The sequence below is a fragment of the Miniopterus schreibersii genome (assembly GCF_964146895.1).
Source record: "Miniopterus schreibersii genome assembly, chromosome: 1".
NCBI lineage: Eukaryota > Metazoa > Chordata > Mammalia > Chiroptera > Miniopteridae > Miniopterus > Miniopterus schreibersii.
Genome location: NC_138101.1, coordinates 42,436,237 through 42,508,325, shown reverse-complemented (window position 1 = coordinate 42,508,325; position 72,089 = coordinate 42,436,237). Strand labels below are relative to the sequence as shown.

At 42.4% G+C, this 72,089-nt stretch overlaps 1 protein-coding gene across 3 annotated transcripts; it reads right to left on the bottom strand.

Moving 5' to 3' along the window:
• Positions 1-15,981: 15,981 nt before the first annotated feature.
• BTC (betacellulin) lies at positions 15,982-55,708 on the bottom strand. 3 transcript variants are annotated; one of them, XM_081150310.1, is made up of 6 exons: positions 55,533-55,708; positions 35,338-35,436; positions 25,966-26,083; positions 20,694-20,840; positions 19,058-19,153; positions 15,982-17,899 (listed from the first exon to the last, which is right to left on the bottom strand). In XM_081150310.1, the coding sequence occupies exons 1-5, from the start codon at positions 55,585-55,587 to the stop codon at positions 19,060-19,062; spliced, it is 513 nt and encodes a 170-aa protein (XP_081006436.1). In that variant the 5' UTR covers positions 55,588-55,708; the 3' UTR covers positions 15,982-17,899; positions 19,058-19,059. The 3 variants fall into 3 exon arrangements, with proteins under 3 accessions (XP_081006436.1, XP_081006438.1, XP_081006437.1); XM_081150311.1 differs by having other exon boundaries at positions 17,815-17,899; positions 19,058-19,185; positions 55,533-55,646; XM_081150312.1 differs by lacking the exon at positions 19,058-19,153 and having other exon boundaries at positions 55,533-55,646.
• Positions 55,709-72,089: the final 16,381 nt, after the last annotated feature.

Sequence of the window (72,089 nt, the reverse complement as noted above, 5' to 3'; positions counted from 1 at the left end):
GGAGAGTTAAAAAAATTACTTGCGCATTCTAGGGGATTTTTCTGTTGAATTTATTAGTTTGACAATTTGCCTAAAGAAAGGGATACAGCAGCTAGGAGTTACTAAGATTTATAAATGTCATTTGTCATCACAGCTGGGAGTCTCAATAACAGCTTTCAGCCTAGACCACACATCACATCTCACCCTTCGTTTTCTTAGAGCATCTACTATAGTTAAAAAGAATCCTTCCTTTAGATTTCTTTGATCAGGAGAATATTAACTCTGCTTAAATGCAATCTTATGTTGCCACTCCTGTGTTAATTTTCCATTTTGTGCCCTCAGGCATACATTAAAAAATATTTTCCAGATAGCTTAAAGACGGCGATTTGGGCTGTGTAAAAATTCAACCTATGTAACTCACATTTAAATGATTTGATAATTGACATTAGCCTGCACTTGTTGATAGGCTACCAATGCAGAAATTGTTAAATTATATCACTTATGATAAGGCTAATAGGCCATGATTTGTAATAAAGACATTTTAGTATTTATTTTTTATTTTAAAGAGAGCAGGTGAGCATATAAATATGATGGACCATACACCAAGGAAACTAGTTTTAAATTAAATTTTAAATTAAGTTGCAATTTGAAGATAGTCTAGAATATGGGGAATTCTTATTCATTTTTATGTTAATTTGACTTATAAATTACTTTTGAAATGTCTAGTTTCGTGGCAGATTAAGCAGAAATGGCTTCTTAGTGACCATCTGGCCATGTTAAAACCTTGTTAAAGGAAGAAGTCTTGACACTGTTATATTCACATTTTATGGTTGGAAGAGGATTTTAAGGTCATCTAGTCTTGGAATCTCAGAATCCAGGTTAGGAGTAAGATGAAATTATTTGAATTTCTTTTACAATATACAGCATGTGCATTTCCAGTGCCAGGGAACTCATTATTTCCCAGGGGAATCGATTCTCTCATTAGAATTTTAGGCAGATCTTTTTTATATTAAATCCAAATTTATCTGCCTCTAACCCTTCAGTCCTTGTTGCAACCAGGGGGCTGAGCAGTATGAGTATAATTTATTTTCCATGTGACAACTCTTCAAATATTTGAAGAAATCTATCATGCAGGCCACCTTCCCTCCCTCCCTCCTTGCCTCTGTTCTCTCTGCTTAGGGCAAAAATAACCCAGAAAGAATTGTTATTTATGAAACAGTGGCAAGAACTCTCAGCAGCCTTGTTGAGATTAGCAACTTATCATTTATGAGATACACGTTCTTCCCTTTGGGGATCACTATAAATATATGTCCTATCTTCAGTCTTTTGGAACTGATTTCACGTAGATTACTAATAGCTCCTCCTCCCCTTGCCCAGTATCTTGAAATATAATTCATATGAATCAAGACACTGTGAATTCATCTAAGGATGTGATAACTCTCTGAAAATCTCTAAATTCATCTTGAGTTATTTCGAGTTTTATTTTATTGTGGTAAGATCACAATATGAGATCTGCCCTCAACAAAATTTCAAGTGTACAATATATTATTGCTGACTGTAGGTACGATGCTGTACAGCAGCTCTATAGATCTTACTCACTTTGTTTAAAACTTTACGCCTGTTGAATAGTAGCTCCTCATTTCTCCCTCCCCCCAGCCTCTGACAATCACCTTTCCACTCTCTGAGTCTATGCATTTGACTGCTTTAGATACCTCATACATAAATGGAATCATGCACTATTTGTCTTTCTGTGACTGGCTTATTTCAGTTAACATAATGTCCTCAAGGTCCACCTGTGTTGTTTCCCATTGCAGAAACCCACACCTGTCAGAATGGCTATTATTAAAAAAAAAAAAAAAAAAAGACAATTGTTAGCAAGGATGTAGAGAAGTTTGGGCCTTTGCACAATGCTGGTGAGAATATAAAATGATACAGCTACTATGGAAAACAGCATGGAGCTTTCTTGAAAAATTAAAAATAAAACTACCATATGATCCAGCAACCCCACTTCTGTGTATTTATCCCCCCAAAATGAATCAGCACCTGAAAGAGACATTGCGCTCCTATCTGTGTTCTTTGCATCACCATTCACAATAGCCAAGGTGTGGATACAGCCTAAATGCCCATGAACGAACATTTGAATGGATAAAGAAATGTGGTATGTACACAGCAGGAATACTGTTCAGCCTTTAAAAGAAGGAAATCCTGTACTTACATTGAGTTTTATACCTCACCAGGTGCCTATTCCCCCTTTTGTTCTCCTTGGCAGAAAATTAAATCACAGTAAAAGTAAAAATTTAGAAAAGGTGTGTGTGTGTGTGTGTGTGTGTTTGTGTGTGTGTGTGTGTGAGATGCATGTATGTTGCACCATTGGCACAAAGCAAGTGGCCATCACCCCCTTTTATTTTCATTATGAACATAATTAGGGCAACTTTTCTGTGAGTCCCAAGTCATTTTCATACACCTCAGCCTCTTCAGATGCAGTTTTTGCAGGTCTGTGACACTCACTCATATCTGCACTTGCCTTTGTGACTTCCCCTCCAGCTTTTATATAATTCTTAACTGAGATTGTTAATAATTACACAGTCGGAATCATGTTTCATAAGAGCTTTTAACTCTCTTGAAACAGTCACCCTTTTTAGCTTCTCAGGCCCTGTAAACATGCCTGTTTTTCTCTGATGTGCCTTTGAATGCCTGTCTCTTTTCAACTGAGTCTACATAGCTGACTCTCTAGTCTTCGCCTATGTGGCCATAACTAATTCAATTTTTCCTATGTATTATTTTGCTTTTAACTTTACAACTAATTTCACCTTGTGAGTTAAACTTACATCCAAAGCAGCAATCCCCCCATTTGTTCTCCATATTTTGAAGAGATACAATTTTTCAGGAAGTCAAGTGAAGAACTCATTAGATGTACTGTTGTTCCCAAATGAGACTTCCGGCAGGTGGGTAAAGGATCGACCTCACCCACTGCTACTATTTGAGCTGCTTAAAGTCATAGCCCATGATTCACTACTAGGTCATTGGACTTGAAGAGTGTGCTCAGGATTCGGGACTCAGAACCTGAGCATATAATAGCACAGCTCTGCCCCATATCAGCTACATGACTTGGGGCAACTTATTTAACTTTCATGTTTAAATTTCCCCATCTGGGAAATGCAGATAATAATAATGTATAATTCACAATATATTTGGCGAGCATTAAAAAAGAGTGTAAAGTGCTTATAATGCCTGGTTCACAATAAGCATCAATAAGTGTTCATTGTTACTATTATTCTAGCAGATGAAAGAGGCACTCATGCACCCTTAACTGAAAAAAATTCCTCCCCTACCTGTGAAGGAGACCTATGGAAAAACTTGGGTGGACAGAACCATTCACCAGAATAAATGCAGCCACACCCTTCCATCGGATGTTTTCATTTGGGTAATCCCAGCACTTCCTATTATAATGCCTCGTACAACATAAACATTCAGTATCTATTTGATGAATGGGGACATAGGGACAAGACTATCATCATAAGACTTAATATTGAGTACTTACTATGTATCAACCCTCGTGCTGCGTGCCTTATACAGAACCTTCCATTTAAACCTCACAAGAACCATAAGAGTAGATTCTGCTATAATATTCAGTTTAGAGATATAAAAATTGGGGTTTGGAAAAGTCAAGTTACTAGCCCAAAGTCACATATCTGATAAGGGACAGTAATAAGATTTGAACTCAGTTTGTATCTTTCCTTAAGATTCAAATTTTAAGACTGCAGTGTACTGTTCTCCTTACTTTAACTTTTTAACTTACTTTTCTTACTGAAAACATTAGCACATATATTTGTCTAAAAACTCTTCCAAATTGGCTTTTCTTATGGAATTTATTATCATTCTCATGTATCAAGGGATGGTCACTTACAATAATCTCTAAGGGCTGCTCTATACATCCCTCCGTATTTCGTCCCAAAAGAGGAATGTCAACATTAGTCAAGGACATAATGGTATCCTCAGAGATTCACAACTGACCCACTGTGCTAAGAGGCAAAGCATTTAGACGGAAGAGCACGGTGGAGTGTGCTGTTCTCCTCGTGGTACTGCGTACGCATTTGGCTCAGGCTTTGAGGCGCTGCAGGAGGACCGGGATATGGTACAGGTAAAGGGGGAAGCAGGCTAGGTCAGTTTTGTCCTGGGTCTAGGGAAAATGGCTCTCCTGATCGTGGGCTTGGCCTCCTTACCTCCTCTCGAAATCTGTTTGATAAAATTCAAAGGGCAGGGTCAGGATGCAGCCTAGAGGAAAGGCACCAAGGAGGTGGTTATATGATCTTTTAATGTCGCTATGCTGGGCTCATTGTAAGTTCTCCAGGGAAAATTACTAATAGAGTGATCAAATCATGAGCTAATTACTGTGGCCATTCCGTTGGCCAGGAGTTTGTTGCTACTTAATATTCTTTCTTTTGTTTCTACATTTGGCAATTTAAAGCACATGTCTTCTTTTTGAGAACAAATTAGAAGCTGGAAGACATAATAAAGTTTGGATATTTTTTTTTCCTCCCGAAATTTTGCTTCTTAACGGAGGAAGAATTAGACATTGTGATAATTCCTGAAAGGTCGTCTGGATTTTTAGTTACCTGGATTTAGAACACCTGAAACCCAGATTCATCCAGCCATACAGAGTCCTGCCTTTTTGCTACAGTTCATCAAGTTGCTCTAAGATTTCTAAGGAGGTTCAGCCCTTTTCTACTGCGGTTGCAGTGGGAGGATGTCATGTTGCCCTGTAGACCTCTCCCCCGCAGGCTCACAGGAAGAAAGAAGTATATCAAGGGCACCCTGCCTGTTTCCATCTTTTAAGAACAAAATGAGAGCTTTTGAACAGACAAAATCAGTTGTCAAAATACCCTTATGTAGTAAGGTAAGTCAAGCTGTAGATTACACAGGCCTGGTCTGGGACCTTGGGATAGCTGTCCACCAGACGTCATCTGCTCACTTCCTAGTAATTTTTGTATTTCAAACCCTCTGTTGCTGCACATGGATTAGTTAGATGTGCTCCTCTTCATCTTGGTGGTGGAGACTTTCTATGAACGTGTCTTTTCCAGTATACGTAATCTCCTAGTTAAAAATTGTGGTGTTTTAATTCCTTTGTCTCCTTTAATTAATTGGATATCAAAAGCAGAGAAAGCTAAGTGCACAGGTTCCCCTGGTAAGGCTACTAGGAACCCTGTAAGCAAGGTATCAGGCTAATTTTCCCATGGAGGCCTTTGCCAGTCCATCTTTGTCCCTTGAAGCTGCCTGGTCATATCTAAGACTATGCACATCTTTCTCAAGTATGACATTCCAGTCAAAGCCTTGGAAATATAAAGTTTCCAATTTCCTGTTACAAGGAGAGCAGATTCTTATTGAACTTATGTAAATAATTTATGAGAGTTTTTCAATTTTTACACAGGCAGGCTCATATTCAAGGGGTGGAGAAATAGATTCTGTCTCTTGATGAGAAAGACTACTAAATATTGTGACTCTTTAAATCTACCACAGTAGACTTAATGTTTTGGGGTGTGTTTTTTGTTTTTTTTTTCCCACATAATATGTGCTACATGAATGTTAGCTTGTATTAAGAATAAGAAAACCTCACAACAGTCCAGTTAGACATTTATAAATTATTCTATAGCTTTTAAGTAATTTGAGACTCTAAAAGTGTAAGTAGCTGTCCAAGTTCACTTAACTAACAAATTCCATGATCTAAAACTCAAACACACACTTTCTGATTCTACTCTCACTGCATGAGGCCTCTCTAAGCTCCAGCAAAAATTGCTTTCCTGGAAACTCAAGGAATGACTCTTGGCTAATTGACATAATGATATTGCCATTGCTAATAGTGTCCCTTGGTGCTTTCCAAATCAGTGAAGATCAATTTACTGAGAAGTTTCTGAGCTGTGGGAAATAGGTGGAAATTCTTGTAGCTCTGAATTACTCGTGTCAGAATATTTTAACCAGAGCACTGAGCAATGTGTGTTTATTAACAGGAAATAAGCCTCAGATTTGAATATGAACTATAAGAAGTGCAGAGAAAAATTCACTGGTCCTTGAAGTACCCTTCATCTTTTCATCTTTTAAGAACAAAATGAGAGCTTTTCAACATACAAAATAAATTGTCAAGATATTCTTATGTAATAAGAGTCTCCCATGTGAAAATGCTTATGGGAAAATAGCCCCGCAGAGCTGAGGTGCACACGCAGTTCTGTCTGAGTCCAATCCCTTGTCCTGTCCCACTCCCACCAACGAGTGCTGCCACCACAGGTCATTTGCAATTGCTCTTTTATGAGCTTCTGGAAGAGAGAGATACAGAGTTAGAGGAAGGGCTGGTGAAAACACACTAAATGCCCAGAATCATAGGGTTGGGGTGGCTTTAGGACTCACCTGCTATATCTCAGAAAGGGAAATGTGGTTCACCTTGGCCAGAGAATTTCAGATCTGAAAAAGTAGTCATTAAGGCCAAGCAAATTCTTAATATTTTCCCTTATTTTTCTATTCTCCTTTGGTTTGGTTTCCACGGTAACCTATGGGTGATTTTGTGTGTATTTTCTGAAGGCAGGTGATTGTTTTTGCTTAGCCTAGGTGGAGGGAGGAGTGGCCTGAGAGAGGTCAGTTAGAAGAAAAAAATCTTGCTTTATTTTGTGGGAACTCTTAGGCTGAGGTCTTTAAAAATAGCTGAGTTAATTTCTAAAACTTTGTGTAGGCATTAGCTGAACCAAATTAAATTAAAATTAATTCGAAGAAGAAGAGGAATCGGAGGGAAAGGACAGAGAGAAGGAGGGAGAGGAGGCGGGAGGGAGGGTGGCAGGGGGCGGACGGAATCAACTCGCTGCTGTGCGCATCTGCCAGGACATGAGCTAAATTCTGGCCCTTCGCGCCCTCGCCTCCATGCTCCCAGGGCGCTCACCTGCTCCCTCCCCTCCTCTCTCCTCTGCATCCTGACTGCTCCCCATCACTGCAGCCAAGCAGAGACCAGCTGGCAGGCCCAGGGAAGCCCTGTCCCCCCACCGCCTGGCGTCAGCTCCAGGACCTAGAAACTCTGCCTTCCCACCCCAGGTGCCCCCAGGTGTCTGCTCCTCTGCCTGAGGGCTTTCTCCACTTAGAGGGGGCTGGTTCTGCCTATAAGCAGGACATCCCAAGAGTACAGAGGCTTTAATGTCACTCCCTGAAGTGTCTGTGGATAAAAACTCCATCTTGACACAAGCCTGGTGGAACACTTGTGAAGGCACCCTACATGGTTTCTCAAATGGACTCCAGTGGGAATAAGCTCAGTTGTCCAAAGCCATTAACTTTCTCACTAACCTTCCTTTCTGGAGCCCCTCCCCTTCCCTGTCACTGTTTCTACTTTCTCACTTGTGTATCCCAACTAAATAGTTGCTCCCAAGTACTCATGTCAAATTCTGGTTTTAAGTGCATGGAACCTAGGATACTAAGGTATGTCCTTCTTGGCATCAATGTATTTAAGTAATAATATTAATAATTAAATTAATATTGATAATTATTAACACTCATAATTAAGCAAAAATAAGTGATATTTTTGAGAGTTGCCACTGCCCCAATGCCTCACTCTGGGATCCATCAGGGAAAAAGAACCTCCCTGGGTTTCCATGTAGAATAGTTTTACTGCGGGGAACTAGAAGCTGTACCACCGCTGGGAGAGCCGGGGAATCAAAGGTCAAGGGAGCTAGGGCAAAAAGCATGTGAGTCTCAGGAATCACCTGGAAACCCCTGCAAACCTTATCTGTTGTTTGTCCAGACATTAGCTTACAACTGCTGTCAGAGAATGGCAGCTGCTGTTTCCTTCCACCTTCCAAACGCTGTGCAGATTCTCATCCAGAACTGTAAGCAGAAAAGGAAAGCAGGGTGCCAGGTTCTGCCCTAAGATGCAGAGGGGATGGACAGAAGGACTCAGTCACGCTAAGATTACAGCGGATAGTTCAGCGCACAGGCTGGTGCTCTGCAGGGTGCCCTGGAGAGGCCGGAGCTGACGGCGGGCAGTGCTGGATAAACACCGAAAGGCTCCTGCTACCCAATTTCTTCTTTTTCAGTCTCCGTGAGGACCACCACATATCATATTGTTTGACATAATATAATTAAGCAGAGAGGTTGCAGTCATCTGGTTAAACCAAGAGATTTCTATAACAACAAGCCTGTGCTAAACTTACATACCAGTAGCCTTGGCTTCTCTGATGTCCCTACCTAGGGCTCTCAGCTAAGTATTTACAAAATATCTTAGCATTTACAAAACATCTCCTAAATCTTAAATCATTTTCAAAACCCTGCCCCACTGTGGCCACCGTCACCACGAATGCCTGCGCCCTGCTCCTTCTCCCAGTTCTCTATTTAAGCTAAACCAGGATAATAACTGAACACTGTGCATATCGTTTAAGGCAGCTATGAAGAGCTGACTGCAAGTTTACTCCAAGGGGTCCATCTGCAGTGGGTGGGAACCTGCAACTTTCTATATTATCTAGAGAATAGATCATTGCTTCTGACCTGTTGACACCCCTGACATTTTCTTAGTTTCATCCTGTGGCATATGCCACCATAAGTCACCCTCTCTGCTCATTCCCTTCCTCTTTTCCTGTAGTTTTTCTGATAGTTCACTTTCTTTGTTCCCCTCCCATCTCTGGCCTTTCTTTCTGTCCTTGGCTGGCCCCTCTTTCTTCTCATTAGGTTGCTCCTTTCAAGGCTGCACCTGAACCTTACCTTTAACTCTGTGGAGGTTCTTAACCCTTGAGGGCATAACAGATCACCCCGAGAGTCAGATAATCCTAAAGACCCTCAACTCAAGAACATGCACATGATAGCTATGGGGGGGATGTTAATTTTTAATTTAGTTTTCTCCTTTGGTTTCCCTGAGTATACAGCCCTGCCCTAGTCTTCTCTGGCCGTGGTAGTCAACTACCTTCAACCAGGCAGCTAGAATTATTTCTTGCCTTCATTCATTTCTTTGTGGTCTGGACACTAAGTTGAGAACTAGACACTCTGCCAGTGGCCTGGCACAGCAGAGTGAGATAACACCATGGGGGCTATGATGGACCAGAGGCCAGATAGAGGCGGAGAGGGTAAAAGCCAATAAGACAGGAGGAGTCACGTCAGCAAGGACAGGATGGTCACTGCTCCCTGGGATCATGCCTGGGCGAGAAGATAGGACCATGAGGTCACCTGCCTCAGAATTCAGCATCCAAGGCCAGCACAACACAGAGCAGGTGGGCCAGGAGTCACAACCCCGGACAACATGGATGCTGCCAGAACAGTCCAAGGGCCCACGTGAGGCCTACGCCCCTTCCTCCTGCCCTGCACACCACCTTAGGGAGAGAAACAGGAGGAGATGGAGACTCTCAAAAAAGCCTGAGCTTTGTATCCCAAGGGAGCCAGGACATTTTTGAAAGGGACTCTTAATATTTATTTAAACCACATTATACATTTAATTAGTTTGTTTTCACACTTCCTAGCATATAAATATTCAGGAGAGAAAAACTAATTAATAGTGGACCGCATTCATTTATTACATTTTTTTCTGCACAACCAATCTGGAGTGGGAGTTGCATTTTCTTACTGAAATATCACATATTTGCATTGCTTTTCAAGGAGTTCACAGCATCTCTGAGGGCAAAGATTTCTGCTCTATATCCATACCTTCAGAAATACAATTCACTTGTGGTTCCACTTCTTTGCAAAATCTATATTTTCAACCTGTGTGTATAATGTGTGTATTACAGCCACTAACAAGACATTGTAACTTAGATATTCTACAAGCAGCCTGAAACTCAGTGAATGTACAGTCCAACCTATCTTGTCTCCCTAAAGTCAGCTCCCGTCTCACTTTGGCCTTGCTGTCATGACCACGGCATTTCTGTGTCCCAGTCTTTCTTGCTCACAGAATCAAAGGGGCCTCTGTCTTCTCCCTTTCTCATTTATTCCCAACAGTACTGGCTATTTTTTTCTTTGAAGTGGATCTAGGTTTTACCCTTTATCTCTCCATTCCCCCTTTTACATTATTATTGCACGTCGACACTGCAAATCAAAATACAAGCTCCTCCTCTGACCTCAGCCTCTGGGCCCTTTAGTCCATCGCCAGTACTCCGGAATCTTTTTAAACATGTGATTTCACTGAGTCTTTCCCCTGCTCAAGGCTCTTCTTTTCTTGACCTGGATTTTCCTTGAACTCCAGGTCTACATTCCCAATGGATTGCTGAATCCTCTGCATGAGGAGATTGAGCTTCAATAAGGAATGAGATTTTCAGGGATCAGGGAGAGACAGGGCACCTAAAGGAAGAATGGTGTGAGGGAGGAAGTAGAGACGAAAATAGTTAAGGCCTGTGAGTACCACTGAAGGCCTGGGATGACACTGATTGGGCCCAGATTTCTCCCTGTTAACTTGAACAGTTTAGAAATAATCCCCCAAATCTTTCCAGAGATGAAATGTGTACTCTACAGAGATGTCTAGTAAAGATTCACTTTTAGAAAAGTAGGGGAGTCAGCATCTGAACCAGGAAGTGATGACAATCCCCTACATCCTGGTCACATGCCGATGGGCCACCTCTTCAAGGTGGGCTACTGAGATTACTAGGAACATCTCCAGGCAAACAGTGACCCAGCAGGGGAAGAGTTAGTTTGATATAAGCTTGGACCTTGCAATGTCTTCTCACAAATACTTGCCTGTCACGTCCCACTCATTCTTTCAGGCCTAGATAAATGCCACCTCTTCTAAGAAGTACTCCCTAATTCCTTCAATTCCTAGTCCATATTGGCAAGGTATAATTTGTACAGAAAAATGCTCATCTTCTCTACTAAAGAACAAAATTCTTGGGGGCATGGACTAAGTCTAGGTCACTCTTTTATCCGGAGTCATTCTTTTATACTATGCTATGTATATGTAACTGCTGAATATGCGTTGGATGAATGCAGGAACTTATGAAGCTTTTTAGTATAGCTGTTGTGTATCTGTCTTTTCTTACTTGAAACAATTCACTGCCTCCTGTTTTTCTCTCCCTCCTTGTACTTTGAGCACTTTTGTGTGTGTACTAATTATCAGCTTTTGGAAATAGTTAATCAGTTGAATTAGAATGTGAAGGTAGTTTAAGAGAATGATGAGTTTGATTTCAAGCATGTGCCTGATGTCACATGAAGTGATAATATTACCATGAAAAAAAAAGATGCTGCTTCTATAGTGCAATTTTCAATGGATTGGAAAGGTTTGACATTGATATTCTTCCTATGATTAAAGTAAATACTATTTCTTAGTTATTGTGAAGGTAAACATCTGCCTAGTCCATTCCTGAATGGTGACAAATTCTAGATTGGTAGGATTTCATTTAATGAAGTTCTGCTGAATTCAAGAGACTCAAGCAATGCATAGTTAATTTTGGTTATCAGAAAAAAAATTTTTTTTAAATGACATCAATTTGTATAAAACTTTATTCTTTGTAAGAACTTCAGGAACAGCCTGAAGGTTTATATCCTGAGGTTTAAAATTTTATTTTGATCTCACCAAGTAAAATACTCTCCAACAAGAGCATGATATTAAGTTAATGTGCACGCCATATTGCTCACTCAATTTGTGTTTTACTCAATGCCCCTTTCTCCTATTTTCAGATATTTTAACTTAATAAAAAATAGCTAAGTCTGTTAAATTTGTCTGAAAGGTTGAATTTTAAAAACAATCAAATAGCCCTGGCCAATGCGGCTCAGTTGGTTGAGGATTGTCTCATGCACCAGACGGTCACCGGTTCAATTCCTGGTCAGGGCACATGCCCAGGTTGTAGGTTGGTCCCCAGTTGGGGTGCATATGGGAGGCAACCAGTTTCTCTCTCACATTGATGTTTCTCTCCCTCCTCCCTCTCCCTTCTTCTCAACCTAAAAACAATCGATGAAAACATGTTTTTTAGAAATAATAAAAACTAAAAATAGTCAAACAAACAAAAAAACTCCACTAATTAGGTGGTTGCTACACAGTTTTCTTATTTTATTCCTGTTCAGTTTTTTACTTTTTAAAATGTTTCAAAGCTTTGTCAACCACATAGTTTTAGCGATCATTTATTTAGCCAATTGGCAGAGTCTAGAACAACTCATTTCTGTTTCTTTCCATTTGGAAAGTGTATGATTTTAGTGCACTTTTATTTCAAAGTCTTAGGTACCAAAGTTAAGAGGTAGATAACAATGATTTACTAATAATTTGATGTGTCAGGGTATTTAAGCTTCCTGAGCCTTAGGTTTATCATCAAGTAAATGGGTATAATAATTCTTACTGTGTAAGCGCATGGTGAATAACAAATATGAGAGGTTATTCTTAGTTTCTGGCCTAAGCTACTTTTAATACAAACAATAATTTTGAGTCTACAAGTACTAAAGTGCAACTACACCTCCCAAAATAGCTAACTTATCTCAGTATAATTTAAACATTACTAGGCCTTTATTTATTTTCAATAGCAATGTAATAATTCTTCCTTAATTTTCTCAGTGGGTACTTTCAAGGGGGGAGTTGGGAAGGGAGAGAGGAAGAATATAGGGAGAGAAATGAGGCAATTTTATAGGGCCTGTTGCTGAGTTGGAATTCTTCACCTAACCATGTCTTGTTTGGACAAGAGTAGGAAGACAAATCATTAAAAATACAGAGAACTTTCACTGCAGTGACTTAACTTAGAAATGGATTCCTTGTTTTTAATAAGACTTATTAGAAAATATCACTATTATCATCATCTTTATCACTATTATTGATCTTACTAATAATAACTAATATTAATTGAAACCTTATCTTGATAGTGCTTAAGGTATTCCAGGTGGTGGCTAAGCATTTCTTTTTTGGCGTCATCTCATCTCAGCCCACACTGTTTATTATTGATTTTCACCTTGTTGCTGAGACAGTAGAGGGGTTAAGTAACTTGCCCAGGGCCTCCTAGTAAGTGACAGACCTGAGACTGAAGCCCAGATCTGTCTGAATCAAGTTCCTGTGCTCTGTGGCCTTTGTATTATAATAGTTCAGCAGCAAGTTTTCCCATCCCTGTGCCGTTTATAGAATGATCAGGAGCACTGGCTTGGTTAAGGGTTCCGACAGCTTGACATGCAGCTGGGGTTAGGAGGCAGAGGGGTGGTGGTAAGGCTCAAGACTAGATTAACTTTAGCAATAAAACCAACCAACCAACACAACACGCTGGATGAGTGATTTTTTTTTTTTTTTAATTGCTGGTTCTGGTTCATTGAGTAAGCAAATGTTCCTAGGTGTTTTTTAAAAAAGAGCATTCTAGCAATAGGTTTATTAAAATTAGTTGACACACTGAAGTATTTCAAAACTGTTTTACAGAGCAAGTCGGATAATGGTTCTCTCTCACTTCTTACTAAAAATGAGCATATGACAAGTTGTTGCCAAGCTTGGGTCCCAGAGTTTCAAAATGTTTGATATTCTGCACACATCCTATAAGAATAACTACATGTGTCACAGAAAGCAGCCTTAAGGAGTTTTGTGTTGGTGAAGAGTTTTGGTTGACTTCTTTTAAATAAACTTTAGAAGAATGAAGAAAACACCTCTTGAAGTACCTTGGTCACACATTTATTTTTATTTTTTGTAACTTCAACTTGTGTAAGAATAATAATACATGGAGGTAAAAGTCTTTAAAAACACATTTGATTAAAAGTTCTTTTATAATACAAGTACTGACTTTAATTGTAAATTACACACACCTAGATAAATACATTCTGAATTTTTCAACGGCAGAAACATTCCTAACAATTATCTCTTGAGTATAACTGCTGAAGTTGTTTTTGGAGTTCTATAGTTTACTTAGTTTCCTAATATAGAGTTTGAGCCTGCTTCCAACACCAGCGGCCGACAGGTCCTGGGGAAGAATGGGCTTACAGAAGTGCCAGCTAGATATTATTATAAGATACACAGTCCCAGGAACGGCAACATCAGCAAACAGGCAAGAATGACTATTGCACGTTATGTTCCAGCATTAACACTCAGCTGCCAGCGCTGATCACACGGAACAGGTTCCTCTGCAGAAAAATGCTTTGAAGTATGAAGGATCCTTTGAAGAAGAACAGATGCCTAAATGCAGCCCCTACACTCATCAACCAGAGCAAAAATTAAGACAAAAACAAAAAGTATAAACCAAGATTTTTACCCCAAACAAACATAGTTAGGTTTTTTTTTGCTCTTGAGAGTCATTATTAAAATGTGTAAATTATTTTGGGTCAAGGAAAATCTGCTAGCCCCACCATATACTGACTTCTTCTGTGAGTGCCCATTTGAGTTCCATTCTCCAAGACAGCGGGGCAGGTTAAAAGTCCGATGAGAAAATCTGCTGGGTAACATAACTTCTTGCATAAGCTTTGTTTAAATTTTATGCTATAGAAGATTATATCCACTAAAGTATGAGCTCCATGAGGTGACAGAGTTTTTTATGCATTTTGGTCATTGATATAGCCCCAGCAGCTAAGTTACTTGGCACTTAGCAGGTACTAAATAAATATTTTTTAATAAATTCATAACAAAATATAAGTAGAACATTCTAAAACTAAGGTCTCATTAAGGCAATAGCTTGGGCTTGAAGCCATGGGCATGGAAACGTGTCCTGGACATCCTACCCAGAATTTTGCACAAACCAGGGCCTTATCCAAATAGCAAGTTATCTGACCCAGAATGTTTTACTCCACTCTCTATGTGACTTGCTTCCATCATGAGCAATGATATGAAGTGGAAATGTGAAAGGCCCAAATAACTTACTTCAGGGAAGAAACAAAAAGCTCTCCCTTATCTCAGCCCTAACTTAATAATATAACGTCACCAGAACCAGGAACCTCTCACCTCACAGTTTGCATGGCCACACACTTCATCCTGGCCATGCCCGGGGATTCTGGAGGAAGGTATGAAACTTTGATTCCTTCTCTTTTTTTTATTCCCTTGTAACAGCATCTGCTGGTCCCTCCACTGCTAGAATTTAAGAGAAATTCTGTAGGATTTGACAAGGACCCAAGAAAGATCTGCCCTTACCCAGGATCTGGGGCGGAGACCTCTATTTCCCAGAGCCAGTCCAGCTCAGATGTAATTTCCTTCAGGAACCTTCTCTGATTCCTTCCAAGCTGGTTTAACCACTCTCCTCCCTGACCCCACAATGCCTTCAGCCTCGTTTAGAGCACCACATTGCACTGAGAGGGTCGGCGAATAGCTGTTTCTCCCACTAAGCTGTAAGCTTCCTAAGGGACCGTGTCTTATTTCTCCTTAGTACTTGTCACTGTGGGGAGCACAGAGCCTAGAATATAGTGGGTGCCCAGTCAACACTTGCCCCCTCTCCATGCTCTGCAATCACCATCTTGAGTGGCTGTATATGAAAGTAGAATATTTTTGCTAAAAATGTTCCTCTAATACAATTGAAAGCACTATCTGAAAACCATCATTTGATATTCTAATAGGGGATGATTATTTCTGCTTTAAGAAACTATTGCTCACAACCTCATGATGCACTAAAATTAGGATCTTACAGAAACCCAAATAGCAAGTCGAATGAGGAATTTATTATAAACATAACATGTCTTATGAGACCACAGACAGGAACAGAATGAGGCTAAGCTTTGAGAACGCATGTACTAGGGACTCAGCCTGTCAGGAAACCTGGGTCTCATCTCTGTTCTCTCTAATCAGCTTCCCTTGCTTTTCTGATCCACATGGGGAAAAACATGACTGCCCAAAGCTTCAAAATGCACTTTTATACCCTAAGAACCCAAAGGGACTAACTTTAGTTCAAGTTCCCAATCCTCCTGGGAATGACTCCAATTGGCCCAACTTCATTAAGCACTCACCTTAGACCAGCCAAATGCAGCTGGAAGTGGGGACAAAAATATGTCCAGGCTATTGGGCATAAAATCCCGTAGGTATGGCCACACCACACTTCCAGATTTATTTCAAAGCACTAATATTCAAATTTATTTCTCTTAATACCAGTACCAATAGAAAATTCACAAGGATACATGTGTTTGCTTTGTTTTAAAAATAAATTTATTTTATTTTGATAATATTGACAGTTTATATATCCAAGTTCATTTAATATATGTAAAACAATTATAAATACATTTTGAAAAGATATAAAAATCCTCAGAGTCCTTTCTTGACATCAGACCTACCAATTTTTGAAAGACACCATTAACATATTAGGATCAAAACAAAATTCCTCAGTCTGAATTGTCTTGAGAGAGTCCATTGGTCAACCAACATCAGTTCAGGAAAGAAGAAACATTTACATCTTGTTTTATTTTTTTTTAAATACTCAAACAAGCATTTGTTTCTAGCATTCTTAGTATCAAAGAAGACTGAGAAAGAGAAAGGGCATGAAATAAGTCCAGAAGGAGACTTGAAAATAAAACATATACAACATGAATCAATTGTATATAATCCTGTTGTAAGAATGTCTATTAAGTCAGGAGTAAAATAGATTTAGAAAATTATCAGTTGTTAGACTTAGCTCTCCTTGACACTGGAGCTGGGTATGTGTTACGCAGAAGCGCAAGTGTCCGTCTCGCTTGAAACGCGGTGTGTAATGGAAGGTGGTGGACAGCTTCGCCTTTTGTTTGAAGTCTCCATTTCACTGCACGTTCCGAGTCTACATTGTAAAGTTTACAAAGATTCTGGAAAAGAAGCTGCTTAGCTGGTAGGTGCGGCAGCCAAAGTGCAGCAATTTGGGGACATCCTCCATCTGTTTTTGTAACCGATCTAGCCTGTCAATGTAGAAAGTTCCATATTCGATGGAATATCGGCTAAATGTAGATTTTGCTTTTGCAGTTTTTAGAGAGTCCTTATTAAACATACTAGGGAGTTAAAGGAGCATTTGGAAAGATGGTCTCAAGTAATAGATGCATATATGGGACTTCATTGCAACACTATTCACCTGAGAGCAATCACAGGCACTGCTTATCAGAAGGTCAGAAATGGGGCTCTGTCCCAACCAGCCTCTGCCTGGGCTCTGCTCTTCTGTCACGACCGTTACCCTGGGATCAACGGCATCTGCCAGTGCGGCTGCTGATACCTTGGTGAGCAGAGACACTTCCCTGGGGTTTAAGGACTGCCGGGCATTTCCTTCCCATAGCTCTATTCACTACCCTGCCTAGGGCGCGAATCCGTTTACTTTACTAAAGCAAGAATTTATTCATGTCTCTGAGCATTTATAAAGTTGCAAAGGAACATAATGAAAGTCAGTGCCACAGGAGACATGGAGGGAACAGTAACATACATTCAGGACTCTGCATTCTGAGTTTCTGGAGGAAAATGGCCCCGGTATCTCAGAGTCAGGGCAAAACACAGTTCAGTAGAAAGTTTTGGGTTATATTAGCGAGTTAGGTTGTACCAACTTTGATGAACAGAAATGATGGTTGAGAACACATACGTTGAATTAGGTAAATCTTGGTTCCAGTTTCAGTGCCACCAATTCCTAACTCTGAAAATCTGGGTTAGATTATTTAACTTCTTTGGGCCTGTTTCCATATATGGGAAATAAGGATAATAGATATCTCAGAGGTTCTTGCAAGGATTAAAGGAAATAATATATTTCAAATTCCCAGCATATGGTAAGTGTTGGATAAATGGTAGATGGATTATTATTGCAGTTTCTAGGATCTAAAGTCCATCCTACTTTTCTTTTTCGTTTAACCAGTAATCCTGGTGACAAAACCTAAGTGGAAGTTTATTAATATTTCCCTTCTTAACTGGTTGCTTTTTTCTGAATTACTAAGCAATAATAAAATTTATTATTATTATAAAAACAATAGTAAACAACACAAACAGTTATAAACAAAGGTAAATACATTATTTAAAATTCATTTTGTTAGCTGTTTTCCTGAGACACATTCTGTCCATTTTCAACTGAGCGAGGCATTTTGTAGCTTGCCGCCAGCCTGGAGGTACCTTCATAGCCTGTAGGAAGAAGGCAGAGAAAAAAAGAGCAAGCTGTTTAAAAGAAATGTGCTATGTATTCTAAAAAAAAAAAAAAAAATCTAGAGCTAGCATTTTTGTTTTCAATTCATTAGTGTTATACCGGTTAGAAGAACACTATAATTTCTTGAGAAGCGTTTACTATACCCCATTAATCTTCTGGGAGTTTCTGGGAAAGGAGATTCTTTGTAATGCGGGGAGAGCTATGGAAAGTCAGTGCCTCTCTTGCTGAAGGTGAAGGAGGAAGCATGTGGCCCGATTGCTGCTGGCCTAGGAGGAGCCAGCCAAGGGTGAAGCCACCTCTTCAGACGGTGAGCAGAGAGAGAGAAATCGCGTTTCCCCGCATGGAGCCACCGATCTAACCTCTGGATTACCAGTTCATGTGCTCTAAGCACCCCCGTTGTTTTAAGCCAGTTTGGTGTGTTTGATGCTGTTACAGCCAAACCGCCTGGCTGTGCTGGCTACGTTGTGTGCCCCTTGGAGCCCTTCTCTGCCCTGTTGTGCCCTCCAGGGGGCTGGCTCTACAGATTGCCTCACAAGGGCTCACTCGCCTTCCTGGTTCTTCTTGGCTTTGGTGTTCAAACATGAGGAAGAAAAAATATAAAATAACTACATAACCATGCAAAGTTAGAAAACCAATTGATCTGGGTACATTAGAAAAAGTATAGCCCTGGCCGGTGTGGCTCAGTTGGCTGAGCAAAGTCCAGGACATCAAGGGGACACAGTTCGATTCCCATCAGGGCACATACCCGGGTTGTAGATTCGATCCCCTGGGGTGCATACAGGAGGCAGCTAATCAACATCTCTCTCTCTCTCTCCCTCTCGATTCCCCTCTTTCTCTCAAATCGATAAAAACATATCCTTGGGTGAGGGTTTAAAATTTAAAACAATAATGAAAAAGAAAAAGTATGTAAAAGTCGTCTCTTGCACATGCATGTATCTCTGTGATAACATGCCAAAGAAAGGTATGAGGACATTTTTTACTTGACTTCGGAGCCTATGAAAAAAGTCTGTTTATTTTTAGATGTTTTAAAACATAATCAGACTCTAATGAATGATTTACTAGATGCAATTAAACTCCATTTCCCCAGTGAAATGTCACCTGCATAGTTTCCCATCTACCAAGTTTATCACACTTACCGTCAAACAATACTAGTCTCTTGAATATCTTCATTTACAGGAGTTATATCTTTACCAACATTTGCCGTATCTTCTTTCCTTTTCCTTCGAAGAGGACTTGGAAAATGGTGTTAGAAATTAGCATGGGCCTGTTAGTTCATGCGAAGACAAGATTAATCATCAAGAGAGCAGCCTATGATTTTATTTCTAGACTGCTAAGAGTGAATAGGTTCCTTTTTCTTAAATATCTGAGGTTTTCTCTTAAGCCATCTCTTTCCCTAGGCTCGAGTACAGCTGTATCTAAATAGAAAGAATATGGCACCTGAGTGGTGATGGAGCTTGGTTAACACAAGAACATTTTCCAGGACAAGTCATTTTACAAAATAGACTGATACAGCATTATTAGTGTGTAAACTAGATATAGTGAACACTGGAAACAGACATAAGAAAACCAGAGCGCTTCTGGGTATGTTAATTAAGCTGCCAGATACATTAGAAAGCTGGCCTGTATTCCCATTTTCTTAAAGTATAACAGAATTAATTAATAAAATAGGCCATTTCCCAGCTCTGTCCAACAGATGCTCTGTCCCCAACCTGACATTATAAAAACTCCTTTTTGCCATATAGTAGGTAAAATAAAAATAATAACTTTCAATTTTATAGCTAGAAGGAATTTTACAGAAGGAATTTTATAGAAAATAAATTTAGAGGATTAAGATCTTAAGAAATTTCTCCAAGGTCTCAAAGATACTCAGTGGCAGAACTGGGACAAAACCCAAAGCCTCCCAGGAGCTCTGCTTGTGTTTTTATCCCTGGAGGTTGTGAAGAAAGGACTCATGAGAAGCCCTCTTCTGGCCTAGACGGCAGAGCAGAGGCCATTGCGGCAGCTGGGGGGCTGCGGCAGCTTCTGGCACAGGGAGGGAGCCCCTGAGGACCTTCCAGGGCACTCCCGGAGGGCTCTAGGAGGTGCCCGGGCCAGGCCTGGGGGTGAGCCCGCAGCCAGGTGCGTGCCCTTGGCCTGAGTCGAACCCGGGCCCTTCAGTCTGCGGGCCGACGCTCTGAGCGCTGGGCCAAGCTGGCGAGGGCGCGTTCTCGTCTAACAGACAATTCGAGGGGCCCAAAGGAACACCTTAAGTTCTACACCAACCCACTCTCTCTCAGACGAAAAACAAAGTGTTTCTTCAGTCCCAAAATTGTGGTTTATAATAAAAAGTAAAAGAGAAGAACAAGAGAGTAATTATCTGGTGTAACTTAAATTCATTATTTTGATGTAGCCAAGAAAAAAATCTTTTTTTCATTTGTTTCTATTTTTCAAAGTTAGTTTGTCATGGCGCAGTTTGAGAAAAGAAAAGCCTTATTTAGCTTACTAACAAACACATAAAATATGACTAATTTTAGGACTAAATAATTGTTTTCTTTAAATTAAGGAGATTTATACAAATTTGATTTTAAATTATAATAGTTGTGCTCAGTAAAATGACAAATATATACCATGTGTTTTATTACAAATGCTTTAAATAAAGGATGGCAAACCTGGAAAAGTGATTTATTTAAATCAAGGCAAAAAAGAAAAAAGTTGAGGAGGGAAGGAAGGAAAGAAAGAGTCAGCAAGAGTCAGTTCCTCAGATTTACTTAGAATTAAATTAAAAATACTTACTGACAGCATGTGCAGACGCCAACCACCAAAATGATCAATGTCACCAAAACTGCTGTCAAGGAAATCACCAAAATCTGTCCTGTGTCTCCTCTCAGGTAAAAAAAGTCAACTCTCTCACATCTCGCCCCAGTGTAGCCATCATCACAGCTATAAAAATAAAACAACAACACAACAAGGTGAGGAATGAGAGGCTGTTAGGAATTTCTGTTTCTTTTATGAAAAAAATAACACTATTTTCGTTCCTTGGAATTAATGAAGGACACAATTCCCTTAAAAATTGTTAAATAGCTGTACACAACTGTGTTTGTGATTAATTTCTCTTCATTTGCTTTGCTGAAAAATCTGTCATCACTTGAACAATATTAACAATATGTATAATATAAATAGGGGTGTTGACAATTTACTCAGCTTTAGTTTGAAATTTTAGATTCTGAATTTGAACAGAGAAAACATTCCCTCCACAACATCCCCAAGCACCTAATACATGACAAGGAATTCAAAGCCCCAGGGTGTCCCCTTTCATCGCAGGGCCATGTGAACAGTTTCGGTGTGCCCAAGTTCTCCTCATGGAATTTATTTAAAATGGTGCTGTTTTATATGACCAGACATGGTGATGCGCATGACCGTGCACAGGCATTACCTGCACGTGAAAGCTTTATAAATACTATTCAACAGGATTCATTTCAATGTCCTTCCCTATCAGCGCAGTCTCAGGGTTCGCTGCAATTCGGCCGATGCCTAAGTCTGAGGTTACAGTTAAGGGCCCATTGTCCGAGCAACGCTCAAGGAGCTCAAGGCTCAGTGACCTGGGGACCATCCGTAGTATTCTCTGAAGTGTGTCATATGCTGAAAGGGCATGTAAGAAGGTTGAGGACATTTAAAACTGAAATTACATGTTGTAACATCAGTTACAAATATTTTCCTTTTTTCTCCTCATACTCATTCAAAATGCAAAAAATATTGGTCATAATTGTATAAATCTGAAATAGAGGAAATTATGCTTCTTGAAAAGACTGCTGTACAACCTCTTTTTGTTTCATTCTGCTTTGTGTGATTTAATTTTTGTTTTGTAAGAAAAGATCAATTGCCAGGCTGTTCTATAGTTTATGTTTGACAAGAACCAAGACAGTTAATTCCCACAAAGCTTCTATTTTACAAGTAAGGAGATTTCTTAATGCCAATATTGCAGCTGATACAATGCTACAAAAATTAAACCAAACCAAACAATAAACAAGCCCGGCCAGAGTGGCTCAGTTGGCTGTCGTCCTGTTCACCAAAAGGCTGCCACTTCCATCCTGGCCAGGGTTCATTCCTGGGGTGCGGGTTCGATCCCTGATTGGGGCGCTTACAAAAGGCAACCAATTGATATTTCTCACCCCCCCTCCCCCATTCCTCTCTCTGAGCATGTCCTTGGGAGAGGATTAAAAAACAAAAAACAAAACAAACTCAGTCGCAACCATGAGCTGAAAGGTGAGGCTTGATGTAGACACACGGGAAAGACACCTAATGCCACCTACTGCAGAAGGACCCCAGGACCTAGGAGAGAAAACTGCTTCTTGCAAGAGAGCTACGTATTACCATTGCAAGGTTAAAGTAATGGAAAGAAAGCTTAGAAATATCTTGAAACATCAAAAATCTCTTGCAGATGGGCCTGGAACAAGGAAAACAAATTACTTTTAATTGCATATATGGGATGAAGGTTTTTAAAAGAGTCTTTTTTTAAGATCATAATTAAAATCTTACAAAGATAGTCTCTTCCAATTAGCTTAAATGTTTCTCTAATAAATTTACTTAATGTGGCATTTAAAAAAATAACTTTGCCCATAAAATACACAGCAATTACTTGATGCTCTTTTAGAAGGCTTTTCTAATTATAAGCTCTGGGTTCCTTGGTGTAATCACACTTTAGTTGAGTTTCTCAGTGAGCAGGACTCCCTGCAAGTTGTAACCCAATGAGCCATGCTAGATGGTGAAACCTTTACCAGTTCTGGAGGCTCCCATGTTATATCGCTTCTCATCAAACCAATCATCACCCAAATGCTGATTTTAATAGGTAAATATGAAATAGGTGAGGCAAAGTGTGCAAGATCCTAGTAGATGTTTATTAAATGCTGGATAACTAAACAAATGAGATTTAATAAGCATCTTATCAAATAAAATTTAAAATAATTTTTAAAGATGCCCATGACCTTTGAGGACGCTGCAAAATCAGATTTGGGATCATTTCTAGAATAATCACCAGGCACAGTTCTAAGAGATTTAAAAGTATTAACTCAAATGAATCCTAGAACAACCTTTTTGTGCTTGCTATTATTAGCCCATTTTACAAATGGAGGAACTGAGCTATAGAGAAATTGAATGGGTAGGACTGAGACTCAAATGCAGAAAGTTGGCTTCCAGGTTGATGCACCAAGCATATGTAACACCACTTAAGTGAAGCGTGCTGCATAAATAAATCAAAACTATGTATCTGGAAACAAATCATCCCCATTCCAAGAAAATACAGAAGAGGCTAATAGAGGATTGGAGTTATTTGAAACACACACTGGTATTTATGTAAAAACAGGAATCCACAGACTCCTGTGATCCCAACAAAAGGAGCTATTTCAGATTCTCAGAGAAACGGGCAGGAGAGTTTTGCCTGAATCTGTGCTACACAAAGTCACCAAAAGGTCAGGCTTAGATTCATTATCTCCCACTCATCTCATGGTATAATTTATGGAACATTTACTCTGTGCTCAGTACCATGATAAATATTTTTAATTAATATTTATTTTGCTTAATTCTTAACACTTCAGAGGAAGATATTGTTATCCAGTTTTACAGATGATAAAACTGAGGCTCAGGAAAGGTAACTGACCCATTGTTAAATTTGTATATTATTGGTAGAAACAAAATCTTAACTTAGGTCTATCTGATTCAAAATCTGTGTCCTGCCCCTATGTTTCCCTACCTCCCAATGATTCTGTATTATTCCACCTCTAAGAAAGTGTTCCTGGTTCAGATGAAGGCCTTGGTTTTGACACTTAGCGTAGCATTTAATGGACCATGAGGGAGGGACTCAGCCGCTTATTCACCAGCCATTCCTTGAGCATCTAGTAAATTCTAGGCATGGTGCTTGGCATTGGAACACAAAAAGGAATAAGCCCTGAGCCCTGCCCTCTAGGTGCTCACAGTCACAGAAGGGACATTTAAAGAAACCAAATGCTCCAGGGGAAAAGAGTTTTCATAGATGTGAGCTTTCTAGATCCCAGAGAAAGGGCATGCAGCTCACACCTGAATGTGTCTGAGAGGAGGGAAGTCAGTGCAGGGGTCCAGGAAGGGCTGATGTTCGAGCTGCATGTAAAACACCAGTGGGAATGAGCTTTGCAGTGTATGAGAAGAGCTTGTGTGATACACCATACAAAGGAATGTAGAATTTCAGAGGAACATTTGACTCTATAATGGAGATGTGGTTAGAAGTTAAACCAGGATCAGAGGAGCTTTGGAGGCCAAGGAAATGAGTTTTCACCTCAGACATAAGGGGACAAACTGCATGCTGATTAGTCTTAGGGAGTAGATTACACACTGTAGTTTTCATTTTAGAAGGCAGCAATATTAAAGAGCAATAAATGTACAGACACAGAGATCAGTTAGAAAAATGTAGTGCATTAGTGGGCATTAATATTTTAAAAACTCAATATATTCTCCCAAACCAGTGAACAATTAAATGGAATTTTTAAAAAATCAGCTCTATCTTTCTCAATACAGAGACAAAGGCACATTTTTCTTATTTCCTTACATTAACAATTCTTATTTCCCTCTAAATATTATCTTTATATATTTATTTTTAAGATTAAATTTGAATATAATTAAACTTTGAAGAAGTCCACAACTCAAAATTCCACTAAATTAGGGATTGGAATTACTGTTTGAGATATTTATTTAAAAAAACACACAAAAATGTATGCTGGGGAAATGCACAGAATATAAGTATTCTATGAAATTTTTATACCTAAAAAATCACCTTGTTCTTCTATGAGGCAAGCTCTCAGAGCATTTTAGAGAGACATCTCTTTAGTAGAAAATGAATATTTAAATTATACAAAAATGTTACTTGTGCCTGAGTAAAATTAAACTTGGACTCTTAATGTACTAACAGTTGAAAACTTTTCTCCCAATTCCCTGCCCTGCTAAACAAACTTTGAAAATCTTTATTTATAAATAAGACTGCTTTCCTTGCACTTAATTGACACCTGCAAAAGTAACTTTTGATTTGGCAGAAATTCCTTTATATTTAAATTAATTACAAACTGTATAACAAATGCTAGAAAAATTTGTTTGCATTCAAAACACATCGGAGATGAATTGAGCTTCTAAAAGCCCCCTTGTGTGAGGCTAATGTCATAGCCACTGCACCACAGAAACAAGGAGGTTAAAGGTAAAGATTTACAAGAAGCACAAGGAAGGACATCACCAAAATGCAAGCAAATCCCACAGAGACAGCCCGACTCAAGGTCAATGGTGCTCATCATTACCCTGTGGGGCCACAGGAGTAACCCAATGCCTGTCAACAGACCAGTGGGGAAAAAAGCAATGGACTGTTACTTGGCCATAAACAAGAATGAAATCTTACCATTTGTGACAGCGTGTATGGACCTCAAGGGCATTATGTTAAGTGAAATAAGTCAGAGGAAGACAAATACCATATAATTTCACTTGTTTGCTGAATCTAAAGAGTAATACAAATGATGAAACAACACAGAAGAGACTGATAGTTGCCAGGGGGAAGATGAAGGCATTCAGAAGTACAGATTGGTGGTCACAAAATAATCATGGGGATGTAAAGTTCAGGATAGGAAATATAGTCAATAATATTGTCATAACTATGTATGGTGCCAGGTAGGTACTTGATATTGGAAGAACACTTATGCTGTATACCTGAAACTAATACAAAATAATATTGAATGTAAACTGTAATGGAAATAATAATAATAATAAAATTCTAAGCAGAAAGAGAAAGAAAGTATTCTTCACGCTGGACAGAACAGCCTTGCTTGGCTAAGGCCGCAGAGCACGGGCCCTGCCTGCGAGCAAGTCTGGCCCCTCCGATGTGCGTCAGTCTCTCCGTCAGCAGCTGTGGAAGGGGCCCCTGAACAAGCGGCTGGGCCAGGACCAGGGGCACTGTGTCCTCACAGAGGCCTGGTTAGCTCACACTTTCCAGTCCTGCTGAGCCCCGGCCAGCTCCATCCTGCACCCCTTTGCCTGCACCCCCTCAGGGAGCTCCACTTACAGGCAGGAGGGTGTCTGCAGGGCCCCCACAAAGCGACATTTCCCATTGATGCAGTAATGCTCGTATTTCTTGGGGCATGGAGAGAAGTAGTCATTCCACTCTGATTGGGTGGTGGTAGCTAAAAAATAAGAAGAAGTTCAATAAATCAACTCACCTTTTTTGTAAGTAGTATTCTATTCTTATCTTTGCTGCCAGGTCTTCTGTAGAATATATTCCCATCTCTCATTTCTTCTCTACACAAGGATAAAAGTCACAGTTTTGTGGCTCCAAAATAGCTCTAGAGATTGGGTAATTGGGACTGTGGTTGGAGAATTTCATATTTTAATTAGATTTACGTCCAATCTACCTCTCAGAAACATTGGTGTTGTTTAAGGATAGAGCACAGTTGAGCTGAGAGACAAGGTCATTCTTTCTATGAAGATTATTAGAGCCATGGGGCTGATGGCATTGAAGGGAAAAGTACATTTTTCTTTCCTTTTGTTTTCTTTTAAAAATTGTTTTAATTTAAACACTTACATAGTACTTACTGAGAACTAGATGCTAGTCTGTATACTTTGTTTATATTAACTCATTTAATTCTCATAATAGCCCTGTAAGGTAGGCACCATTCGAATCTCCTACTTATTAATGAGCAAATCTCTTTGTTAATGAGAGGTTAAGTCACCTTCTAGAATTACTCAGCTAGTATGTGGAAGGCAAGGAAGGCAAACACAGGCCATCTTGCCCCACAGTCCTTGCTCTTGGCCGCTCCACTCTGGCACTTTGTCAAGCCAGCTATTTGCAGGTAGCTGTCATCTACTCTCCACCTGAGGCACCCAGAAGTCATGCTTCCCTGAATGAAAGATTCTCCCTTTCATTCAACCCCTGGAGGGTTTCTCTTGTTCTGAAGTCAGAGGAAAATACTGGAAGATTTCAACCCTGCTCTGACCATCTTGTCTTATCTTTTAGAGCCTTGATTGTCTAATTTTTCAACTGGGGACAGCAATATGTAACAATTTCCTCACCATAGAAAGTTTCAATAAATAAAGATTGTCTAGAGTAACAGCACAGAAATACTAACCAGCTGTTCCTTGTGTTGGTTCACACCATACATGAGACAACAGCCCACACCCAGAGAAAACAGCTAACCAGCCATACCAGCCCAGTGTCGGATTCCATACTCATGGTATGACCAGCAGCCAGCAGGCCGCAGGCACCTGTGGAGCCAGGAAAGCCACAGTGTTCGCTTCAGGAGGGCATTTCACTCTAGGTTGGTGTGGCACCTGGCACCCAATCACATCAAACAATCCTTTTATTAAGAGCAAGGACTGCTAAGCTTCTTCCTTCATATTAGGTAATGAGTACGTATAATTGCTCAAGGCCACCGGAGAGAGGAGTCACAGAGCCCTGGATGATCCACACACAGCAAATGCCTGCCATGCCAGGTCACAGTTTAGGGGGTGGCAGAATGTTGCTGAGGAACTGGCTGACCTGGTTTTGGCTGATGACTTAATTACCACCGTGCCCACTGCTGGTCCCTGCCAGATATTTCTGCCACACATGCCAGTCAATGGGACTCTTATGGAACTTTCTGCCAGAAATAAGTGCAAATTGCCTCAAATGCAAAGATCTGTGTATTTTGGCAAATAAATTGATCAGTCAACTTTCATTTGTCAAGTACTTTCTATATTCAGAGTCCTGCAGTAGGCACTGGAAAACATCAAAGAAATAAAAGATATCCTATCTCTCTCTAAATTGGTACAATAGAACAAATTCAAGACACTAATGAGCAACCAACAAGCAAAAACAACCATAGTAACTGCATGAACAGCTGTGGCCCACTGCAGACAGTGGAAAGAACACTGGATTGGGAGGAAGGAAATCAGTGTTTCATTTTCAGCTCTGCCTTTCATTAGCTAACTGGGTCTGGTAAAGTGAATTAAGCTGCCTGAGCCTCAGTTTCCTCATCTGCAAACTAAAAACATGTACCTAAAAGAGCTTTTGAGAGGCTCAAAAAAAAAAAAAAAAAGATATGAAAATTCCCAGCAGAGTGACTGAGCAATAAAGTCCTCGCTAAATAAGTTGATGCTAGAATCTTGAAAATCTTGGCAATTCTAAGAAAAATCTTGTATGAGTACAAAGGCTCTTATTTAATTAGGGGAAAACTTCTGGGACATGTAGACATGCAGTATTTTGGGTTTTTTTTAATTTAAGAGGAGGTGAGTAAGCAACTGAGGTACAGAGAATGTCAAGATCAAAAGCTCAGAGTCAGGAATATACCAGCCTTATGAAGGGGGCAGATTTATTTTTTATTTTTATTTTTCAAAATATATTTTTATTGATTTCAGAGAATGGAATGGAGAGGGAGATAGAAACATCAATGATGAGAGAGTCATTGATCAGCTGCCTCCTGCACTGCCCCTGCTGGGCATCCAGCCCAAACCCTGGGCATGTGCCCTGGCTGGGAACCGAACCATGATCTCCTGGATCAGAGGTTGATGCTCAACCCCTGAGCTACGATGGCTGGGCTGCAGGGTGCAGATTTAATGACAACAATGGAAGGGACATGAAGGGAACAGCCAAGGATGCTGTGAATAGAAGTTAAACACCTCAAATGGTCAGTAGGCTCAAATGCTTACACTGAAATTTAAGGCAGGAGAGAGCTGAGAAAGGTTCTTATAAATTCAATTCAATGATACATGTAAAGACAAAATGGGAAGCATTTTATAATATATTAGACAGGAGAGTGCAGACTGGGCCAGAGCAGGAGGATGCCAGGGCTAGGAGAAAACCAAGGCACCCCTGAGCCACGCAGGCATATGGGATGTGAGCCCGAGGCAGGGGAGTAGAGGGCAAGGAGAAGAATTTAAGAAGCAATAACACTTAGTGACAGATCCACTGTGCTCCAGCAAGGTCTTTTCTGCTTTGCAAAGCACACCTGACTTTCAATACAAGCTGTATGGCTCTGTGTCCTGACCTTGACTAATTCCTTTCACTGTTGTGTCCCTTTAAACAGAGCCAGCATTCTCATAAAAACCACACAGCCCAGGATCCCCCAAACAGCCTTAACAGCAGCTGTTGGACACGGTGATTGGATCAGCCGTGGTTCACCCAGCAACATGCACCTGTGCCAGGGAAATGACTGCCAGGCCCTGTTTGGATACCTGGCAGAGCTCTCTTCTTTGCCAAATAAGCATACTCTTAAATATTCACAGCATAATTTAGATTTAAAAATTCTTCCATACCATCAGGCAGAAAAAATCCTGTGATTTCTCTATGGAACTTTAAAACCTGGAAGAAAAATAACTCACATAACAGAGATCCTCTCTTCCGTCTCCTGGAAATTAAAGGCTTATCAGCATCATGACCCTTTGAAAATGCATCTAGAATTCCAGAAGCTTTCATCTGAAGTTCAGGAAGGTCGGGCTATTTGAAAGGTGAACAATTGTGAAATGTAACGTTTTCCGCCTATCATGAGACCTGATGACGTAGGATGGGGGGGGGCAAAAATCTCCCGTTCCACTCCAGGCATGTGTCCCACAGAGAAGGAAAGTAAATCCTATGGCAAAAGTAAGATTAGCCCGTGTATTGGGTTTCTCTGTTGAGAATGGAATGGCATGGTTTTGAAAATGTCACAGGCCTAAAGGACTCCCTTGATTCTGGGAATTAATTGATCTTCTGTCTTCCCACCTCTTTCTAACCCACATGCCCCAAAACCAAAACATTCCTCTGGGAGTGAGTCTGTCCCACAGAACTGCCCTGGGAAACCACGCCCACTGCTGGGCCAGGTTGCCACTCCGGCTCACTGTGGGTGGCACTGCAGGCGATATATCTCGGTCTCTTCATGACACCACCATGTCCCTAAGATTCTAATGTGAATTAAGTAAGGAACCACAAGGGCTACTGCGGGTCAGTGTGTGTCAAAATCTGATCCTAGGAGTTAGCAAAAGGGATGGGAAGTAAGAACATCCTTCTTCGATCACATGGGCAGAGGGACAAGAAGTGGATCTTCCTTGGGTGATATGGGTGTTCGAGGAGAGGCGATGGTTTCTCCTGAGCCAAACTCAAGTGTAGGGATGCAGCAGACTCCCAAATCACTGTGTGTAAATGCGGGTTTTGCCTCAATTTGACAGATGCTTTGATTAAGCAGCATTGTTCCCTGGGCTTTCTGTTCATGACTCTCATCTTATTCTAAAGCAAAACAGGCTTTGTGATGAAAACTCCTCAGATTTGAAACATTAGGTCTAATTTTCATAAAGACTTCACTTGCTTATTCCAATAGTGCTTAGTACAAATCTATGTAATGATTTGGCTATGATTTCAGCAGCTCCCCTGAAAACAACTCTAAGGGTGATGTACTATGATTATCCCAGTGCTGTGTTGTAATTGTCATTACAATGTTCATGGCGTCGCTGTATATCTGAGCCCTAGTCAGAGACATAGTTAAGTCTGTGTGTAAGAGGTTTAAAAGGAGGTGCTCAATGTGGAGAGAGATGTCCCACAAGTGTTTACAGGAGAGAGAGGAAGGGAAACAAATACCTGTAGGTTCACCTTCCCACACAGATACCTGACCTAAAAAAGGCAACACCTAGTGCACAGAAGAGTTTAAGAGGCCCCAGCAGAGTTTGGAGAACAGTTTCTTAGTCTGTGATGTAAAGCCCAAGGCTTTGCTTGTCCTTGGCTTCCAGGCATCTTCCCAGTAGGGGTTTCTTTATATTACAGCTTTCTTAAGCCAAAAGGTGAGGAAGAAAGTTTTGTATTTTTAAAGTTATTTTTCCTTTTATCTTGCAAACAGTCTCCCTGAGACAGGGAATGTAAATTCACGATGCCCTTGAAGTGCAAAGTTTGACATTTGTTGTAATTGAGGAATCCCACCTCTTACATCCAATGTCATTTCCTAAAGAAATGTGAAAAGGTTGGTTACTCCAGGACAAGAAGAATAGAAAATAGATCTCACAGATGTACTTGTCACCCCTCCTGTGCTACCAGAATATGCTTGTACAGGGTCTAATCATAGATCAGTATGTCTTTGCCAACCATTCTGACCTGACAGGAGTGGGTGTCACTTAGAAATGCCCTTTTTTATTCCTTGCCCTTTCAAGGAAGAAAAAAAAAATCTAGTGTTGAAGTGTGAGTGTATTTGCATATATATAAAATTATTCACAGCTGGGAGGCAAATGAAAAGAACAATGGGCAGCAGGAAAACTTGTACTTCTTTTGGTTTTTCAAGAGTGTAGACTATAGAATTCTTATGCCTATGATGCCTCCTTTGCTCATTTCTCCTTTGCTGGTTCTTTCTCATCTCCCCAAACTCTAAATTTTGCAATGCATTAGGGCTCAATGCTTTCTTATCTCTTCTCCTCTATTTCCTCCATCGATATTTCTTGGCTTAAAACACCTTTATGGTAACAATTCCCAAATTTATGTTTCCACTCCAGATCTCTTTCCTCAGTGCCAATGGTCAAACTAATATCTCCACTTGGATGTCTAACTGGCATTTCAACTTAACACTTCCAAAATGGAACACCCGATTTCCCCTCAAATCAAGTCTTTGCTTATCTCAGCAGGTATCTACATTCTTTCTTTTAATTCAGGCCAAAAATCTTGGGGTCATCTTGACTTCTTTATCTTTTGATCTACACCTATTTCATTAGAAAATTCAATTGGTTGTATTCAAAATATGCAGAATTGTCCCTTCGTCTCCACTACCCTGGACCAACATTCTCTCTAGGCTGGAAGTAGTCTCCATGGCAACAACATCTAAATCATCTCCTTGCTGTTGCCCCTTTAACTGTCTAGTCTGCATACATAGAAACCAGATGGATGATATTAAAGTTCACTCAGAGTGAAAGTTGAAGGTTTTAACCTCCTTGCCAAGGCTCTACACTACACTACCCATTACCTCTCTGTCTCCATAACCTCCTCGATGTCATCTTTGACCATTTTGTTCATTGCTGCAGTCTTGGTACCTGGAACAGAGCCTGCTGCATAATAGACGCTCATAAGTATTGGTAGAATGCATAAATTCCTCATTCAAAATAGAAAGTGACTAACTAAAAATGGAATGCTTAAACTTGGGTCTATTTGAAGATAAAATCATGATATCATTTAGAAATAGGAACAACTCCTAAAGATCATCTGATTCACTTCTTCATTTTACAGGTTGAAAAGTGAATCTTTGATAGCTTAAGTGATTTCTCCTCAGTCACATGGTCAGTCAATGGAGACAATCTTCTCCTGTTCCACATTAATTCCTTTCTCAAGAAACTTTGGTCCTGATTTGGACTTTACTTTCAAGCAATTATTTTTCAAAATTTCCCTCATTCATATATCAGCATCCTGATCTTCACACATGATTTTAGCATTAGCATGATGATTAACAACACATTCTAGAGCCAGCCTTTCTGAATTCATGTTACTTATACACAAGTGGACCAAACTTTTGCCACTCCCAAAATATGCCTCTTGGAATATTAATTTTAAGCTAGTAATTAAGGGGAAAAAGTCCCAGAAAGAACTTTTTACTCACCCCTTTATTGCCTAAAAGGGATTTAGATAGAGGACAAGCTCCAGGAAGGGAGATATAGGTCATCACAGATAACTATAGTTTAATATGAATTAGTGTGTGATAGACAGGGAGGAACCTACCAAGGCCTGCTTGATCAAAGTCCTCTCTGTGTTCCATTGTGAAAGTTGGCCTAGCAAGCATTTGTTTACCAAACATTTGCTTTTCCGTATCCATGTGACTTGCCTTCTTACCCTTTAAAGTCCCAAATCTCAACATTTTTCTTTCCCTTAGCCCCAGGATGACATATAGGCCTCAACTGCCATCCAGTCTCATATTCCTATGGCACTTGCACATGTACGTAAATATTAAATTTGGTTATTTTCTCCTGTTAATATGTCTCTTGTAAATTTGGTTATTAGCTCAGACAGAAGAACCTAGAAAGGTGAGAGGGAAATTAACTTTTTGACCCCTACACAGGCTACTCTGCTTACTGTGTGGCCTTAAGCAAACTAAAAAAATCTTCTCCATAGTAAAGAAAGAATTAACAGACTGAAAAGGCAATCGATAACTGCTATGGAAAATAGTATGTAGTTTCCTCAAAAAAATATAAATGCATCAAACATATAACAGTATATCAAAGTGATATTTGTGTTCCCATATTTATTGCAGCATTATTCACCAAGGCCAAGATGTGAAAACAACCTAAATATCCATCAACAGATGAATAAAGAAAATATGTTACATACATAAAATGGGATATTATTCAGTATTTCAATAAAAGGAAATCCCTCTGTATGCAATCATATGGGTAAACCTGGAGAACAGCATGCTAAGTGAAATAAGTCAGTCACAGGACAATTATTACAGGATTCCACTTATATATGGTATCTAAATAACCAGATCCATAGAAGCAGAGAGTAGAATGGTGTTGCCAGGGGCTGGGAGGAGGGGGAAATGAGGAATTTTTGATCAATGGGTATAAAATTTCGGTTATACAAAATGAGTAATTTCTAGAGATCTGCCCTATAACATTATGCCTATAGCTAATAATATTGGATTGTACATTTGAAAAATGTGTTAAATGGTAGACCCCATGTTAAATGTTCTTACTACAATAAAAAAAAAAAAGAAAACAGATTTAGGATATTGAGAGGCAGATTGCTTAACACTGTGAAGCATCAAATTACGGAATAATCTCCCAAAGGAAATATGAAATGTCATCGTTTAAACCATTTGAAACCTGACTGAAGAAAAGCACACAAACACATAAAGTTGGTCTTGTTCTTCTCCCTACATGGGTGACAAGACCCACACAAGCATGATGTAAGACACAGGTGGATCCCACAGCCTATGGGCACACTCCAGACCACCCACTAGTGTGAGGGAAGAAAGGAGAAAGATAGGGCTGGAAATGATGACTCACACCAGGACGACTTGCTCAGCATGTTCCTGGCTCAGTTACAATTTCCCCTGGGCCTTAGGAAGGAAGGATTTACCACTAAGTCACCACACTCCCAGCACAGAAAAGTTTCCAGGGAATACAGGAGGCTCTTCTCCACTCCACCCTACATTTGGAATTAGCCTGTGTGGTTTTTTTAATTTTTAATTTTTAATTTAATTTTTAAAATATATCTTTATTGATTTCAGAGAGAGGAAGGGAGAGGGAGAGAGAGATAGAAACATCAATGAAGAGAGAGAATCATTGACCGGCTGCCTCCTGCACACCCCCTACTGGGGATCGAGCCAGCCATCCTCACTGGTAATTGAACCGTGACCTCCTGGTTCATGGGTCTATGCTCAACCACTGAAGACACTGGCAGGATTAGTCTGTGTTTTGTTTTAAATCAGAAACAGCCTGTGCAGAAGACCAAACCACATAATCTATAAAGGACAGACAGAACCTTAGACCAGCGGTCAGCAAACTATGGCCAAAGGGCCAAATTTTTCCTACAGCCTGTTTCTCTAAATAAAGTGTTATTGGAACACATCCAAGGCTACTTGCTTGCATAGTGTCTATGGCTGCTTTTACAGTAAAACTGCAGAGTTGAGTAGTTGCAACAGAAACTCATGGCCTGCAAAGCTCAAGATATTTATTATCTGGTCTTTCACAGACTTGACCCCAGCCTTAGACTAATAATTTGGAGAATAGTAATTCAAGCATCTCCAAAGTAAAATATGTAAAAATTATTGCTCCCTTCCCATCTTTTAATTTGTAGAATTGAAAAAATTTGAGTAGAATATGCTACCTTTCTATAAATCTAGTCTAAGGTAGCATATGCTAGAGTCCAGAGCACACATCTATGGCACCAAATTAGTGTCATGATTAAGACTGAAAGCACTAGCCCTGGCCAGGTGGCTTAGCTGGTTGAAGCATCCTCCTGTGCACCAAAAGGTTCCGGGTCCGATTTCTGGTCAGGGCACATGCTAGGTTGCTAGGTCGACCCAGTCAGGGCATGTGCAGGAGGCAACCAATTGATGTTTCTCTCTCTCCCTCTCTCTTTCTCTCTATCTCTCTCTCTTCTCCTCCTTCCTCTTATTCTAAAAAATCAATAACATATCCTCGGATAAAGATTAAAAAAAAAAAATGAAAGCACTAGAATCAGAAAGACCTGAGTGAACACCTGAGTATGTATCCTGGATTTGCTCTTTACCAGCTGTGTAACCTTTGGCTAGCTAATATTATCCAGCTCATAGGCTCTTGAGAGGAGTGAGTGGATTACTGTATGTAAAGCACTTAGTATAGTACCTGGTATATTAGTATGTGCTCAAAAAACTACCTTGTTTTATGATTACTACATTATCAAAATATTAAACTTAGGGAAACAGCTTTCAAAGACTGAAGATGAAGCTAATGAAATACAAGTGCATGGCTTGTTATGCATTACCTGCACAGTCTTCTCTGGCATCTCCACAGAGAAGGCCATCATTTTCAGGGCTCCTGGTTGAATTCCCATCTGCCACAGCACAGCGGAGAATCACTAGACCTTCAAGTTCAAAACAGAAGCAAAACAAACATGAAAAGTTTAATATTTCCTCAATGTGAAATATTCTGTCAAAATTATGACCCATTTAAAAAATAGCAAGGCTGTGGCTTCCATTTCCAATTCATTATCCCATGAAGAGGGATGTGTACATGGGCCAGTGTGTCGCATTCTTTTAAGCTCAGTGGAGAAGACAGAATCTTCAAGCCAGCATAACTATGCACCTTAAGTGAGGAAACCTGACCATGACTTATGATGGGGCCTTATCATACAAACAGAAAATAGAGTTCTTAGCCACTAGATGAATACATTAATGAATTTCTAGGGAGAATGGATGATCAGCCCTTATGGCAATGCACTTTTTCCATTCCACACAGACCCAGTGTTTCTCAGGTATTAACTATTGAGCATCCTTCCTCCTGGAAAGATGGGACCTAGATACTCAATTCGTAGGAATTACTTTAAAACTTCAGGTTCCTCTGCTACTTACCTCTGTCTCTGAGAAAGAAAGACCTCATGAAAAGGTACGTGGGAAAGAGAAACACTGTGTGTGGTCAAAATAGTTTAGAAAACAATGTGTAGGTTTTGTGCAGATCTGATTCAAACAAACTAACTGTAAAAAAATCACTTATGAGTTAATCAGGGAAATTTGGCACCAACTGGACATTAGATATATTAAGGAATTGTTATAGTTTAAAGTATAACAGTGATATTGTGGCTTATGTTAAAAAACAGAGTCCATATCTCTTAGAGATTTATATTTAAATATTTATTAATAGAATTAATATATCTGGGGCTTGCTTTAAATTAACCCAATAAGGAAAGGGGTGTAAGGTAGTGAGGCAACATTATAGATCAAACACCATTGGCCACAAACTGATAACTGTTGAAGCTAGGTGGTGGGTATATCAAAATTCAATATGCTGTTCTCTCTACTCTTACATTTATCTGAAAACATCTATAATAAGTTGGAGGGCTTCTGGTCAAGAAGTTGGCATAGGCAAATGAGGTACTACATCCTCTTACAACCGCATCAAAAATACAACTAAACTACAGAACCACCATCATTCAGAACCACCTGAAATCTAGCTGAATGAAAGTCCTACAACTAAGGGTATAAACGAGAAGCCACATCAAGAATGGTAGGAGGGGTGGAACTAGATAAAAATCTGGAGGGATATCTCAGCTGTGGAGGTCCCTCTTGAGGAGGGAGGTGAGGAGCTAGGGGTCCTAGCCCCACACCAGGCCCTCCAGCCCAGGGTTCCAGTGTTGGGAAGAGAAGTCAGTAAAACTCCTGGATGTAAAAAATAGTGGGGATTATGGCTGAGTGAGACTGAGAGCTTCTGGAGTCCCAGGCAGTTCCTCTAAAAGGGCCCACACATAGATTTACTCAGACTCACTCCTTCTGAGTTTCCGTGCTGGGTCAGCAGCTCAAAAGGCACCAGGGACATACAGGGAAGAAATGAAGTGTCTGGCATCAGGATGAGAGCTGGAGGGACAGCTTTCTCCCAAACAGAAGTGCTGGCAGAGGCCATTGTTCCTTTGCTGAGCCCTTCCCCAACAGAGCCAGCAGGCGGGAGCCATATCTGAGACTCCATCAACCTGACTATCACTGTTCACCCACCCTGGTGATTCTGAGACCCCTGCCCCACAAAGTTTTGGGCCTACCCAAGCTGTTTCCAGTGGCTTTTCCATATGAATGGCCTGTCTTGGCTCATGGTTCAGACTTTCTTAAAATCTCACAAACAAGCATCATCCAGCCTCAGCACGCCCTGTACCTCTTGCTGAGTGGCTCCAGGCCCAGCTAGTGATAGCCTGCCTTGATTTGAAGCTTGGTTTCTCCTGGGCACCTCCAAACCTAGCTCAAATAGCAGCCATCTGCAGATCACTTTGTAGCTCATGCCAGGTGGCCCCAGGCAGAACACAGGTGGTGGCTGATCTTGGCCTCCACCTGGAAGGCCCTGGAGCCAGTACACCCAGAGGACAGCTTCAGACCACATCAAAGAACCACCCAACCACCTACACAAGCGACACACTCAAGGGGCGGATTCATCGGGTAGCAGACCGCCACTAAAATAAGTACTGCTCTGTGGGGTGGGCCCCTGCACAGTTGATCTTCCACGCTGGTCACAGCCAGTCCTTGCAGTCAGTCGCCTTGGGGTTATGTCTCTCCCATTGATGTGCCAACAGCAGTCAATGCTCAAGTACAACAGGAGAGTATACACAGCCCACACCCAAGGATACACTTGGAGTGTCCAGCTTGGGTGAATAGGGAGCCTGTCCCACTGCACCCTGCAGGACACCTACTCTACCCCAGGCCACTCTACCAAGCCCGGGAAACATTGCAGCTCTACCTAATACCTAGAAACAAACACAGGGAGGCTGCTAAAAGGAGGAGACAAAGAAAAGTGTCCCAAATGAAAGAACAGAACAAAACTCCAGAGGATTTATGGTGAGTTTTTTAATGAGGAATATATATATATATATATATATATTTCAAGTATTGATTAATAACTTCTAGAAAATAAAAATTGTGTAAGCAAGATAACATAATCATAGTATATTATCTGTTTCAATAGTGGACAACATGGTAATGATAATGTAAATACTGATAATTTAACAAAAAATTGTCCTAAAATCAGGGCCAGTAATTTGCGCACATACACCATGCGGGAAAACTACTTGTGATTAATCAGTATCTGTACTGTGCCAGTTCTTAAATGTTTTGACTATTACCCCTAGAGTAACTTCACTGGAATTATGAGAGGAGAGAAGCCTAATAGGTAAGGTCCAAGCTTGACAAGTAAAAAAATAATAGCATTACAAGTAAATTCTTTAGCAAGGCAGAGGTGAATACAGAAGAAACACCTGGAAGAGTCGAAAATGGCTGCTTCTAGGGAGGTAGAGAGGCAGGAGGGTGCGGTGTAACAACCTGCTATTTGCTACTGTAAATGTTTTAGTACTATATTACTTTTCAAAATATATGTATATTTAGTACACTGTTAAAAATAAAGTTAATTGGCCCTGGCCTGTTTGGCTCCGTGGCTAGAGCGTCGGCCTGCAGACTGAGGGTCCCAGGTTTGATTCCGGCCAAGGGCACGCGCCTGGTTGCAGGCTCCATCCCTGGCCCGGTTGGGGGCTGTGTGGGAGGCACCCAAGGTGTCTCTCGCATCGATGTTTCTCTCTCCCCCTCGCTCCCTTCAAATCTCTCTGGAGAACAACGGAAAAATATCCTGAGGTGAGGATTAAAAATAATAAAGTTAATTTTTAAGAAAGGGATTAAAGTTGAATCAACCAGGACTTTCTAAACAAAAAATATGGCAAAAATAATACAGCACGTCCAGCTTGTCTGGAGGGTGGCGGGGGATTGTGATGGAAGAAGAAGCTGGAGAGCAAGGAGGAAACACATGACTTAAGGGCCACGTTAATTAGTGTGAATTCTGTTATGCAGCTAAAGTGGTCACTGAAAAGTTTTAAGTGAGAAACAACATAATCATCTTTTTTTTTTTTAGTTGGAAAAGCTAACTTTAATACCAATACAGGTGATTCAGACACACCTACCCAAGGTGGTGGCACTGGGTATGAAAAAAAGAAATGAATATGAGAGATATTCACAAAGTAAAATATAAAACACTTGGTAACTGGTAGAACAGGGTGAAAAGCAAGGAAAAAGGAAGGTAGGATAACTCCAGAGTTTGTGGCGTGAGTGACTGGCTGGATTGTCAGAGACATAAGTTACGCAAGAAGACAATCAGGCTGAAGATTGCTGTAGACTGATATTTTTGTTAAAAACTAAATCCCAATGTGATGGTGTGAGGAGTGGGGGCTTCGGGGGTGGTTAGGTGACGAGGCGGAGCCTTCATGAATGGGACCGGTGCCCCTATAACAGAGCCCCCGAGAAACCCTTTGTCCCTTCTGCGCCGTGAGCGCAGAGAGATGTCCGTCTACAAACCAACGAGCAGGTCCTCTCCAGACACTGGAGTCTGCCAGCGCCTTCATTCTGAAATCCGCAGCCTCCAGAGCCGTGAGAAAGAACTGTTTGCTGTTCCCCCAGTCTGTGGTGCTTTGCTATAGGCCCCAAGTGGCTAAGACAGGAGCAGAGAGAATCTCAAGTGTGGACACCGAGACCGGACCGACTGTGGCTTTTCCAGGAGACAGTAAATGGAGAGAAGATCGGGAGCTCGAAGGGAGTGGAAGCTACACCTTCTCCATCGGGAGCCGTGGGAAAGAAGCTGCATTTAAGGCCGTGGAAGTGGGTCTCTCGGAAAGAGCCAGGCGGGAAGAGGAGGATGGCTGAGGACAGGCCCTGGAAGCAGCCGCGTGGCGGGCAGAAGGGGGGGCTCTCAGGCGGCTGAGCAAGGGCAGCCCGGGGCTCCGGGCAGCTTCTCCACGGGCTGACCAACGCCACGGAGGACGGACGGAGAGCTAAGGACCAGACCGAACACGCTCACCGACGGGCGCCCGAAATGCGCCAGCGACACGTGGCTGGAGAGACACTAGCGTGTAATCACAGGTCATGCTCCAAAGGCCTGGGGCCGAAAAGGGGGCGGTGGGTTGGCCAGTGTGCACAGGAAAAAGGACGTTTTGTGTTTTTGTTTCCAATGTGAGAGAAAACCGACAAAAAGAAGTCAAAGGTATAGAAGAGAGGCACAGGATGAATTATCAATAGATGCGCAAAACCTTGGAGATTGGCAGAAAGCCGGGGCCTCCCCTCTAAGTACTGCAGGCCCCCCTCTTCCGTGGGAACGTCCGAGACCCCCTGGGATGCCTGACACTGCAGACAGTGCCGAACCCTCTATTTCTACATTCTCTCCATGTAGAGATAAAGTTTAATGTATAAATTGGGCATGGTAAGACACGAATGACAACTCATAATAAGAGAACAATGATAGCAGTACACTGTAATAAAAGTTACGTGGCATTACTAAGTAAAATGAGGGTCACTGGGACACAAACACTTCGATATCTCACAGTCCCTTCAGCAGCTGAGACGACTACTAAGTGACTAACGGGTGGGGAGCGCACAGTGCGGGCAGGCTGGGCCAGGGCTGAGTCACTGCGCCGGGCAGGGCAAAGCAGCAGGGCTCACGTGAGATGCCACCATGCCGCTTAGAAAGGCTAGCACTTTACAATTTATGAATTATTTATTTATAGAATTTTTGATTTAATATTTTCAGACTGTGGTTGACTGCAGGTAACTAAAACCACAGAAAGCAAAACCTTGGATGGGGGGGGGGCACTGTTTAATCCTTTGCAGTCAAAGTTAGCAATTCTGGCAAATATAACTGTATTTTGAATGGATGAAAAGTCTTTAAAGAATAAGAGCTTAAATGTGTTTTATATTCTGTACACCTCACCTCACTGTCCAAGGAAATCCAAGTTCTTGTTTAAAGTGAATGGGAAAGGTCCAGTGGGGTTCTCAGTTTTCACACTATTGATACCTTGGGCTGGCTGATTCTTTGTTGCGGGAGGCTGTGCATTGCAGGATGATTGGTAATAACCCTGGCTTTGACTCTCTAAATGCCAGTAGCATCCCCCCCCCCCCGCTTTTACTCTTAAGTTGTCACAACCAAAAATGTCTTCAGACTTTGCCAAATGCCCCTGGGAGGAAATTTTTGTGGTTGAGAGCCATTGTAATTCTCTCCAAACTGTTTCAGTATTTTTTAAACCCACTATATAGTCTTCATTTTGAACCTACTGCTTTAAGTCCATTGCATATCCTCAAAGTCTCAAATTTTGATTTCTTAAAAATTTTCTTAGGGAAAGTACCATTATACTGTAGAAAGATCACCAGACTCATTCTTTAATTCATGTTGTGATTTTGAGTTAATTAACAAACTATCCTGACATTTCCCCGCAAGAAAAATTAAAATCATAGGTTCCCTGCTCATCCCATAATCTAGTTAACTAAAATAAAAATAAAAATACATAGTAAAAGAATTTGTTAAGGAACAAACATTTTATAATAAGCATCATCTTTATCAGAGAAAGTATGGGTTGTATTTTAGAGAAAATACGGTACTTAGATATGGAAAACATAATAAAATTTTCATTCAAGAGAGTCACTAATTGTATATTTCAGACTCAGTAAGAACATTAGAGGCATTAAGATCTTTTACCGACCAATTCTCAACTCCCCTAAAATCATCTCTTGGGAGAATTAATCAATCTCATCTTTAAAATTTCAGTACAGAGACTTCACTCTCTTCTACTGCATCTGATTCCAGTGAGACCATTCCTCCATTCTTTCACTCACAGTCATTCATTCATTCAAAACTTTATTAAGCACCAATTTCTAAAGCTCCACAAATGCATCTTGATGTTGAGCTGGTTTTTGCCTTTCTGTAATTTTACTCTGCTCACTAGAATCACTTAGAATAAGTTTAGTATCTTTTTTGCATGACAGATTCTCACACATTTGAAGCCAGCTATAAAGTGTTCCTGAAAGAATGTCTTTTCTTCAGGCTAAATGCCCCAGTTCCTTCAGCTGTATTTGACACCATCAAGACCTTCATAAGCTTTGGCACTGTCCCCTAAATGCGAGTTCAGAATTAAGTGCCATTTCACATGGCCTGGCAAAGACAGAGCAGAGTGGGGCACTTGGCCCTCCCAGTGTGGGCACCGTATCTCTGATAATGCAGCCCCACTGAGTGGGCTTTTGTTGGTTGTCCCATTGGGTACTGGGGATTTATTCAGCTTGTATTAAAATGAAGTTAACAATTTTTTTTACTGCTGGGAAGCAGTGTACTGGTGGGTTTATTTGTTCTGTCATTGTTCTGTTTTGTTTTTATATTTTACCTAGAAAAAAAAAAACTTTTATACTTGGCCCTTTTAAATGTAATTGTGTTAGATTTCACCTATCATTTAAATATTTTACAATCTTTTTGTTTTCTTATTTTCTCATTCAATCATACATCCCTGCTTCACAAGACCATAAGCATTTCTCAGATGCATTAGAACAAAGCAACAAAATAAAACAAAATAATGCTAGATTAGCTTAGTTGCTAGATGACTGAAAAGTGAGTCCCTATTTTCCAGGGCTAGATTTCAAATATCAACTCCACTCATAAAATTAAAAACAAAAAGGGAAAAGAAACCCATTTCTCCTTTAGTGAGTCGAAGCTCCATTTACATTTATTTTTATGCACTTTGAGATTCTCAAATTTAAAACTACAGAATGTATTAACAGTATTCTCCCTGTCGGCCAGCACGGGGATGAAGTCACTGGGGACAATACCAGCACTGAGAGGGACACTGCGTGACCAGGAGCACGGCCCGCTGTCCCAACGTCACCGCCGATGCTGAGGTAAGTCGAGCACCAGCTGGGTCAACTATTTAAAAAGATCAAATGTGACCAACCTAAACAGTAGTGTACGTTGTGTGTGCCTCAGCTCTGAGAGGAATTTTCCATTTTTAGAGCCAAGTGCATTTTACACAGGGTTGGGCCAAAGTAGGTTTACAGTTGTTTGTGTGGAAAATAACACAATGGTTCATAAACAGTGATACAGAAGAAATGCTGTGTTCTGCCTACTCACACCGTAAGCCTACGCGGGCCCTATCTTGTATTTTAAAAATAAATATGACGGTATCACAAAATGTCTATTAATTTTGTGATAGTTATATTTCCAGTACTGTTTCTTTCCAGCGCTTTTTAAAATTATTATTTTTTGTTTAAAATATCATAGATGTCCCTTTTTCTCCCCAATGACCCGTTCCACCCCGTCCCTCCCCCTCCCCAGTCCCTCTCCCCACCATTGTCCGTGTCCTTGGGTTGTGCATATCTGCATATAAATTCTCTGGTTACTCTCTCCCCCTCCATCCCCCGCCCCCCTCCATCCCTCTGACATTTGTCAGTCTCATCCATGCTTCCATGTCATTGAATCTATTCTGTTCCTCAGTTTATTAAGTTCTTTAGATCCCACGTATAAGCGAGATCATGTGATGTTTGTCTTTCTCTGCCTGGCTTATTTCGCTTTTTTAACAAAGAGATTTGAGTGAATGCAGCTCAGCGGGTGAAGACCTATGGTGTCTTCCACGTGTGGCTCTCCATATTGTCCCCACAGCTCTGCCGGTGACTCAGCGTGCTGCTCATGTCAGACGAGATTACCGATTCAGTTAGTTGGTTAAGTGATTCAGTGATACAAATATAGCAGATAAAGTCAGATCTTAGATGATACTATTTAAAAACCAAGTGGATTAAAAATCATCTCTCTGATTTTGGAAAAATAAAGTTTATAAAGTTTAAATCAACATTCTGGGGAATTTTCCCATTGTATCTTTAGTGTCAAGAATAAAAACAGATCCTTGAGTATACATACTATATACAGAGCACTTTCCAAATCCAAAAGGAGGTCATGTGTAATACGGAGTTGACAAAATATCAGGGGGTAGAAATGATCAATATTGGGCTTGTGCTTTGCTGAGACAAACCCTGTGAAACAGAGGAAGTTTGACACTGGTGTTCTTCTCCGTCTTTTTCTGTAATTATCTTTTTTGTTGTTGTTTTTGCCCCCCTATAAACCAGTATCCTTTTACTACTTCAACATTTCCCCAAATAGAACATAATTCTTTAATATATCTCCCTCTCTAAATGTATCTGATTTGAAAGCAGGCCTGCAAAGGAGAAAAATGACTGAACTCAGAAGAAATACACTAGAACCCAGTGTCCCAAGCTGAGTCCTTTGGAGAGCAGAGACCGAGATGCAGATTGAGGGGCTATCACTTTGTTAGGGAGGCACAGGCTCTGGGCTGTGAGGGTGAGAGAAGAGGAAAGGAGGTAGAAAGTAGGGGGCAAAGCAAAGCACCGTAAGCCCATCGTGCGGCTGTGGCTCCAACGTGAACCACGGAGATCAAAATGTGCTCAGGCGACACGGTCACCCACACAGGGACTACGCGAGGCTTCCAAGAAGGAGCTGGGTCTTGAGTGAGCCCGCAGGAAAAGAGGCAAGGAGGGATTTGCCTGCCTCAGTCACTTCCATCATTCATGTTCTATCGGACAAAATATCCCCGCTGGGAGCTAACGCCCTCAACCTCTGGCCCCTTGGTGAGTGAGAAGCCAGGACTCCTCTCCTGGGACCCAACGTTGCATTTAAATCCCCAAAAGGGGCGACCTGGTATGGTGGGAGCTGAACAAGAGAGAAAGGAGGCAGTTGCAAGGGTCTTAAGAGGTGCCCAAGGTTCGAGTCCCAGTACAGTGAGGATTGGGGCATGGGGACACCTCCTGGAGCACCTGCCCAGGGCAAGGAGGGGTTTCCAAGGCCTCTCAGATCCCAGCAGCTGCAGAACTGCCTATTCCGTCCAACGGGAAGGACGCAGGGGCAGGGCACAGGAACGAGAAGAGGGTCTTCACAAATAGCTTATGTCCTCCAAAATTAGGAAAGTAAAATGTGAAATCCTTCCCCTCCAACGTAAAATTCTATTCCAATAGCAGAAACCACATCTTGCTGTTTAAAACGAAGAATGATGGATAACACTTTTTCTTATCTCATTTAAGTACTCCACAATCATATTTGTAAAGCCCTGAGAGGAAAGTAATTTAACAACCTGTCATACAGAAACTGACTCATCTATCTGAAAACTGTCAACACACAATAATTCCTTTGCCAGTACATCAACCTCCTTTTCCCCACCATGATTGTTATTAAATCTGTGGCAACAATGACTAAATTGAATGGGACCCCATAATAACCTAGAGCGAGCTTCTTAGAAATCATTATTGTCAAAACTTGACTTTTTAAACTCATATCCCTTTATGACAGGGCCAGGTCAGACAGTCAGACACTGTAATACTTTAAATGAAAATCTCAAGGGCTCCCTACATTTCCACAATAGTTCAAAGAGGGGAGGCAAAAAGAACCAAGGAAAAAGAACAATTTGTTCTCAGGGAAGATTACCTGAGCGCAAAGTGGGGAGGAACAGTGGAGTTGGCCTTTGGATCTAGAGATAACACAGCCTTTGCCCCGTGAGGAAGCAGTCATCGGACTTTACAATGGTCAAGAAAAGAACATACAGTTTGAAGTGGCTGTTTAACCAACCTGGGAAAATAAACACCCACCCATAATTTAGGTCCATAAACTGAGTTAGGCTAAGCCAACCCAATTTAATGTTAATCCATTATTATCACTCTTTTTAATTTTATTTATTTTTTATTTTCCCATTACCATGTGTCCCCTCTCTGCCGTCTTCCACCCCCCCGATCCCGGGACCACCACGCTGCTGTTTATGTCCATGAGTTCTCTTCTCTTTTTTCTTTTTTGCTCAATCCCATTATTAGCTTTATGAATAAAATCATTTGCAGAGACCAGATATAAATACATATACATACATACATACATACATGCATGCATACATATCAGGTAGAATATTTTAAGTGCCAAGTATACAAAAAATAAGTTCTACTGGAATTCTAAAAAAAGGCAATGTGTTAGGTGAAGAAGTCATAGGGAAAAGTTTCACAGAAGTTGGGAACTAAGCAGGACCAAAGGCAATGACATAGAAATGAGTTTGGGATGGTTGGGAGACCATGAGGAAAGCTGTTCCTCTGGAAGAAAAAAAATTATACAGAGAAGAATTAAGAAACAAGGGCCTTCTTTTTGTGTATGGTGAGGATGTGAAATAATAATTGATTTCCTTGTGGGACCCATGAAATTAAGACTCATTAAGAAATGGTCACACCACATATTTCCAGTTGAAGCTTTGCAGTGTCTGTTCACCACATCCTGAAAGACAGATTCCCACTTAAGAATCTGAGTAGTCTAGAAAACCACGCATAAGTATTTAACAGTGGTGAATGCTGTTGAATAGAAATTAATAAGAAAGAATGGGGCATGTTTCCTTTGTTCTGCTTTGCAAAGGCAAATGAGAAATAACGCTTATTATTCTTGTGTGTAGTTTTCCCTGGAGTCTAAATCACACTTCCAGTCACTCTTTTTACCCTCTGTTACAAGCTAATTGGGATTTATCTAAAAATGATTAGATGACTTTCTCACAGATGTATTTTTATCATAGAATGGAAATGTTAGAAATGTGTCTTCTGAAATATTTGAAATTTTGTCAATATAATTTCCAATTATAGTTATGCTGGAGATTTTTTACCTTTACAATTGGATCCCAACTAATAATTATTATCCTAATAAATGTAAAATATAAATAATGTAGCATTTTTAAGGCAAAAACTGAGCCTGGGGCATAGGATTGGTACTATACCCCAAGGTGAGGATCATGAGAAATCATGGTCACTGAACCCAGTTTTGAGGGGAAAATCTCAAGTAATTTTCTTTTTTATTTAAAAAAAAATTCTTCACCATTGGTTTCCCAGGTCTCCAAGTGCCCTACCTTTTTATTCCTTCCCATGAAAGCTACTGACAATACCTTAGTTTGAAATTCTCCCTTCCAACCTCTAAAGCATTCCAAGGTGCAGTGACCTCATCCTGGGTCCTTAGAGTCGCTTGCTCCACCTGCTCCTGCCTCACCTAAGAATCGCCTCTGAACTCCTTCCTGGAGGTGCCGTCCAGACCACAAACGCGTCCAGGCGTGGGAAGCTCGCCACATCCCCAGTCAGCGGATCCCAGTTTTCCAAAGCTCTACTTAGAGGAAAATTCCTCCCGAATTAAGGCGAGAGCTCTGCTCCCTGGAGTTCATTCATTCAAGTTGTGCTCTCTGAATTAAACAGAGGAAATCTTCGCTGAGACAACTTTTCAACTATTTTGAAGTTGGCTCTCATAAACCAAAACTGTGTCTTTTATACCCACCACTCCAAAGTCTATGCTCTCAGCCGTGTGTGTGTGTGTGTGTGTGTGTGTGTGTGCGTGTGCGCGTGTGCCTTCTTCACTTGCCACGGATCTCTTGTGTCTGGTCCCTTGAGAGCACCAGCGATCGCCTCATAGCTTCCTCATCAGCGGCCCTTCCTGAGCCTCGGCCCCTCGGCGCCCAGAGAATTCGATTTGGCTGGCCTTCCCAAATCTGCCGTCTACAACCCGCCTCCACTCTTGGCTTCCCGGACTGTCCATCTCTTTTCACACAACTCTACCAGCTCTCTTTATGACTCCCACACCGTAAATATGGGTGCCATCAACACTCTATACTCAGTCCTCTTTTTTAAATTGTGGTAAAATACACATAACATAAAATTTACTATCTTAACCATTTTGAAATGCACGGTTCAGTGGTATCAGTCATACTATTGTACATCCATCACCACCATCCACTGCCAGAACTCTTTTCATCTCTCAAAACTGAATCTCTAGACCCACTAAGCAATAGCTCCCCAATCTCTCCTCTCCTGGCTCCTGGCTCCTGGCAACCACCTTTCCCTTTCTACTTTCTATCTGGATGATTTTGCTTTTGTCTTCTTTTTGTATAATGCTATTCAATCTTACAAAATACCCATGGACTCAGATTTGAACACATTTTTACTAAGGGTTTATGGTGTGCTAGGCCCTGTGCTAGATCCTTAAATTTTAGTCAGCTAAATTATATTTTCAGCCCTATTTTCAAACTAGGTGTCCAAACTGGCTGGTCATTAGAATCTCCTGTAGAGCTTTTTTTTTCCTTCTAATTTTTTTTTTTTTAAATAATAAACTTTATTTTGAAAGACAGGTTTCCCCCACTATCTAAAAGTAGAATACTCCTATGCAACCTTTTGTAAGCCGAAATGGCATAAAGTGAAGAAGCAATTAGTCTAGAACAAACACATCTTGCTAATGGATGCACAAAATATATGGAGATAAAGCACAGATGCTCACAGACACAGTAAAAGCTCCGGTGGCTTGATGCTGATGCTGAGTGTAGTTCCTGGGTAAGAAGCTTGGTGGCGCTCTTACTGCCCAGGGTGCCCACTGCCTTTACAAGGGCTGGCTGCAAAACACACACTCAAAGCTATTTTTGCTTTTCACAAAAGTGAAAATCTTCTTTGGATTTCTTTCACTTAGCAAAAACTTGTACTAATGTAGACCTTTTTAAAAATGAAGTAGTGTAAAGTGAACTTTTGAAAAGCAAGGGATACCTGTAATTTTAGATTTCCAGAAAGCTGCTAAGTACAGAGCATTCCTGTACACTCTCGGTCACTTCTGTTTCCTCTGATGTTATCGTTTTGCATGATCTGGTACACTTATCAAAGCTAAGAATCAACACCGATGCATTACTATTGACTAAACTCAAGAATTTATTCTGATTTCACTAATTTTCTGTGTCAAGATTCTTAGTGTCCTCTGGTCTGTGACAGGTTCTTACTCTTTACTTGGTTTTTATGACTTCATTGGCAATTTTAATGACTACTGGTCAGGTGTACTGTAGAACAGCCTTCAATTTGGAGTTTGTCTGATGCTTTTATAATGATTGGACCAGGGTTTTGGGTTTTTAGAGCGAATGCTATGGAGAAATGTCCCTCATTGCATCACATGAGGGGTATATGATATCAACCTGGTATCCTTGGCGATGTTAACCCTGACCACTTGGTTAAGGTAGTATTTGCCAGATTTTTGCACTTTAAGGTTACTCTCCCCCCCCCACCCCTTTTATGCTCTATTCTTTGGAAGCAAGAAACTAAGTGCAGCCCTGCAAAAGGAGCAAGGAATTAAGCTCCGCTTCCTGAAGGGTCAGTATCTACATATATTCTTTGCAATTATTCTGTAAGAAAAAATTTTTTTTCTTTTGGTGGAAAGTCTTTAAACAGTTATATTCATAGGAACATATGAACCAGACTTTAGTAGGTCTGGGAGAGGCCTGATAACCTGCACTTTTTACATTCCTTGGGAGAACACGCGGATTTGGGTTCCACTGCTCTAACTTGAAGTCAGCCTCTGTATTTCCAAGTTTCACAGACATTCCAATGTCTCCAAAACAGTTCACATCCCACAGAAAAAGAGCAGCTCTCGTTCACATTCGGTACCATAGCCTCCTGTCTCTCTCAGGTCAGCAGTCTCAGAGGCAGCTGGACTTCTACCCCCCTCCTTACCCACTCATGACTTGTCATTACGTCCTATCAATTCTTGCTTAGAAATATTTATTGAATTTATGCTTTCTCTTCATTGCCTGGTCCAGATTTGCTGGGCTAGTTAACAGCAGCTTTCTCTTTACTCACCTCTTATTGTATTGGTCTCTCTTTTTCTGATCTACTCTGCACATCAAAACCAATATTTAACCCACTGCATGCTCTGTACTATTCCGCTATTGAAAAATACTACAGTAACTGTCCATTACCCAGTAGTACTGCACTTCCAAGAAAGAGATACTCTGACATGGGTTAGAAGCCCTCTGGCATGACATTATTAAGTGAAGTAAGACTAAATGCATTAGTAAACCCATGATTTTCCAAAGACAAAAATGTTATATTAGTAACTCAACCAACTCAGGCACGTTGAAATAGGCTGAACACAAACATTGTTAAACTTTTTGTCACTGTTTTGGAATCAGTGCTTCTAGTCTATAGGTCAGATACAGAATGTACTATATACCCTCCAAAAAATGTGAAGAATAAATACAAGTATTTCACAGCTATTTGACTTAGCCTTGCTGATAATCAAAGTAAGTTATTACCTAATTGATGTGAACTAAGATTAAATGCCCCATCTCTCTTCTTATATCTTTGAATTCTAGCAATTAAAAATTCATTTGAACTACCAAGATTCCTTTTTCAAGATACAAATATGCCTGGGAAAGCTAGCAATCATTAGCAGTATAAAGCATACCTATTTCAATCAGATTGCTTTCCTCTTAAACTGTAGTTTGGAGCATCCCTGAGCAACTGGACTACGAATTCTTTGAGGATCCAGGGGTCTGTCAGAACAGTTTCACAAGTGTATAGTGGTCGTGGCTTAAGCCTAAACTGCATGCAGCCAGATTCCAGCTTGCATGGGCCATCCTGGGAAGATGCTGGTCCTCATGGAGATGCTTACAAGCATGGTACATGCTTCAGAGGGGTGCCAGGGGGTACAGCTTGGTGCCTGTCCTTCTGACTGTCCCTGGCCCAGCCTCCTAGTGATATTCATGTCTATGTCTGGAATGAGCTGACTACAATTAAAGGGTGACAAAAAAACACACAACCAAGGTGATTTTCCCACTACGCTCTCTGTGGACTTCAGGAGCACAGGAGTGCAGGGTGAGCAGTCTCCACAGAGCCGCCGCCCGCCAGAGGCTCGGGCCCCTGGGACAGACGTGAGTGCTCCCCGCCCTCTGCACCTTCAATTTTCACACAGACATTGGCAGGCCAACCATCAGCAGGGGTGCCACAAAGTGTGCCTGCAGTATCGGGGCCTCCAGAATTATTTGGGAATGTCCACACAACAAGAGAGAACAGAGCAACGGCAAAACCTGATTTGTAACAGTTGTTTGTGTGCCAGTGTGGCCTGTGACACCTGAGGTTTTTAAAGAGGAAAACAAAACTAAATAAACCTCCCCAGGCTCTTTTAAGTCAAAAGTCTGGCAGAAGAGGCAAGTCCTAAAATCTTTCAGTGTTTGGGCCTTCCGTTACATCATCTGTGCAATGGAAACTTTACCTGCTGCCGCCACCTGCTTTATAACTTGACGCATGATATCAGTTACATCACGAACACAGTCATGCTTCCAAGCAGAATTTAGGCCAGCTTGCAGATATTAATGTTTTAGATTTTAATAAGGACGTATTTTTGACCTCACCCATTTTTTCCAAAGACATGTTTTTCTCCCTTTTCACTGGTTATAATTTTAGCATTGATGTTATATAGCAAGTGGATGAGAGGGAGAAATTAAAAAACAGAATGATTCAATTTCTTTAAGATTAAAAAAACCTGCTTTAAGAAAGTTATTGCCCCTTTACCATATTTCTTAATCAAGCATCCACGATTCTCTCCGTGATGATAATGTTTGCACGAAACAAAGATCCCATTACAAAGTAAATGTAAGTTAAATACGATTGTAAAAAAATTTTTCTCTTAAATTGCCCAATGGAAGTGTTGGTTAAAGATCAGTACAGTGTCAAGCTGGTAAGAACCTTAGTCTCATCTAAAGCAACCCCTTCATTTTACAAATGAGAACAAGACCCAGAAATTTATAACTTGCAGACATCTCAGAGTCACGGAATGGCAGAGTGGAACCAGGTCCACTGTCCGCACAGTGCCAGTTTTCTGTCACCCACCCCTCCTCCCCACACACACACACGCTGGTGCATCACACAGTGCATTGCTCACATTCCTTTCAAAAAGTAAGTAAAATAGCATGTGACTTAAATTAGGAATGAGACTTAAAAGTACAGTGTGCATGAGAGAAAGAGGACCCCTTTCTGGAAACACTGGTGCCAACAAATGACATCCTTTGGCATTTTGTAGAGTGGAGCTTTAGGGGACCTAAAGACTGAATTCAATTTCCTGAACCAAACATTCAACAGGGCGGTTGTACATTTAGGTTACCTTGAGTGTTCAATAGCCCTAGGTTAGAGTTTTCTGCTTTTTCATTTCTGCTTTTTGACAGGTTTTGCGGGGGAAAAAATGAAGCACTGTGTGATAGCAAAGGGGTTGGAATGTCCATTATCCTGGAGTAACCATTTCTACCGTAACATTTCTGCTGGCACTTCACCTTAATTTAGGCCTGAATTAGCTCATGCCTAGATCACAGCTCTGAGACAATCAGGTCTCTGGCCCCCAGCCCCCTCCCCCCACTCTCACATGCATCCCACCGACAGATTTTCCTCCTTACATCCTTGTTTGCGTTATTTCACTCCCGTATGCAAGACCTATGACGGTGTATGTTTAACTGTTCATTGATCCATGTCCAAATATTTTAATGTAGCTTTTTTTGGCTCTTCATAATCTGTCTGCCTCTCATAAATTCTACTTTCTGGCAGGCTGACTGACTGTCTCTCCAGTAAAGCAGTCTTATTTCCATCACCAACCTTTGTATATCGTTGGCGTCTTTTCCCTGCTATTTCAAATCCTTCCCTGAGCGTCAAGGCACCCACTCGTATCCTCCATGCAGCTGTTCCCCATTACCCCACCCCTCGCTGTTGAAGCTTTGGTAGGAGGTGGCTCTCCCTTCCCTGGTTTCATGAATTTTTCTCTTCTTGTATCATATCTGTTAGTCTTGTACTCCCAGTTTCAACATGCCATCTTTCAGTACACAAAGCGTGTCTTAGAAATGATGTCTTAGGAACTTCTCAAGGCCTCATCCCACCCCCATTGCCATATACTTTAGTGTCTTGCTGACTGTAGCAGATTCTCAGTAAATACTTTGAGTGTTTGATGACCCAGATGAGGTATAAAGAGAAAATGCCACCTTCATCCAGCCCTAGCAAAGCGTCAGTACTGGTGCTGGGCCTAAGCCTCAGACCCATTGCTCTTCTCAAGGCTCCACTTGACTCCACCGCTAACTTGCTCCTGAACTCTTCCTCCTCTGCAGGATGTGCTAGCTCAGTCCTTTCTCTCTAACCATGGTCCTAAATCTGATCCACTTCCAGCCAAGGTCACCACACCTTTTTAGCCACCTCTCTTACTCCAATGACACAGACAAACGAAAGTTTCCATTTAGGTTCCATTTCTGTTCCCTCCATAAGAGAAACCCCAGCCCTTCCTAAGCTCGAAGCTGTAGACACTTCAGCTGTGAAGACGACTCCTCCCACATTAATGCCCCAAGCCCAGGTGTCCCTACCCCTCACCCCAGCTAAGCCTACAAGACACTGGAAGCTTCCTTTCCCTTCACTCCCCTCAAAATGACCATGCTGCAGATGGGATGCCTTGAGGTGGTGTGATTTTCCTGCTACCTTACCTCAGTGGAGGGTGAAGGGAGCCTGGCTTCCAGCTTTGTAAACATCTCCCAGCACATGAAGTTCCAGCTCTGTCTGCCAGCACTGACTTCCTAGGAGGTGAGGACAGCCTCTAGCAGGTTCCAGGCATCCTGCTACTCCTCCCACTGGCCACTCTTCCCTCACCCCAGGTGACCACACCCAGTGGTCCTTAACCTATCAACCCAGATTAAACCTTCGAAGTGAAGAAGAATTTTCCCTGTTGCAATTTCTCCTTAAAATAGTGAAGGAGAAAGACTATCACATGCCACCGAAGGAGGTTTGGCCAACAAGGACCCACGTATAGGACGGTGGTCCCATGGGACTATAATGGAGCTGAACATTTTCTATCACCAGGGACTCCGCAGCCACCATGACATCATAGAGCAACACGTTATTTGTCTGTGTGGTGATGCTGGTGTAATCAAAACTGTTGTGCTGCCAGCCTTATAAAAGGATAGCGCGTACAGTTACGTACAGTACAGAACACTTGAAAATGATGAGAAGCGACTGTTACTGGTTTATGTATTACCGACATGCATTTTTTATCGCGGTTTTAGAGTGTACTCTTTCTCCTCATTAAAAACACGTGTCCTGTAAAGTCGCGTGCTTTGTTGCACTGGCAGCAGCTTCGGGTTTCTCGTGAACGTTCCCGAGGGTCCTGGCTGCCTGACCTTCTGCTGTGCTTGGTGTCATCTCACCGTGTGGCACAGGCTGAGCCTAGGTGTGCAGGAGGCTGTGCCGTGGGGCTGTGTGAGTGCCCGCCCGTGCCCTCGGGCTGTGTGAGTGCCCGCCGTGCCCTCGGGCTGTGTGAGTGCCGCCGTGCCCTCGGGCTGTGTGAGTGCCCGCCCGTGCCCTCGGGCTGTGTGAGTGCCCGCCGTGCCCTCGGGCTGTGTGAGTGCCCGCCGTGCCCTCGGGCTGTGTGAGCGCCGCCGTGCCCTCGGGCTGTGTGAGCGCCGCCGTGCCCTCGGGCTGTGTGAGCGCCGCCGTGCCCTCGGGCTGTGTGAGTGCCCGCCCGTGCCCTCGGGCTGTGTGAGTGCCCGCCCGTGCCCTCGGGCTGTGTGAGCGCCGCCGTGCCCTCGGGCTGTGTGAGTGCCGCCGTGCCCTCGGGCTGTGTGAGCGCCGCCGTGCCCTCGGGCTGTGTGAGCGCCGCCGTGCCCTCGGGCTGTGTGAGCGCCGCCGTGCCCTCGGGCTGTGTGAGTGCCCGCCCGTGCCCTCGGGCTGTGTGAGCGCCGCCGTGCCCTCGGGCTGTGTGAGCGCCGCCGTGCCCTCGGGCTGTGTGAGTGCCGCCGTGCCCTCGGGCTGTGTGAGTGCCGCCGTGCCCTCGGGCTGTGTGAGTGCCCGCCCGTGCCCTCGGGCTGTGTGAGTGCCCGCCGTGCCCTCGGGCTGTGTGAGTGCCGCCGTGCCCTCGGGCTGTGTGAGTGCCGCCGTGCCCTCGGGCTGTGTGAGTGCCCGCCCGTGCCCTCGGGCTGTGTGAGTGCCGCCGTGCCCTCGGGCTGTGTGAGTGCCGCCGTGCCCTCGGGCTGTGTGAGTGCCGCCGTGCCCTCGGGCTGTGTGAGTGCCCGCCCGTGCCCTCGGGCTGTGTGAGCGCCGCCGTGCCCTCGGGCTGTGTGAGCGCCGCCGTGCCCTCGGGCTGTGTGAGCGCCGCCGTGCCCTCGGGCTGTGTGAGCGCCGCCGCGCCGTCCACACCGGGAGGAAATCCCCCGCAGCCTTCCTCGGACCGCGCCCGCTCCGGGCGGCACCTGCCGCGCTCCCAGGGCGGCACCTGCGCGTTTCCTGGGCCGCGCCCTAGGGACACCCGGTTTCCGTCCCTCCGCTGCCCCACCGGCAGCGGGGATTCGGGGCTCTGAAGCGGCTTTTCTCCATCCCCTCCCCGCGGCCCAGCGAGAACCGGCGCCAGACCTCGCCCCGGCCCGGGCCGGCGTCTCCGCAGGGCCCCTCCCGCCCGGCGCGCACCGGGCACGGCCCCCCCCACCCCCGGCCGCTCGCCCGGCCCCCAGCCCGGGGGTCCCTCGGCCCTGCCTCCCCCGCTCCCGCTGCCCTCCCGCCCATCCTCAGGCGGGCCGGCGCCCCCAGGCTCCCAGGGCACCTGCCCCGCGACCCTGCGCCCGCGTCCGCAGCAGCTGGGCCCCGGGGCCCCTCCCGCCCTCCCGCCGCCCGGGCGCCCGCAGCCCCAGCAGGTGCCCGCGGCCCGGCCTCTAACCCGCCCCCCCCGCCCCGTGCAGGCCCTCCGGCCTCCCGCGGCCAGGGCGCCCTCGGGTCCAGCGCCCTCGGGTCCAGCGCCCTGGGGTCCAGCGCCCCGAGCGCAGTCGCCCCCCGCGCCCCCGCCCCCCGCGTCCCCGCCACTCACCCAGCGCCAGGAGCGGCGGCAGGCAGCCGGCGGGGCGGCCCGGGCCCCGCGCCATCGGGGTTGCGGCGCCCCCGGAGCCGCGCGGCCCCCAGGCCGGTGTCGGGAGCGCCGGGAGCGGAGCCGGGCCCGAGGAAGCGAAACTGGTCCGGCGGCCGCGGCCGGGCAGGCTCACCCCGCGGCCTGCGCCCTGCGCCGGGAGGGGCGCCTCCTATTTATGCCGCTCCCGCCGCGCACACCCGCCGGGCGCGGGCGTCGGGGGAGTCGCCCCGTTTCCACCCAGCCACGCACCCCCCCCCCAGCTCGTGGCGGGGCCGCCCTGGGCCGCGCGGCCGCTGCACCTGCCGGGTCGCACCTGCCGGGCGGCGCCGCGCCCCGGGAGCCCGTGGGGGGGGGGGACGGAGCGCCCGCGGGTGGCCGGGAGCCCGTGGGGGGGGGGACGGAGCGCCCGCGGGTGGCCGGGAGCCCGTGGGGGGGGGGGACGGAGCGCCCGCGGGTGGCCGGGAGCCCGTCGGGGGGGGGGGGACGGAGCGCCCGCGGGTGGCCCGGAGCCCGCGGGGGGGGGGACGGAGCGCCCGCGGGTGGCCGGGAGCCCGTGGGGGGGGGGACGGAGCGCCCACGGGTGGCCCGGAGCCCGTGGGGGGGGGGACGGAGCGCCCACGGGTGGCCCGGAGCCCGTGGGGGGGGGGACGGAGCGCCCGCGGGTGGCCGGGAGCCCGTGGGGGGGGGACGGAGCGCCCACGGGTGGCCCGGAGCCCGTGGGGGGGGGGACGGAGCGCCCGCGGGTGGCCCGGAGCCCGCGGGGGGGGGGACGGAGCGCCCGCGGGTGGCCCGGAGCCCGTGGGGCCTGCGCGCCGCCGAGACGCGCTGGGCCAGGAGCCGCCGGGAACCGCCACCCGAAGGCCCCCCGGGGCCGGTCGCTGGCTCCCGGAGGCCGAGCGGGAGCGCGGCTAACCGCAGGCATTCCACACCCGGAGCCCCTTACACCGTCTGCTGGAAACCGGGAGTTTGGACTCACCAGGGGCTACTTTAGAAACTTCGTTCAGATTTCTCTTTATTCATTTGCTCGCTTACTCATCGTACTTTTAGCTACTGATGTAATTTACTTACTGCGTGGGGTCTGTGGAAGCAGGGGTGCTGTTCGCCCGTCGGCTGCTGCACGCCTCCCCTTGCACGCGGAGCGGGTCCGGCCCAGCGCTTCCTGGGACGCAGAGGCGTCCTCGCAGCCTCCAGAGGCAGAAAGCAGCATCCAGCCTCACCTTGCACGATTAGCATATCTGCCTCCAAAATAACTAGAGAATGCAGCTGTTTTCAGTCCGATCTGTGTTCCTCTCGCAGGATCAGTGAGCGGAATCATGGCCTCCACCCCCACCCCCAAGCTGTATTTCTGGAACATCCAAAAGGCCCATAAACATTCATTTACATATGAAATGCAGTTCAGAGGTCCGGCCCTTCCTCCCCATTGTTTAAATTAAACAAATTATGATGCATTTTTCTTCCACATCATTTTAGTGCTCCAAACGGCCCACATATCCAGAGGTGTAAAAAGCAGCTCTTAATTTTCAGAATCCCATGCTAGGCCCCACATAACAGCTCATAATCTATTGAGAGAGCAGGCCCCTGGTAGGGCTTAGGAGAGATCCAAGGTTGTGGGATAGACTGTTACTGTACCCAGATAAAAACAGGGAGGGCCACAAAAAGCCAAAAATTTGGCACGGTCTCCTCCCTCTTCCTTTCTGATATTCTCTCCTTCCCTGAGGATCAGGGCCCTGTGTTAAGGCATCTTTCACCCAGAGATTACACCCCAGGCAGCAACAATCCTGCTACCCTCCAACAGAAGATTACTATTTTATTTTTATTTTTCATTGATACTAATAAAAAATAAAGCACACTTAAGCAAGAAATACTAAATCTTTGTTCAGTATTATAAAGTTCCAGGCCTTGGTGTAAGTATTCATCATTTGTGCCATTCAAATGGTAAATTAACCTTTTCAGGCCACTAGAGTATGAAATAGTGTTATTTAATATACTAAATAGACCAAATAAAATAATAACCATCTGTAAGAGCTTTATTTACTACCAGAAATAAAGCAAGTACCCTGGAGAATATGCTTTCCAAATTTCCTGACACTAGAGGTTCCATTTTTTTCACGGTTAAGCAACTTCCTTCCTTCCTTCCTTCCTTCCTTCCTTCCTTCCTTCCTTCCTTCCTTCCTTCCTTCCTTCCTTCCTTCCTCCCTCCCTCCCTCCCTCCCTCCCTCCCTCCCTCCCTCCCTCCTTCCTTCCTTCCTTCCTTCCTTCCTTCCTTCCTTCCTCTCCCTCCCTCCTCCTGGTTGGTTATCTTCCTCCCCCTCCTCCTCCTTTTTCTCCTCCCTCCCTCCCTCTCTCCCTCTCTGTTTAATTACTCAGGGGGCAGGTAAACTGGAACCCAGTCACAAACACTGGCAGAGCAGAAGGGAAGAACTGGCCGCTCTGGGGCCTCCTTCGCGTAGTGGGGTGTGTCTCACTGCCTTAGACTGTAAGGAGAGCTGTTGCTAAGAGAAGAGTGGGTCAAAGCTCCACCGGAATCACAAAGCAGAAACTGTATGCCCAGCCTAGGGACTGGTTGGTGAGGCCCTGCCTGTTCAGGCTTTGCACAGGTAACACCGGCCCTCCCACATCTGGTATGAAGCTTAGGGGAATTCCTTTGGAGGACCTGTAAGCATCAGTCTTTTCTCTTCCTACACAGACCCGTCCTCAGCCCTCTGGACAGGACAATATAAGCTTATGGTTATTTGTGGGGCACATCACAGACACACATGTGGTGGTAGAAAGGAAAATTTTGAATAGTCATTCTAGGTCAGCCTGTGTTCTCCAAATTATCACTTGACGACATTTGGTAGTATAGGAAGATTTCCTCTTGGTAATTTACATTATTTAATTCAATAAGAGTGGGTGAACGAAATGAAATATGAATGATGAAAGACTTCTAAAATATAATGTTTTTAGAATAATGATAAACATCATGCATTATAAATTATTAAAAACTAGTAGTACACTATATGTAGAGAGTTTTCATATATTCTATTTGAAACTATTGAATTAGTCTCTAAGGAAAACCAGTGAAAAAAAATCACTGCTCAAACACTGTATTCAGGGGATTTTGCTTTACAATCCAGTTTTTCCCGGGGATTGGGATTTTTATTGTGTGCCTTTTAATCTAACCTATTTTATTGTACCTTCTCTGTCAGTCTGTTAGGGATACATTTTTCTGTATGTCTCAATCTGCTTGGCTTGCCATCTTTTTACAATGCCAGCTCCATACAAGTTTAATATATCTTAAATATAATCTTTTCTGTAATATTATATCTATTAGTTTCAGCTCACCATTACAATCTTTGTATTTGACAATATTCATACATACTCCAAAAAGATAGCTTCTGATTTTTAAAAAAATCTAGGTTTTTGTGTTGGCCTTAGTTGTAGACTAAGTAGGAAAGCACCTAAGTGGCATAATTTTAATGCTATAATATGACAAGGCTTTAAATATCCCTACCTAATACACCTGTCACAGTGGCTTCACCCCTTCCTACATGGTCCCAGATTCCCATCAATGTAGACAATACTCTGGGTGAGACAACAGAGGTGGAATATTATGTAAAATTGGTTTTGGAGTCTGTTCAACCTGTTCAAATTGGAGCTATGTCACAGAATGCCTGGATCACAAACTATTCACTTCTCTGAGCCTCACTTTTCTCATGCATAAAATGTGATGGGAATAATTTGCACAGCTTTCACGATTTGCAATGCAATATACCTCTATGGCAAAAGTCTTGCATTTTAGAAATTATTCCGTGTATTATCGTTGTTATATCATTACAACAAGAGAGACTAGTTAGAGGTGGTTGCCATGGAGAATACTTCTAGCCTAGAGTGGACATTGGGTTTAGACCAGGGTAATGGAGATGGAGGAATGATTCTGCATATATTTTTAAATGCAAACAATTGGGTTTTTCTGATGAATTGGGTGTAGAGTAAGAGAAAGAAGTCAAGATGACCTCAAGATTTTTGCCTGAATAACAAAAAGAATGCAGTTACCATTTACTGACATGAGTAAATGAGTAAATGAGGAAAGACCTGATTTGAGGGGAATATCAGGCGTTCCATTTTGGAAGTGTTAAGTTGAAATGCCAGTTAGACAACCAAGGAGAGATGTTAGTTGGACAGTTGACACTGAGAAAAGAGATCTGGGATGAAAACATAAATTTGGGAATTGTTACCTTAAAAGTGTTTCAGCCAAGAAACACTGAGGGAGGAAGTGGGGAAAGGAGAATAAATGAGAAAGCATTGAGCCCCAGTGCACTGCAAAATTTAGATGTTGAAGGAGCTGAGAAAGAACCAGCAAAGGAGAAATGAGCAAAGAAGGCTCATAGGCATAAGAATTCCATAGTCTACACTCTTGAAAAACAAAAGAAATATAAGTTTTACTCTTGTCCATTGTTCTTTTCATTTTCCTCCCAGCTATGAATAATTTTATATATATGCAAATACACTCACACTTCAACACTACATTTTTTTTTTTCTTTGAAAGATATGGAAGAAAAAAGGGCATCTCTAAGTGACACCCACTCCTGTCAGGTCAGAATGGTTGGCAAAGACATACTGATCTATGATTAGACCCTGTACAAGCATATTCTGGTAGCACAGGAGGGGTGACAAGTATACCTGTGAGATCTATTTTCTATTCTTCTTGTCCTGGAGTAACCAACCTTTTCACATTTCTTTAGGAAATGGCATTGGATGTAAGAGGTGGGATTCCTCAGTTACAACAAATGTCAAACTTTGCACTTCAAGGGCATCGTGAATTTACATTCCCTGTCTCAGGGAGACTGTTTGCAAGATAGAAGGAAAAATAACTTTAAAAATACAAAACTTTCTTCCTCACCTTTTGGCTTAAGAAAGCTGTAATATAAAGAAACCCCTACTGGGAAGATGCCTGGAAGCCAAGGACAATCAAAGCCTTGGACTCTACATCACAGACTAAGAAACTGTTCTCCAAACTCTGCTGGGGCCTCTTAAACTCTTCTGTGCACTAGGTGTTGCCTATTTTAAGTCAGGTATCTGTGTGGGAAGGTGAACCTACAGGTATTTGTTTCCCTTCCTCTCTCTCCTGTAAACACTTGTGGGACATCTCTCTCCACATTGAGCACCTCCTTTTAAACCTCTTACACACAGATTTAACTATGTCTCTGACTAGGGCTCAGATATACAGCGACGCCATGAACATTGTAATGACAATTACAACACAGCACTGGGATAATCATAGTACATCACCCTTAGAGTTGTTTTCAGGGGAGCTGCTGAAATCATAGCCAAATCATTACATAGATTTGTACTAAGCACTATTGGAATAAGCAAGTGAAGTCTTTATGAAAATTAGACCTAATGTTTCAAATCTGAGGAGTTTTCATCACAAAGCCTGTTTTGCTTTAGAATAAGATGAGAGTCATGAACAGAAAGCCCAGGGAACAATGCTGCTTAATCAAAGCATCTGTCAAATTGAGGCAAAACCCGCATTTACACACAGTGATTTGGGAGTCTGCTGCATCCCTACACTTGAGTTTGGCTCAGGAGAAACCATCGCCTCTCCTCGAACACCCATATCACCCAAGGAAGATCCACTTCTTGTCCCTCTGCCCATGTGATCGAAGAAGGATGTTCTTACTTCCCATCCCTTTTGCTAACTCCTAGGATCAGATTTTGACACACACTGACCAGCAGCAGCCCTTGTGGTTCCTTACTTAATTCACATTAGAATCTTAGGGACATGGTGGTGTCATGAAGAGACCGAGATATATCGCCTGCAGTGCCACCCACAGTGAGCCGGAGTGGCAACCTGGCCCAGCAGTGGGCGTGGTTTCCCAGGGCAGTTCTGTGGGACAGACTCACTCCCAGAGGAATGTTTTGGTTTTGGGGCATGTGGGTTAGAAAGAGGTGGGAAGACAGAAGATCAATTAATTCCCAGAATCAAGGGAGTCCTTTAGGCCTGTGACATTTTCAAAACCATGCCATTCCATTCTCAACAGAGAAACCCAATACACGGGCTAATCTTACTTTTGCCATAGGATTTACTTTCCTTCTCTGTGGGACACATGCCTGGAGTGGAACGGGAGATTTTTGCCCCCCCCCACCCTACGTCATCAGGTCTCATGATAGGCGGAAAACGTTACATTTCACAATTGTTCACCTTTCAAATAGCCCGACCTTCATGAACTTCAGATGAAAGCTTCTGGAATTCTAGATGCATTTTCAAAGGGTCATGATGCTGTTAGGCCTTTAATTTCCAGGAGAGAAGAAGAGAGGATCTCTGTTATGTGAGTTATTTTTCTTCCAGGTTTTAAAGTTCCATAGAGAAATCACAGGATTTTTTCTGCCTGATGGTATGGAAGAATTTTTAAATCCAAATAATGCTGTGAATATTTAAAAGTATGCATATTTGGCAAAGAAAAGAGCTCTGCCAGGTATCCAAACAGGGCCTGGCAGTCATTTCCCTGGCACAGGTGCATGCTGCTGGGTGAACCACGGCTGATCCAAACACTGCGTCCAGGAGCCGCTGCTCAAGGCTCTCTTTGGAATCATGCTCTCTGTGGTGTTTATGAGAAGGCTGGCTAAGGGGTCACAGCTCATATTTAAAGTCAGGTGTGTTTTGCAAAGCAGAAAAGACCTTGCTGGAGCACAGTGGATCTGTCACTAAGTGTTATTGCTTCTTAAATTCTTCTCCTTGCCCTCTACTCCCCTGCCTCGGGCTCACATCACATATGTCTGCGTGGCTCAGGGGTGCCTTGGTTTTCTCCTAGCCCTGGCATCTTCTTACTCTGAGCCAGGCTGCACTCTTTTATCTAATATATTATAAAATGCTTCCCAGTTCAGCTTTTACATGTGCTACTGAATTTAATCCATAAGAACCTTCTTTAGCTTTCTCCTGCCTTAAATTTCGGTATAAACACTTGAGCCTCCTGACAATTTGAGGTCTCTAACTTCTATTCACAGCCATCTTTGGCTGCTCCCTTCCTGTCGCTTCCATTGTTGCCATTAAATCTGCCCCTGCATAAGGCTGGCTTTTTCCTGACCCTGAGCTTTAGCTTTTGACATTCTCCATACCTCCAGTGCTTACTCACCTCCTCCTAAAAAAACAAACTTACAAAAACTACATTTCCCAGAAATTTTTCCTTAATTAAATGGGCACCTTTGTACTGGTACAATAGTTTTCTTAAATTGCAGAGATTTTTAAGATTCTAGTATCAACTCATTTACTGAGGACTTTATTGTCTAGGTATGCTGCTAGAAATTCCACATGTGTTTTTACTTTGAGACTGATCAAGGTAAATGTTATCATCTTCATGTTGCAGATGAGGAAACTGAGGCTCAGACAGCTTAATTCACTTTACCAGACCCAGTTAGCTAATGAAAGGCAGAGCTGAAAATGAAACACTGATTTCCTTCCTCCCAATCCAGTGTTCTTTCCACTGTCTGCAGTGGGCCACAGCTGTTCATGCAGTTACTATGGTTGTTTTTGCTTGTTGGTTGCTCATTAGTGTCTTGAATTTGTTCTATTGTACCAATTTAGAGAGAGATAGGATATCTTTTATTTCTTTGATGTTTTCCAGTGCCTACTGCAGGACTCTGAATATAGAAAGTACTTGACAAATGAAAGTTGACTGATCAATTTATTTGCCAAAATACACAGATCTTTGCATTTGAGGCAATTTGCACTTATTTCTGGCAGAAAGTTCCATAAGAGTCCCATTGACTGGCATGTGTGGCAGAAATATCTGGCAGGGACCAGCAGTGGGCACGGTGGTAATTAAGTCATCAGCCAAAACCAGGTCAGCCAGTTCCTCAGCAACATTCTGCCACCCCCTAAACTGTGACCTGGCATGGCAGGCATTTGCTGTGTGTGGATCATCCAGGGCTCTGTGACTCCTCTCTCCGGTGGCCTTGAGCAATTATACGTACTCATTACCTAATATGAAGGAAGAAGCTTAGCAGTCCTTGCTCTTAATAAAAGGATTGTTTGATGTGATTGGGTGCCAGGTGCCACACCAACCTAGAGTGAAATGCCCTCCTGAAGCGAACACTGTGGCTTTCCTGGCTCCACAGGTGCCTGCGGCCTGCTGGCTGCTGGTCATACCATGAGTATGGAAAGTCCTACCCTGGGCTGCTCCTGGCTCGTTAGCTGTTTTTTTCTGGGTGTGAGCACGTCTGTTGTGAATCAACACAGAGAGTTAGTATTTCTGTACTATTCCTCTGGACAATCTTTACTTATTGAAACTTTCTATAATGAGCAAACGGTTATATGTTACTGTCCCCAGTCGAAACAGTAGGCAGTCACTACCCTGAAAGGTAGGACAAGATGGTCAGTGCCCTGCAGGACTGAAACCCTGGGCATGAAGCTTTCAGAATGTTCCTCCTTCAGGGCATGAGAATCCGCCCGGGGGTTGAATGCGAGGGACAATCTCCCGTTCAGGAAGCGTGACTTCTGGGGGCCTCAGTCAGACAGCAGAGGACAGCTCCCGGCGGACAGCGGGCTTGACGGTGCCAGAGTGGGATGGCCGAGAGCACGGGCTGTGGGTGCGATGGCCTGCGTGTGCATCCCGCCTGCCTCACACTCGCCGTGTGATTCTGGAAGGTGCCTTTGCCTCCACGTGCTGTGCTTTGTTCATCCATAAACAGCACATTAGAATGGCGACTACCTCACTGACAGCATGAGCATTAAATGAGTTACTATAAAAAAAGTGCACAGACCAGCACCTGGCACTCAGTAAGTGCTATGTAAGTGTTAAGATGATTTATTGATTTTTATCTCATCTTTAAACCGTCACCATACAATCAAAGTGGAGTGACCACTACACTTTCTGCCCCAAGAAATACGAGCATTACTGCATCAGTGGGAGATGCGGCTTCGTGGGGGCCCTGCAGACACCCTCCTGCCTGTAAGTGGAGCTCCCTGAGGGGGTGCAGGCAAAGGGGTGCAGGATGGAGCTGGCCGGGGCTCAGCAGGACTGGAAAGTGTGAGCTAACCAGGCCTCTGTGAGGACACAGTGCCCCTGGTCCTGGCCCAGCCGCTTGTTCAGGGGCCCCTTCCACAGCTGCTGACGGAGAGAGTGACGCACATCGGAGGGGCCAGACTTGCTCGCAGGCAGGGCCTGTGCTCTGCGGCCTTAGCCAAGCAAGGCTGTTCTGTCCAGCGTGAAGAACGCTTTTAATATCTCAATTAATCTCCCATGTGTTTCAAGTGGAAACAAATTCTTCTTGCATTAGCTATATGGTTTGTCATTAATTTAAATATGAAGAAGTTTCTGCCAAATTAAAAGTTACATTTGCAGACATCAATTAAGTACAAGAAAATGAGTCCCATTTATAGAGATTTGCAAAGCTTGTTGAGTAGGGCAGGGAATGGGGAAAAAGTTCTCTTTCCAGCTGTTAGTAGATTAAGAATCAAAGTTTAATTTTACTGGGGCCCAAGTAACATTTTTGCATAATTTAAATATTCATTTTCTTCTAAAGAGGTGTCCCTCTAAAGTGCTCTGAGTACCTCATAGAGGAACAGGTGATTTTTTAAATACAATTTCAACCTAAAATGCACAGACCCTTTATATTTTGTGTATTTCCTCCGGTATACATTTTTTCATAAATATCTCAGCACAATAATTCCAAACTATAGTTCAGTGAAAAGTTTAAGAGTCATGGACTTCTTCAAATTTTAATTATATTTAAATTAAATTTATAAAATAAATGTTCATGGATATTTCTTAGAGGGGAATAAGCATTGTTAATGTAAGGAAATAAGAAAAATGTGCCTTTGTGTGTGTGTTGGGAAAGACAGAGCTAATTAAAAAAATTCATTTAATTGCTCACTGGAGAATATATTGAATTTTAAAAATATAAATATCCTTAACCCAAGTACATTTTTCTAACTGATCTCTATGTCTACATTTATTGCTCTTTAATATTGCTGCCTTCTAAAATGAAAACCACAGTGTGTAATCTACTCCCTAAGATCAGTACACACCTGTCCCCTTCCATCTCAGGTAAAAACTCATTTCCTTGGCCTCCAAAGCTCCTCTGATCCTGGTTTAACTTCTAACCACATCTCCATTATAGAGTCAAATGTTCCTCTGAAATTCTACATTCCTTTGTATGGTGTATCACACAAGCTCTTCTCATACACTGCAAAGCTCATTCCCACTGGTGTTTTACATGCAGCTCGAACATCAGCCCTTCCTGGACCCCTGCACTGACTTCCCTCCTCTCAGACATTCAGGTGTGAGCTGCATGCCCTTTCTCTGGGATCTAGAAAGCTCACATCTATGAAAACTCTTTTCCCCTGGAGCATTTGGTTTCTTTAAATGTCCCTTCTATGACTGTGAGCACCTAGAGGGCAGGGCTCAGGGCTTATTCCTTTTTGTGTTCCAGTGCCAAGCACCATGCCTAGAATTTACTAGATGCTCAAGGAATGGCTGGTGAATAAGCGGCTGAGTCCCTCCCTCATGGTCCATTAAATGCTACGCTAAGTGTCAAAACCAAGGCCTTCATCTGAACCAGGAACACTTTCTTAGAGGTGGAATAATACAGAATCATTGGGAGGTAGGGAAACATAGGGGGCAGGGCACAGATTTTAGAGTCAGACCTAAATTAAGATTTTGTTTCCACCAATACTAAACAAACTTAACAATGGATCAGTTACCTTTCCTGAGCCTCAGTTTTGTCATCTATAAAAAGGGGATAAAAATATCTTCTTCTTAAGTGTTGAAAACTAAGCAAAATAAATTAAAAAAAATATATTTATCACGGTACTGAGCACAGAGTAAATGTTCCATAAACTGTACCATGAGATGAGTGAGAGATGTGAAAAGGCCTGACCTTTTAGATGACTTGGTGTAGCACAGATTTAGACAAAACTGTCCTGCCCGTGGTGACTATGTTTCTCTGGGAGCCAGAAATATCTCCTTTTGCTTGGGATCACAGGAGTCTGTGGATTCCTGTTTTTACATAAATACCAGTGTGTGCTTCAAATAACTCCAATCCTCTATTAGTCTGTTATGTATTTCTTGGAATGGGGATGATTTGCTTCCAGATACATAGTTTTTATTTATTTATGCAGCATGCTTTATTTAAGTGGTATTACATTTGGGTTGGGGCATTAACTTGGGAACCAACTTCCTGCATTTGAGTCCCAGCCCCACTCACTCAATTTCTCTACAGCTCAGTTTCTCCATCTGTAAAATGGGCTAATAATAGCAAATACTGCAAAGGTTTGCTCTAGGAGTGAACTGACAGGTTTAAACATCTTAGAAAATTGTCTGTTGATTATTTCAGGAAAGTGATCCCAAATCTGACTTTGCAGAATCCTCAAGGGTCATGGGCATCTTTAAAACTTATTTTAAATTTTATTTGATTGATTTTCATTGAGTAAAAATTCATTTATTTAGCATTTAATAAACATCTACCGGAACTTGTACCCTTTGCCTTGTTCTCTCACAGTGAAATAACCATATGCATATAGGTTATTATTGGTTTGATGAGAAGTGAAATAACATGAGACACTATAACTGGTTAAGGTTTCACTTTCTAGCATGGCTCGTTGGGTTATAACTTGCAGGGAGTAGTGCTACTGAGAAATTCAACCAAAGTGTGGTTAAGCCACTGAACCCAGACCTTATCATTACAAAGGCATTCTAAAAGAGCAGAAGTAATTGCAGTGTATTTTATGGACTAAGTTATTGTTTCAAAAGTCTATATTTAGTAAATTTGTTAGAGAAACATTTAAGCTAATTAGAAGAGGCTATATTTGTAAGATTTTAATTATGACCTTATAAAAAGACTTGTCAAGAAAAATTTACCCCATATATGCAATTAAATGTGATTTTCCCTCTAGTTCCAATCCTATGTGCAAGAGATTTTTGATATTTCAAGATATTTCTAAGCTCTCTTACTGTAATTTTAATTTTGCAATGAATATAACTGGCTTTCCTGCAGGGAACAGTTTCCTCTCCTACATCTTGGGGTCCTTTTGCAGTTGATGGCATTAGGTGTCTTTCTCCTGTGCCTGCATTGAACCTCACCTCTCAACTCAGTGTTGTGACTGAGCTTGTCTTTTTTTGTTGTTGTTGTTGTTTCAGCAATGTATAAGCTACAATATTGGCCTTAAGGGATGTCCTTACTTGTGAAATACAGACTTTGTGGGAATTAACTGCCTTGGCTCTTGTCAAACGTAAACTATAGAACAGGCTGGCAATTAATCTCTTTAAAAAAAGAAACTAAAAACAAAGCAAAATAAAATAAAATAAAATAAAATAAAGTTGCATAGAAGTCTTTTCAAGAAGCAGAATATATTTGTTGGAGGTTTAAATAGTTATCTGTATGACCAAAACTTTTTGTGTTCTTAATGAGTCTGAGGAGAAAAAAGAGAAAATATTTCTTAATTTAAAGGCACTAATATTACTACATGTAATTTCAGTTTTAAATGTCCTCAACCTTCTTACATGCCCTTTCAGCATATGACACACTTCAGGGAATACTATGGATGGTCCCCAGGTCACTGAGCCTTGGGCTCCTTGAGCGTTGCTCGGACAAGCCTTAGAGAGGCCAGATCCCCGTCACCTGCTCCCTCAGGCTCGGGCACCCGCTGGGTTGGGTGGGTCCTGAGCTAGGAACAGAGCGCTGAGAGGAGGAGGGGAGTGAGAGCTCCGCTGGGAACACTTGATTTCTGGTCGCTGCACTTTATGAGGCCATGGAAAAAGGGGGTCCATTTAGAAGGGAGTAGGGGGAACGGTGCCCCGCTCTGAAAATGTGGCCTTGAAGGGTCAGATAAAGGGACCAGAACCCAGGAAGCAGAGAGGGTAGAAGGTGCTGTGTTGGAGGGTGGGGCAGGGCGAGGCTGGAAGGCAGCGGAAGGGCAGTGCCTACCCTGTGACACCTGCCGGCACTAGGGCTAGGGCGGCCGGCGGCAGTCACACACACACACACACGCGCACACACACACACACACACAGGAATTCTGTTGAATAATATTGACGGAACTTCTATGAGTAGGTAGATGTCTGTGAACTGTCATGCACATTAATTACCTTGTTTGATTATATGAAACGGTAAATTTGTACATGAATTATTTCAGAGAACTTGGGCACACTGAACCTGTCTGTATTGCCTTACAATGACATGGGAACTCCTGGGGGTTTTGAATTCCTTGTCATGTAGGTATTTAAGTGCTTGGGGATGTTGTGGAGAGAATCTTACCATCCTCTGTTCAATGCCAAATCTAAAATTTCAAACTAAAGTTTAGAAAATTGTCAACATCCCTATTTTCTTATATTATACATACTGCTAATGTTATTCAAGTGATGACAGATTTTCAGCAAAGCAAATAAAGAGAAATTACTCATGAGCACAGTGGCGTACAGCTGTTTAACAATTTTTAAAGGAATTGTGTCCTTTATTAATTTCAAGGAATGAAAACAGTGTTAGTTTTTTCATAACAGAAATTGTGGAGATTTTTCACCTTGTTGTGTTGTTGTTTAATTTTTATAGCTGTGATGATGGCTACACTGGGGCGAGATGTGAGAGAGTTGACTTTTTTACCTAAGAGAAGACACAGGACAGATTTTGGTGATTTGTTGACAGCAGTTATGGTGACATTGATCATTTTGGTGGTTGGTGTCTACACATGCTGTAAGTGTTTTTAATTTAATTTTAGATAAATCTGAGAAACTGTATCTTGCTAAATCTTTCTTTCCTTCCTTCCCTCCTTCCTAACTTTTCTCTTTTATTTTTTGCTTTGATTTAAATAAATCACTTTTCCAGGTTTTCTATCTTTTATTCTGAAGTATTTATTTATAATAAAACACACAATACATAATATTTGTCATCTTATTGAGCACAATTATTATAATTTAAAATAAAATTTGTATAAATCTCCTAATTTAAAGAAAAACAATTGTTTAGTCCTAAAGTTAGTCATGTTTTATGACTAACTTTGTTGGGCTAATAAGAGTTTTATCTTCTCAAGCTATACCATGCAATGATTTGGAAAGATAGAAACAAAAATATTTTTTTCCTTGAAAACTATAAAGTAATACATTTAATTCACAAAACATGATCACACACTTGTTCTTGTCTTTCAGTTTTCATTACATACCACAACTTTGGGAATCGAGAAACACCTTGCTTCCTCTCCGAGACAGAGTGGCCCTGGACAACATTTAAGGTAGCTTTTTTGGAAGCCCGTGACGTTTTCCCTTTGGCCGGACTGTCGGTAGCACGCAGCCAAGGCCTGTCCTTCCAGCGCTCCCCTCCCGTGGGGAGGCCTGCACCGCACCGCACCGCACTGCACGGCCCTCGCAGGGCTCCTGGGACGCTTCGGTTTTGGTCCCAGCTCTGCCACTGAGGATCTTGAGACCTTGGACAAATTTCTTAATGTCATAAACCTTTAGTTTAATTTTCTGTAAAATTAGAGGAGTAAGCCAGGTAATCTGTAGAATTTCTTCTAGCTATAAAATTGAAAGTTATTTTTTAAATTTTTACCTCCTTATGGCAAAAAAGGAGTTTGTATAATGCTAGGTTTGGGGCAGAGCCTCAGTTAAACAGACTTGGGAAATAGTCTATTTTATTACATTAAGTTTTCATTGTACTTTATGAAATTGAACTGCAGTCTAGATACCTACCACATTTCTTAATGTATCTGGCAGCTCAATTAACAAACCCAAAGCTCTCATGGTTTTCTTAGGTGTGTCCTCATATTGTACTATTTCTTATTTACATACTAAATAATGCTTATCAGTCTATTTTGTAAAATGACTTGGCCTGTGTCACATAACTTGCTATTTGGATAAGGCCCTGGTTTGAGCAAAATTTTGCGAAGGAAGTCCAGGACATGTTTCAGTGCCCATGGCTACTACCTTAAGGAGAACTTCATTTTAATATATTCTTATACTCTGTTATGAATTTATTCCAAAATATTTATTAAGTACTTACTAAGTGCTAAGTGCCTTAAGTGCTGAGGCTACATCAATGAACAAAATGGATTAAAAAAATCTGTGACCTCATGGAGTTTATATTCTAGTGGATATAACCTTCCATAGCATGAAGTTTAAACAAGGCTTATCCAAGAAGTTATGTTACTCAGAAAACTTTGTCAGCAGACTTTTAACCTGCCCCACTGTCTTGGAGAATGGAACTCAAATGGGCACTCACAGAAGAAGTCAGTATATGGTGGGGCTAGCAGATTTTCCTTGACTCAAAATAATTTACACATTTTAATAATGACTCTCGAGAGCAAAAAAAAATCTAACTATGTTTCTTTGGGGTAAAAATCTTGGTTTATACCTTTTGTTTTTGTCTTAATTTTTGCTCTGGTTGATGAGTGTAGGGGCTGCATTTAGGCATCTGTTCTTCTTCAAAGGATCCTTCATACTTCAAAGCATTTTTCTGCAGAGGAACCTGTTCCGTGTGATCAGCGCTGGCAGCTGAGCGTTAATGCTGGAACATAACGTGCAATAGTCATTCTTGCCTGTTTGCTGATGTTGCCGTTCCTGGGACTGTGTATCTTATAGTAATATCTAGTTGGCACTTCTGTAAGCCCATTCTTCCCCAGGACCTGTCGGCCGCTGGTGTTGGAAGCAGGCTCAAACTCTATATTAGGAAACTAAGTAAACTATAGAACTCCAAAAACAACTTCAGCAGTTATACTCAAGAGATAATTGTTAGGAATGTTTCTGCCGTTGAAAAATTCAGAATGTGGATATGTAGGTGTGTCAGTAATTGTATTATAAGTAAATGTTAACCAAACATATTTTTAAAGACCTTTTCCTCCAAGTTTTATTTTTCTTACTCATTTAAGTTACAAAAAACAACTGTGTGACAGAAGGACTCCAAGAGGTGTTTTCTTTTTGTCTTCTTCAGTTTGTTTAAAAGATGGCAAAATTTTTCACAAACAGAACTAAGTGTTGCTTTCTGTGGCCAGTGTAATTATTCTTGTAAGACAAATGCAGAATAAATAATATTTGGAAACTCTGTGATCCAAACTGGATAACAGTTTGTCATGTCCTAGGTTTTAGGAAGAAGTGAGAGAAGAACTTTACCAGACTTGCTCTGTAAAACCATTTATAAAACATTGCAATGTGTCAACTAATTTTACTAAAATGGTTTCTAACATATTCTTTTTTTTTTTTTTAACAACCTCGGAATATTTGTTTAGTCAATCAACTGAAACTAGCAATTCTAAAAAATCACTTACATGGTGTTTTGTTGGTTGGTTTTATTTCTGTTAATCTAGTCTTGGGTACTGTACCACCACCCCTCTGCCTCCTAACCCCAGCTGCATGGCAAATGTCAGAACCCGTAACCAAACCAGTGCTCCTGATCATTCTATAAACGGCACAGGGATGGGGGAATCTTCTTTCAGACAGATCTGGGCTTCAGTCCCAGGTCTGTCACTTACTGTGAGGTGCTGGGCAAGTTACTTAACCCCTCTACGGTTCTCAGCAACAAGGTGAAAATAAACAATAAATAGTGTGGGCAGAG

Coding starts and splice junctions, on each gene's coding strand:
- BTC (XM_081150310.1), bottom strand. CDS start 55,587: ATGGCGCGGGGCCCGGGCCGCCCCGCCGGCTGCCTGCCGCCGCTCCTG. Junction 35,437..55,532: donor GCCGCCGCTCCTGGCGCTGG/GTGAGTGGCGGG, acceptor TTGAACTTGAAG/GTCTAGTGATTCTCCGCTGT. Junction 20,841..25,965: donor CTGCAGACACCCTCCTGCCT/GTAAGTGGAGCT, acceptor TTATTTTTATAG/CTGTGATGATGGCTACACTG.